This window comes from Zootoca vivipara, chromosome 13 (genome assembly GCF_963506605.1).
Source record: "Zootoca vivipara chromosome 13, rZooViv1.1, whole genome shotgun sequence".
Classification (NCBI taxonomy): Eukaryota; Metazoa; Chordata; class Lepidosauria; order Squamata; family Lacertidae; genus Zootoca; species Zootoca vivipara.
Genome location: NC_083288.1, coordinates 30,910,965 through 30,968,278, shown reverse-complemented (window position 1 = coordinate 30,968,278; position 57,314 = coordinate 30,910,965). Strand labels below are relative to the sequence as shown.

The window sequence follows — 57,314 nt, the reverse complement described above, 5'->3', positions numbered from 1 at the left end:
CATTTTTTTCAGTTCTTCATATATACTCAACCAATATGAGCTGATCTTACTACAGCTCCACCAGCAGTGGAAGAAGTCTCCCAACTTCTCCTTACATTTCCAGCATTTATCTTGATTGTTTCTGTAGATTTTTGCCAATTTAGCTGGTGTAAGGTGATATCTATAAACCATCTTCCATATATTTTCCCTTATTGTCATACATGCTGTAAAATTTATATCCTCGGTCCATAATTTCTCCCACTGCTTAACATAGATTACCCTCCCTATATCTTTAGCCCATTTTATCATTACATCTTTTACTATCTCATCTTTCATGTCCCATTCTAATAAAAATTTGTAAATTTTTGCCAATGGTTTTTCCTGGTTTTCCAATAATAATTCTTGTAATTTTGATCTTTTGTCCTCAAATCCAATTACTTTATGTCCTTTAAAAATCGATTGCAATTGAAGATAATGTAACCAACTTTGACAATGTTGTTCGATTTGGTTGTATGGTTTTAGCTCATATTGGTCATTTACTTTTCTAAGCAGTTCTTTATATGTCGGCCAATTACTCCCTTTGGGTTCCTTACTTGTTGCTGACATTTCTACAGGTGAGGCCCACCATGGAATTTTAGGCTCTAATAGACATCTAAATTCCTCCCATATATCTAGTAGGGTTTTTTTAAATACATGGTTTGTAAATGATGTGTATTCACCTCTTTTTTCTTTTAATAGGTGTGCATGCCAACCTCCAATGTTTTTAAAACCTTCCAATTTGAGTAGCTCCAAGTCATCCAACATGAACCATTCCCGCATCCAACACAGGCAAGATGCAGCATAATACAGTTTGAGATTCGGAACTCCTAATCCACCTCTTTCTCTTGCATCCGTTAATAACCTATATTGTACTCTTGCCTTCTTTCCTTGCCAAATAAAATTATTTAGATCTTTCTTCCAAGTGTCAAATGTTTCTTTTTTTTAATTTTATTGGCAGCATTTGAAACAAAAATATCAATTTCGGTAGAACCATCATTTTAATTGCGGCAATCCTGCCAGAAAATGTTAGATTCAATCCCTTCCAATTATCCATATCTTCTTTTATTTTCCTCCAAATTTTAGCATAGTTATTATCAAATAATTCCACTTTGTTGTTAGAAATGTTGATTCCCAAATATTTGATTTTCCTCACTATCTCCCACCCACTAATCATTTGTATTTCTTCTCCTTCTGCTTTTCTTATATTTTTAATCATCAATTTAGTTTTTTGATTATTAACTTTTAATCCAGCTACTTTCCCATAATCCAATAACTTTCTTTTCAATTTAGGTAGGGTCTCCACTGGGTCTTCCAACATTATTATCAGATCGTCAGCGAAGGCTCGTATTTTAAACTCACTTCTCCCGACCGATATACCCTTGAGGTCTTTGTCCGTTTGAATATCTTTTATTAAAAATTCTAGGGCCCATATAAATAGTAGCGGGGACAGTGGGCATCCTTGCCGCGTTCCTTTAGTTATTTCGAATTCATTTGTTATGTCCCCGTTAATAATCAACCTCGCCACTTGTTTGCTATATATGGCCTTTATTCCTTCCATAATTCTTCCTTTGATTCCTAATTTTTCCAACGCCCCCTTCATAAATTCCCATGCCAGATTATCAAATGCCTTTTCGGCGTCTAAAAATATAAAGGCAGCCTTCTTACTAGGATTCCATTCCACATATTCAAACATATCCAACAGAATCCTAATATTAGTTGACATCTTTCTTTGGGGTAGAAATCCTTGTTGTTCCTTCCCTATTACTCTGTTTAGAACACACTTAATCCTGTTGGCTAGAATTCCGGCAAAAACTTTATAATCAATATTTAACAATGAAATTGCAAAAGTCCCATTTCTGTGACACCTTTGGCACAACCCCTTAGTCCTCATTCTGTACTGAAACTAAGCTTCCGATGCTGCACTGACTGAATAGGTTTTCCCACTTGACCTTTGTTTCCATCTCCCCCCCCCTCTATTGCCTCCCTCACAGTAAACTGCGGGCCATAAGTAGGGGCGCAAGAGAAATTAAATTATGTTTGTGTTTAAAGGCAAATCTACCTAATTTAAACTTTCCAAAACTAATGAGAACTGAAACACAGGCAACCTTCAAAATGTGGACTTCTCCAAATGTTGCATTGTGCTTCCTGAGACATTGCGTACAAAAACGCATATACTGGGGTCAAGTGTGCATGAATTTGCATGTATTAGTGAAAACGTCATACCAAAATTGCATTCAGGTGTGCTTGTTAGAGGAAGTTCTTACTAAAATTGCAGATTAATTTTTCATGAGGAGCTTTTTTTTTTAAAAAAAAATGCAAACTTACCGGTATGTGGAAATGAATTTCAGACTGGAAAACTGAGGGAAAACCAAAATTGCCAGATTTGCCCAACCCTAACTGCAAGTGCTTTGGTGGCAGGGACCTGCTTTTTGTTTTGCTTTGTTACTCTAAACCTATATAAATAATAACAATAATAGAATTAATGCAAGGGACAGAGGTACCCAAAAGTCCTAGATTTCCTGGCCTCATTAACCAGCCACAGTTAGCAATCTCCACGTGCTGCCTTCATGGCTGGCAAAAGGGCAAAGAAAGTAACATACAGGGGTAATCCAGGAGACAGAGGCCTTGCCCCCGCCATGCTGGCTGCATACGGCAACCTCTGCCCCTTCTGGGCTATTGACCTCCAGGAATGCAGCTGGCAAGGCAAGGGTCACCCTACAGCAAGGGAGAACTCGCCAGGGGTCAAGGCAACAGAGGGTGGCCTCTTGGCCAGGCCTTGCCATTGCTAGTGGAGCAAACAATTCAAAGTACCACAGAGATCACTCAGTTTTTCACAAGAGATCCTCAAAGGTCTGTAAAATCACAAGTTCTGAAATTCAAAGGTTAAAAAAACTGCATCTGATACAATAAACTGATGGTCTGGGAATTATCTTCCGCTTCCTATTTTGCCTTAGGTTTACAAGTAAGAAACTCCACAGGCTAAAGGAGTTTCTAATTCTCACTAGTCAATCAATCAATCAGATTTTATTCGAGCGTCAGTCAGAAACAAACATTTATCCATACAAAAATTAAAACATCTAAACATCTAAAGGAACTTTAAACTTAAACCTACAATAAGAAGTAGGCTATACATTTAGACCCATGAATTCTCAGTTTGAGAAATCTGACATGTGAGTTGTTAAGATGAAGCTACTGTAATGGGTTTTCTGAGGTTCAAAACTTGGCCCGGCCAGGCCTCCTCAGAACACTAGAACTGCATTTCCATGTGTGGATTGCCCTTCAGTGAACATGAGACCCCAATTCTCTTGCATAAGGGACATTTTCCAGTGTGAGAATGGACAATCTGACAGCAGCTGCTAGGAGCTTTTCCGGAAGTGGCTAAATTGTATTGAAAGCAGTACAAAGGCTGTAGGGCACACAGAACTGTGTCCCCTCAGAAAACCTTACTGCCCACCCCCAGAATCTGGCAACAAACTAGCAGATCTCTGAGCATGGGTGTTATATACTGACCATGCTAACAATCATTCTGCACTAACTGCCATTTCCAGACCAAGTGCAAGGGAATCTCCACACATAGAGTACATTGTAGTAATCTAGTCTTGGATTCACCAATACCTGGACTACTGTGGCCAAGCTCTCCCAGCCCCATAGGCTGCCATCTTTTGTAGAGAGAGATCTGTGGGGGTGAGGGGCTGCTTTTGTGGCCTGTAAGTGTGGAGAAGGAGCCATCCTGCCTCATACCCTCCAACATTTCTCCAAAGAAAATAGGGACGTTCCATTCCATAATGATAATTTTACTGTTTATACCCCACACATCTGACTGGATTGCCCCAGCCACTCTGGGGAGCTTCCAACATATATAAAACATAATAAAACATTAAATGTTAAAAAAAACACCTTCCCTATACAGGATTGCCTTCAGGCAGCTCAGGGGTCATATAACTCCATACCCTCCAACATTTCTCAAATGAAAATAGGGAAATCCTAAGGAAATGTGGGACATTCTGGGATCAATTCAGAAACCGGGATGGCTTCTCTAAATCAGGGACATCCCTAGAAAATAGGGACACTTTGAGGGTCTGGTGCTCTCAGCCTTCCAAATCTGCCCTGCCTCTGGTCAGTTTGGCACAAGTTTGTTTTCCCCCCCTCTTCAGGAAAAAATCTCCTGTTTCGGCTTTGTGAGCACACTTATCGTGGTTGTTTTGTTAGCTTTTTGCCTCTTCCTTGTCCTTATTTGCTTGTCTTGTTGTTTTCCCTTCTCCTTTCCTTGAAATGATAAATGAACCAATCAATAAATACATAAATAATTCCTGGGTGCACACCCAAACAAAATGTGCACCTCCTCCTCCATCTGTCCAGGGCAGATAATGGGCCAGTTTCTCTGACACAGGAACTACTTACAGTGCCAGGATTTTTTTGCCAGGATTCAAGCTCAGCATTTTTTCCTTCATCCACCCCACAGAGCTTACATAATAAATATAAGCAAAAAAAAAAAAGACGGCTCCCTGCCCCAAGGAGCTTACTATCCAAATTTTGCTGATGGAGTCGTTTGGAATGTCACTCATGATGGGCAGAAGCATTCCAAGGCAGTTGGAATCAGTTGGAGTCAGTTCAGGAAGAGAAGTTAGTCAGAGCAGAGAGAGAAAAGGAGGAGGCAGATAATAGGGACTTTCCAGATTATTATTGTCTCGGAACTGACAGTTTTTATTGCCATGTTATGAGAAGCATTGGCCAATAAGATAAAATCCTTGCTCAATTGTCTTCAATAATTACAAGTCCTTTGACAACAACTCTCTCCTTCAGTGGCTGAAGCAGTATTTCTATCCAAACTCTATTGGCATGATGACAAAGGGAAGACAGAGGCAAGGGTAACAGGAAAGAAATAACTAAATTAAAGAATAAACAGAGAGATGTGAATGTTATCGGCTCAATCAGAAGTAAAGAGGTAAGAGTATAATTAATCCCACACATTTAAAAATTCAGCATCATGGCAGTGAAGAAAGACCCAATTTCAAGGGTTAACCTTCATCCAAATTCACTGCAAAAAAATAAACAAATCAAAAGAATCTGATTTTTAAAACCTCACCGTACAAATAGCAAGGGTTTCATTTTTTTATTTTCCCTCTTGACATGCAAATTCCACATTCAGAAATCTACATTCTGTTACTCATCTCTGGTCAATACAGATGGACTTTTAACCTTTCTGAGTGGGACTGATTTCAGAAGCAGATGGCAGTGCCATGGCCAGCAGTATATGACAAACCCGGTGACTCCCTCCTCTGCTAGAATAAGCCTTAATTTCTCTCCCTAAAACCATGGTGATACTTCTGGGATTCCTATATGCTTTGTAGCTCTTATCCTGACTAGCACCAACATAGCAACAACAGTCTTCACAGCTGTTGCCTGATAGGAGACCTGTGTAATGCAAAAGCTTGCTTACTTCCAGGGACACTAATAAAAGGAGCCACTTCAACATGTGTGGGAATCATCTGTGACAACCTCAGCAGGCAGTTGCAGGAGGCGGGCCTGAGTTGCTGGCCTCCTGTTAGATGGACAGTTCCTGAAGCTAATCTTGATGCCGCATTTGCCTGTCCAGTAGCCAATGAGAGGCGACTGAGAATTCCCCTTATTTATCCTGGTACACCCACAGCTGATGCAACCCTAGTGCAATGTGCCGTATCGCGGCTGCCTTTGCTGTGTGTGTTCTGCTCTCTGCAATGGTAAAATAGTTCTGAAATACCGCACCATTTAGTTCTTGCCAACATGTGGGCATTGTAGGCAGGCATAAACATTCAAGTCCAAAGACCGGCTTGTGGTGATCTCATTTTCAATTCGGGAGCAGAGGAGAGGGCTATTATTACCTGCTTAAAATCTTATTTAACCTCTTGAGTGCTAAATACTGTATAGAAAAGAGATGGGCCAGGGGTTTAATATCGACATTAGATGGTTAAAAAGAAATATATTCCAATGAGAGTTATACACCAGCTTTTTGAGAATCAATAAACAAATGTGCAAACTTTCATGTTACCCAGGACTCTTTGGGATGGATGTTTGAGGGTGCATCTTAAAATCTTGCACACTACTCTGTGGAGACTTTTTGGTTCTTTCCTTGTGAATCAGAGGGATGAGAGGGACTGACAGTTGTTGAGTTGGGAAAGACCCTCTTGGGCTACTGTTTTGTTTGCAGTGGAAGATGGCCGTGCTTAGCAACCTCCACTATTTTCAACTGTGTGTGCAAGTCACACTGCTCACACCAGCTAGTGTTGTCAGAGAAAGATGCCACATCTAAGACCCAATATTCAAATATTATCATTTGAAACAAGGAGCACACATTATGTTATTTGTGTGATTGTGATGGAAGCATGTGGCAGTCTACACCAGTGGGAAATAACTCACCCACCCACTTAGAGCAAATATTTGATCTAGATTGGATCCTTTTCATGTTTCATTATCCTATCACACAATGCTTTATGATCTCAGTCTCTTAGATCACACAATAGGAACATGAAGGACCTAACGCATAAAGTTGTTGGGAACAGGCAAAGATCAGAAATCGCTTGAAAACTGCATGCAGAAGTAGAAGCATCAATGACTTAGCAGCAGAGGGTCTTCACCATGACCCCTCCCTCCTCTCCCACCTTTTCTTCAATTCTTCTTGCTAGTAAAGAAATTTAAAAGAACCAGAAGAGAAAATTGATCTGGGCTGTAGGTCACCTTTCTGTTTTTTATTCCTCCGTGGAAAACACCTCGAGAGCTGTTGTGCATTAGCAAAAGTATGGGTGGGTACAGTATATGCCAAGTATGATTTACTTGCTCATGTCCTACCAGGCATGGCTCCAGCTAAACTGAGCCAGGGCACTCTGCACCTGTAATGCCATAACGTAATTCGAGTAGAGAAGGAATTAGCCAGCAAACCTCGTTTTCAAGGCTCAACCTCTGAACAGGTGTTCTTAGATCACAAGGCTGCCTTTGAGCATGTGCAGAGTACATGCATTTCGCTCAACTAACCGCAGCTCAGCTCTGCATTCCTCGGGAAGTACAGCGCCGAAACACCTCTGTTTTAAAGAATTAGCTACGCGCGTTTCCTAGCGTGGAGGAAAGAATAAGTTTTAGGGAAGGATAAACCGATTACAATCCCATTCCAAAAGGAGCATGCGCAATGGCAAGAGAAAGAGCCGGTGGATGGATACGCGACAAGCGGGCGCTGCGGCTGGAGCGATATATAGGGAGACTCCACCCCGCTATGACTCATTCCTTTCTCGACACAGAAACAACAGAGCATTCAGACGGAGAGCGGCGGCGCGTGGGCGAGACCGAGGACATGGCTTTCTAGAGCTGCGCGGATCTTGAAGCGAACAAGCGTGTATTGCACGCTGCAACGAAACAAGCATAATGGAGTAAGTACATCTTTTGGGGGCTTCCGCTGGCAGAGCCCATCTTTGGGGAAAGCGGGTCGGTCCCTCGCCCGGTTTAGGAAAAGCGGGTCGGGGATCGAGCTGCCTCTTGGTGCGGCCGGATCCCTTTCCTCCTTCCTGTATCTCTTTTTGCAATCCCGGGGGGCGTTGAGGATACAGACCGAAACGCAATGGGTGGGGGCGTGTTGCTAGACCTCGAGGTTTTCCTAACGCCCGCATAGTCCTCTGTATTGCTGTAGAACAGCACGCGCCCCCAACAGAAAAAAGGCATACAGAAATCTGCTCCCTCTATTCTCGGGGCTCGAGAGGGCTGTTCTTCTGGGCTCTCTAGGGAAGGGAGCAGCTGCGTCAAGCCAAACCTCGCCGGGAGAAGCAGGTGCGCGATGACATGTCCCCGCCCTCTTCCCCTCCCAGCGCATAAGGCAGATGGGGGGTGCGGGGAGCGCGACTTTTCTGTCCCTGCCCATGCTAAACATCCCGGGAGATTTTCCACTGTTCCAAGGACTTAGCGCTTCTATAGGGCTGGCCCAAGCTTCTTCTTTTTTTATGCTGTTTTGTGGCCAGGTTATTTTGGCACCTAAGGCAGAAAGTCCCACAAATGCCTGTTCTGTCCCTGGCAGTCAAAATACAGTGATAATCAATGGGATCTACCATATGCTGCCCTTTTATGACACCCGAAACCAGCTGTTGAATGGTCCAGAGCTTGTACTGTGGATGGATGCCACATGGTTGGAATCATGAAACACTTATCCCAAAGGCTATGCTGGCAGGAATTGTGCAACATATACTACACATCCTGTGTCCATCTGGATAATACTCTTGATGTGGGGGTAGGGGAGAGAGAAGCTAGGAAGGTTGTAGGACTGGAGGTGGGGAGTGGTCCAGGCCACAACTAACCGCTTAACAACATACGAAGGCCTGCTTTGCAAGTCCTGTTGTCTGCTCTGACATCACTTAAATCCTCTAGCAGGCCAAAAAAGTTAAAGTTCCAGTTTGAGATGGGTAAGCTAAGCCTGGCATGGAGTAGGAAGGGATCTGGCCTTTCCTTCGGTCCTCTACCAAAATGGTAAACTGTATGCATTTCTGACCTGTATTTTTCTCCTCCTCCTCCAGGTCCCATTTTGCCACCACCACTATCCCTGCCTGCAGGAGCCGAGCTACTCCTTGCGTGCTGCATCCCAATCCTGTGTCGACCCTGAATTACCACTGCTACGATGTCCCTGCTGGCGGCACTGACCCTGGACCTGGACCTGACCATGCTCCCAGCTAGCACCATGTCCTGCAGGCCGGAGCTGCTCAAGCACCGGCTGCCCCACGCCGGTCATTGCGAGCTGCTTGCCGGACCTGTGGATGAGGGCTTTGCCCTCAGCATGGAGCGCCCATTGCTGACAGGTGAGGTTGAGCAGGGGAGGAACCATAAGCTGGAGTCTGAGGGCTGTGGGGAATTGTTCCAGGTGCAGCAGGAAAGAACCTTTTCCCTGAAGGTCATTGAGAAACTAGCATAGGCATGCACTGTAGTTCTTCTAAGCATTGCTCACAAAACTGCTACAGCATTGGGAAACACCAAAGTATCTGCAAATCAGATATATTTGAGTGGGCAGAGCAATACCAACTGATGATCCTCTTTGCTGGAGGTGTCTGCCTGGCTGGTCTCTGCCATTAACACAGGAAGCTTCCTTATATTGGGCCCGATCATTGACTGTGTAGCTCAGGGTTGTCATCAGCTCTCCAGAGTTTTAGATAAGATTATCTCTCAGCCCTACCTGGAGATGCCTACAAATTGAAATTGGGACCTTGGGCTCTACCACTGAGCTATGGCTCCAGACCCATTTGTGAGGAGTACTACAATGGCCTTGCCCCAACAGCAGCCGTGTGGGAGCTACCACTGGGGCATTTCATGGAGGGGGTGAGTATAGGCCAGAGAAGCCTGCTTTCGTACGACAGCAACAGACCTGATCCAGGCCTCTTTGCTGCTCCAGCTTGTGAAAATGTATTCTTCCATACTCCCTTCCCATCTTAAGCAGGAGGACTGTGAAAGCAGTGGTGGCTTCATAACCTATTATTCCTCTTGAATACAGTGGTACCTCATGCTGCGAACGGGATCTGTTCTGGCGGCCCGTTCGCAACATGAAGTGCCGCATCTGCGTGACACAATTCTGCGCATGCGCAAAGCGCGATTTAGCACTTCTGTGATTGTGCGCAGGTCACAGATGTGCCGAACCCAGAAGTAACTCATTCCGGGACTTCCGGGTTCAGTGCGTCCATAACCTGAAAAAACGCAATATGAAGCAGACGTATCCTGAGGTACGACTGTATTATCCTCTTGATATCCCTTACACAGTATTCAATTACTTTTTTAAAAAGCCAAAGACTCACAATTACACTGGACAGCTTGAAAGCTAGAAAGTGAATAGCTGTTTTACAACCAATAAAAGGACTGGATAAGGCTTCAGTTAGTCTTTTGATTTCTTTTACACTTTCCCCCTACCCTTTCCCACGTGGCTTCTAATGTGCAGGAGCTCTTGGCTCCCAGTTTGTCCACTCTCATGTGTAGAAGTTGATGGGGTCTGCTTTCCAGTAGAGTCTTGTAGATTCATACTTGCCTGTCTGCTGCTGACTTTGTTCCTGCTTGTTTGTAGGCGATGGCTTCTCAGACTGGATGACGGAGCGCACAGACCTGGCCACGCTCCTGAGTGTGTCAGGGGAGCCCTCGCCACTCTCACTGCCCTCCCCTCCTGCTCCGGACCTGGAGGCCATGGCCTCACTGCTCAAGAAAGAGTTGGAGCAGATGGAGGATTATTTCTTGGAGGAGTCACTCTCACCAGACCAGGTAGCACCCAGCACCCCTCCCTCTGATGGGAACTTCCACTTCCCCTTTGGTGATGGTTTTCAACCCCTCGACCACCACCCTGCACCTGCTCCCCTGCAGACCTTGGATTCAAGCTGCTTAGAATTGCTGGAGATCTATGGCGGAGAAGTGCCTGCTGAGCTCCCCCTGCAGGGCAGTGATGCCCATGCCCCATTACAACGGTCATCTGCCCTAGCACCCAAGGGGGACCGGCGCCAAAAGAAGCGAGACCAGAACAAGACAGCAGCCTTGCGGTACCGTCAGCGCAAACGGGCTGAACATGAGGCACTGGGGGATGAGTGCCAGGCCCTGGAGGCACGCAATCGTGAGTTGCGTGAGAAAGCAGAATCCATTGAGAGAGAAATCCAGTATGTAAAAGACCTCCTCATTGAAGTCTACAAGGCACGAAGTCAGCGCCAGCACACCTCCCCCTAAAGGCAGGGGGCTGTGTATCAATTCTCTCTCTGCTTCCCCAAATAGCCTCAAGGAGAAACCATGGGGATACTGGAAGTAGACAAGAACAGATCAAGCATGTAGGAATGAAGTTTGGGAAGTGTTGGGAATTAGGAGCCTGCATGGCACTTCAGAGGTTAGGGCCACGTAGATGAACTATACAAGACAGATTCAGAGTTGTGGGGCTACTGAACTCTGCACAAATCGGGGGCGGGGGGGGGGGGAAGAGAATGGATTACATTTGGAGGAAATGAGGATTGCGGATGTGTAAAGGTCCAAGATGAGCTAGTTTTGGAAATAGTCTCAGGTTTTTTGGGGTAGGCTGTGACAGGGTAGTACCTCTTTTCCTCCTCCCCCATCCTTACTTGTCCCCCAAATCAGGAAACTGACAACAGTCTCAAGGCTGTGAGATGGCTTTTTCGTATGTACACTATATAGCACTTCTTTCTTGCACCTTTTCTCAACTATGCACCAATAAACACTTGTTTTGAACACCTGCCATGAGTCATGTGAGTGAAAGTCCAAGATAGCACAGCAAATGACAGTTACCAAAAAATACAAGGGTTTATTAACAGAGCATCATCAACTCAATATATGCCTGCATTTGGGCAAGCACAGGGAAAGCAGCAGGGCCTTATCAGAACATGCCTCATTGTACCACAGCTTCACAGAGTGGGTGGGGTGCATTCATTAGATAGTCTGAAGAGGGCACCAAGGTTCTACCCTGACTCCAAGAGGGGTTCAACAAAAATCCTTTCACAATCAGATGAATAGGATTAGTAGAAATCATCATCTCCTTTTTCCACTGATTGCTGATTCTGAATCTGCTGCTGCATCCGGTACAACTCAGCCACCTGCAGCCAGAGAAATATTACAGAAAGCTGTCCATTTTCCATTGCTACTCACCATAGTAACCCTGCACACTGCTACCTACTCCTTATCTACAGTTTCAGTGGGTGGAATCCAACATAGCACTATGGAGAACATTATCACCACAAGGATTTCTGTTTGCAAACAGAAATGGAACACTCACCCTAATTCAGTTCTAGGGGGTTCTCCTAATGCCCTGGAGCAGATTTGGGGAGGACATGGGACACATAGTGGGGAGGAAGTCCTATTGTGCAAGCAGAATTCCTTGTGCTGAAGGAATGTGTTCGAATACTGCCCAGTGTTCCTAAACCTATAGATCTCTGGAGGGAGCTGGTTCCTTAATATCCCAAACTGTATGAGGTCAATCTCTTGCATGTCACATATCTGTCAAGAAAACCTGAAGATGATCCCTTCTACCTCCTCACCCGCTTCTTAGCCGGTCTATAGAAATTAAATACTAGAGTAGTAAAAGGAAGAGATGGCTTTGTACAGTCTGCAAACAGACAATGACTATTAGGCCCATAGACTACAATCCCATACATATATACCCTCCCATTATTGTACCTGAGTACTGGTAGTGGCTTCCTCTGGTTTCTTATCATCTCGGATGCGTCGGAATCTGGGAAAGCGGAGGGAGATGCCCTTTTCTTCATCAACCTGCAGTGGAAGGACTTGCTGGTCAGAAGTTTAGGGTTGGATGTTTCAGTGCCTCATTTGTACGAGGCAGTTTCCCCCAAAATATCTTATCTGGAGCTCTAGCCAATTTCAGAACTTGGTGATTTGGATAGCAAGGTAAGAGAAACAGATAGGATATGCCCTTCTGCAATACAGTTTTTGCAATTCGATACTTATTTTAATTCTGAAGAGGCAAATTTTAGTGCCTAGATTACTTGCAGCACTACTTTTTCCTTGTCCAGCCATGGTCTCTTGGGAGCAATCCAGACACTAGCTTTCTGCATATGCAGGGCTCTTTCTATCTATGTCTGCATGCATATGTATACACTTCAGAAGAAAAAAACATCTGAGGAGGAACACACATGAAATATACCAATAATACAGAACTGAAAAATTTGCTCAGATCAGGGGTCAGCAATGTTTTTCAGCCATTGGCTGGTTCACCATCTTTCAGACCATGCGGTGGGCTGGACTATATTTGGGGGCGGAATGTACAAATTCCTATGCCTCACAAATAACCCATAAATGCATTTTAAATAAAAGCACACATTCTATTCATGTAAAAACACCAGGCAGGCCCCACAAATAACTGCAAAAAATTGTTCAACAGTAATTGTACGTTCTAAGCAGAAGAGCCCAGAGGAGTTTAACTATGATGGATGCCAGGACATTCACCAAACGTGTGCCAGAAATAAGAATTTATGTGTGACTTTGGCATTGATGCTTCTAGAAATGGTGCTGTAGGTCTTTCAAGGTTAGCACACTTAAATATGAAGTAATATTCCAAGAAATGTTACCTGTCTTTAAATTATTAAAGCCAAGTGATGGATTTCAGACAGATTAGTGTAATCCAGCTTCTCTACAAAACTTATTTTTTCTAAGCTGCACCCACAGAAGCACATTAGTTCATTTGATTATAAACACACATAGCAATTAACAGTAAATTCTGTACCATATGTATAGTATTTTTGTTGCTTCAAAATTCCATGAGGAATTCCTACTTAACACAATCTCTGAAAAAAGAGTATGTGGTCAAAATTAGTTAGCATTGATTGTGTTTGGACAATAAAGTTTTTCACTAGCACATTTTCAGCTTGGCACTATGCTTTACACCCAGTTGTCTCTTGATTCTCCAGTGACAAAACCTAAACACTGCCTTTATATAGCATGCTGAATTAATGTTCTCAGAGAACTTCACATTAAAAAGATTTTCTGAATAGTTACATCCTATTCATAACCCACTGTGTATCTAATCAGAATGATATAATGTGAACAAAAAATAGTTTGCTAACTCAAGGTATGTGTGTACAGTACTGCCCTTCATACAAATTTATTCCAGGGTAGGACAGTACACGAACAAAAAGCAGGTAAGTGAAGTACAGTGGTACCTCGGTTTAAGAACAGTCCGGTTTAAGAACGATTTGGTTTACAAACTCTCCAAAACCGGAAATTATGGCTTGGTTTGAGAACTTTACCTCGGTCTAAGAATAGAATCCGAACAATGGAAGAGCACGGTGGCGGGAGGCCTCATGAGGGAAAGTACGCCTTGTTTTAAGAATGGTTTTGGTTTAAGAATGGACTTCCAGAATGGATTAAGATAGTTTTGAGAGGTTTAGTGTAGAATTATCATACACACAATCTCTCACCAATGGCCCATAATTCACTCACCAAACCAGTTGCTGCTTTGTGGACTGGAGAAATGGATAAGTCAGCACACTTCACCTCCCAGACATGCTGAGCCTCTAGCCAGTGGTCAGGCTCAGCTGTTCCACCCCAGCGGTAGTAGGGTCGTGGCTGTGGAATCACATGGTCCTGCAATATAGAGACTGGGTTAAGTAGTATTTGTATGGACTAGTCCAGAGGAGTTCGCACAATTGTCAGTGTCACAACATGATACAATCTTCCTCTGGGCTCTACTACTACTAATACAACTACTAAATTTTATTTATATCTCACCCTCCTCGGCCAGAACTGGGCTCAGGGCGGCTAACATCAAAATATATAATATATTAAGACATAAAGTTCAGCAATCGACTGAAATACAGCTTAAAATCAGATTAAAAATCAAAATAAGATCAGATGGCTACCCGCAAATTATAACTGTAACTATAGGGGTTGGGAACCTTAAGTACTCACCAGGCTCAGCTATTTGTATGAGCCGGTGAGAAGAGTTAGGCCACTTATATGCAGGGTCTTGTAAAAGGAGAGGGGTCAGACTGAGCCCTGATCAAAGGCCTGGCAGAACAGCTCGGTCTTGCAGGCTCTGCGGAAAGATGTCAAGTCCCGTAGGGCCCTGGTCTCTTACAACAGAGTGTTCCACCAGACTGGGGGGTTGAGGCCAGTCTAACCTCCTTGAGGGCCCGGGACCTCCAAGATATTATTTTGTTTGCGGACCGTAAGGTCCTCTGCGGGGCATAGCTGAGGGTTGGGGGCCCAATAAGACTCTCTAGGCATAGGACCCAGAACACTGGCATTTCTCCCCTACAAATCAAGAAATAGTTGACTAGGGCAGAAGGCCAGATCCAAGGAGGATGGGCTCCCTTCTTTGCCACTCCTAATTCCACATACATAGAAATTCCTTGTAAAGGGATAAGATGGGTGGGGGGAGTGAGAATTTCTTCTGTACCCAAGCATGGAGGGACATACAAGAGGATAACTATGTAAGAGCAGAAAGAAGCTCCTACCTTGAGAGAGGTGTGGAATTCTTCTAGGTTGTCATCTGTGAATCCAGTGCCAATCTGAGAGCAGAGGTGAAACATGACTGTTAGGGAAGTGTTTCCCTGCAGAGCTGGCAAACCCATACGCTGGACATGATGTGGGAAGTGCAAGACCTACTCAGTTTACTTTTCAGACTGTACCTCCGTCTACCCTCCTGCCCTTTAACTTATAAAACTGCAACAAATAACATTACTTTTTTTTAGTATCAGGCCAGGTGCACTTGATGCTACAGGGCCCCACTAAGCCAAGTGTCCCTAACAGCCAGGTAACTCTGGAGATGCCTTACCTTGCAGATGCTCTGGAACTCCTCGCTATCCTCATCATAGCAGGCCAAGAGGAAACCACCATATATGCCTGCACGTTTGCCCTTGCCCAGATAGGCACCGATCACCACAAGGTCCAAGGTGTCGCCAACACCCTCCAGATAATCTTTCTTAAGCTGGTATGGAAAACAGTTACTAAGTGGAGCAATTTGTCTGTTCAGGCATATGGGCTGAAGTTGTATCTTAGGTCTGGGACTTTCAAATGATGCAAATTTTGATCCAGAATTTGGGGGATACAGTCATACCTCGGGTTAAGTACACTTCAGTTTGAGTACTTTCAGTTTAAGTACTCCGGGGACCCGGAAGTGTTTACTTCCGGGTTCCGCCGTGTGCACATGCAGAGAAGTGCTCTATTGGCGCTTTGCGCATGACTGCCACTCGGATTAAGTACTTTTTGGGGTGTGAATGGCACACCGGAACCAAATAAGTACTTAACCCGAGGTACCACTGTATAATGTTGCTTTTATGAATTTTTGCTTATAATATCATTGTCAGCATTCCATAAGGACATTTTATTCAAATGAAGAAACAAGGACGAAAATGAATAAGAGAAGAGCACAGCCAATTTGGGGAAGGAAGGGGGCAGGGTCTTCACTCCTGCCTCAGGTCAGTCAAATTAAAGCAGACTTATTTTGCCAGGTGGCACTACAAGCTGGACTGGGATTCTGTTCTCACCTTCAGCCAGTTGTGAGATCTTTTTGCAATTTCATATGTGGCATCCACTTCCAGGGTTTTCACCATTAGCCCTTCGCATGAGTCTGAGGGAGACAAACCATCCTTATTATCCCAACTTCTATGGCACATTTATTTATCCTGCTCCTTTTGTTAAGGAGCTTTAAGCTGTCCACATGGTTCCCCCTATTATCCTCGCAATACTATAAAATAGGTTAGGCTGAAAGAGGGACATGCTCCAGGTAACTCAGTGAGCTTCATGTTAAGCACAGAATTAAACCTGGGTCTCCTACCCATGAGTGCACACTGGCTCTCATTGTGGGGGCTCACAGGAGTCCAGGGCTTATGTGAAATAATACAGTGGCAAGGAGAACAGTGAGCCGCCATTATCCCCACAATACCTTTGACGGAGCGTTCCAGGAAGTCTGCTATCTCGTCAGTGTTACTAGTGTCCATGGAGGTTGCAAACAGGAACTGGCCTTCAACTTCATTGAAGGAATCATGAAGCAAAGCCCGGCGCTCAGATAGGGGTTTCCGGACTAGAGACTGGAAAGATGCACAATTACACGTTTTGAAAGGCAGATACAGAACAGGGAATCCAGTGGGGTGAGGAAGGTCTAAGCAGGGCATCAGGAAAACAAAAGACTGAAAGCACCAAAGATCCAGGTAATACTGGATACACTTACCTGTCCATTAAGGAAGAGCATGTCGAATGCATACACACAAACCTGCACTCGGATCTCTGTGGCCTCTACATCCTGCAGAATAATGGTGCAGTCAGAGAAAAGGGAAAGTACGGTACATATTTTCACAGGAAAATTTCTTTGTCCTTCCCCAATACAAACATAATCCACCTCATTATAACTGTGGTGTGCACCAAGCTAAAGACAAGAGCAAAACAGACATACCCCTGATTAATATTTTTGTAAAACAATCCAGCAGAGGCCACTTACCTTGCGCTTGCGGGTGGTGAGTACCTGGAATGGCTGGATCTGTTTGGAATTGGGATCCCAGGCCACAGCTTCCGCATCCAAGATGCATGATTGCACAGTGCTCTTTTTTACCTGAACAAAGCAGTGGATTTAGCTTAGCTTCCCCATTGAGACCCAGTAGCTATAGAGATGACCCTGTGTTAGCAAGCCTCCACCACATTCTGTTCCCTCCTAGTTATGCACTCCCTTCACCCCATACTTCTAAATGTTGCTGCACCTTGGGGATACGGCTGACAATGTCAGGGTACTTTGTTGTGTTGTTCTCTTGGTTCCGGCTATAGATGTGCACTTCTCCATTCTCCAGGATGTGTATCTGTGAGAAATGAAAGAGTTGAGCTTTAGCTACAACTTGAAAAGGGTTGGGATGGATTCCCCTTTTTGGCCTTACACCATGCATCCTTCCTCACCTGTGCTCGCTCCCCATCATATTTGTATTCACAGGTGAAAGCTGCCTCTTCAAATCGCTTTAATACTTCCCCAATTCCCTTTGTTGGGTGAGCCAGCATGGGCTTCAGTGGAATCCCTGTGGGGAAAGTACACAAGTTGAGATTTGCAACAACAGTCAAATCAGCAAGTATTTGGAAGGGAAAGTGAAAGAGATCCCTGTATGGAAAAGAACAGGATTCAGGAAACATATGATGGTGATGGATAAGAAAGAGGCAAGGGAAGCTCAACATTTACAGGGAACCAGGCAGAGGGTCTTCTTGGTGGTGGCACCTGCCCTGTGGAACGCCCTCCCATCAGATGTCAAGGAAATAAACAACTATGTGACTTTTAGAAGACATCTGAAGGCAGCCCTGTTTAGGAAAGATTTTAATGTTTGATGTTTTATTCTGTTTTTAATCTGTTGGGAGCCACCCAGAGTGGCTGGGGATACCCAGCCAGATGGGCGGGGTATGTATGTATGTATGTATGTATGTATGTATGTATGTATGTATGTATGTATGTATAAATAAATAAATAAATAAATAAATAATATATTCTTCCCAATTTAAGTATGGAATTTCCAATTTAAGAGATTCCAAAACATGAAGCCACGCATGGCAGAGTCACTTCTTACTATTGTTATAGACAACATCTGTGTTTTAATATAAACCCACTGCCAACAGGGCTAGAAACTGATTTATTTTGTTTCTGTAAATGAAAGCATTTTTTAAAAGAAATTTTTGTTTTGCACTGGATAATAGTTTTCAGAAGAAAACTCTAAGAAGGCAAAAAAAATTCTAGGAAGAATCAGCAAAAAAAGGTGGAGCTAGCCAGAACCCTGACCAGAGGCAGGACTAGAACTGAGAGGGACTTTCTCCCTTGTATTGCAGCTAATTTGAATGGCCCTGTATATTGGTGTGAGAGGGAGGACCAACCCATCTGAAGATTCCCTCTTCCTTATAGGAGAATAAATAATTCTGGAAAAGAGGTACACACTCTGCTGAAGGCACTACATTAAATTTCCTTCCACACACAATACAAATATTCTAGGTACCCGGTGTGATCTTGCAGTGATGAGGCAGACTCTCCACACCATGTTCCAGAAGGACAGGCACAATGGTATCATAATTTGGCAGCTCACTGAAAACAAAGTAAACCAGAATGACTTAAGATTCATTTCTGCGAAGGCCTTGGTTCCAAGCCAAGGTCTTGCAAAGTGTAGTACTGCTTGCAGCCCTAGGCTACTGATTCAGAAGCCAGCACTACTCATGCAGCACTCTCTATGGCTATGTATGTCCTCTCTGGCATATATTTGCTCTTGCAGAAAGTTCTATCGGGCTCCAGGTTGTAGGAAAGGAAGGCTAATGTGAGAAAAACCCACATTTTATTACTAATTTGATAATCAATTTGCACTCCAATCTGCTTACAATACAATAAGAGCAACCCTCTCCCCTCCCCTCCCCTGAACAAGGAGTACATTTAGGCATTGGGTGGGGTAGGCTGAGTTTACACATAAAGTACAAACTAGCAGATTAACAATGCCCATGATTACTATTTTACCACACATGGCTATTCTTATCATCCCAGAATTGATACACTTATTTATTTTAGTCTGGGAAATTTAATGTGTCTGGAAAGGCCCACATATACATGGCTGAGGGCAAAAGATATGATATTCCTTGAGGTCCCATTGCTCTCTGAAACTTTAGCTATTTCAGCCTCTGAAGACAGAGAACTGGGGACAGATGAAAAACAATTGGGTCTGAACATTAAGCAGAATGTTACTCACCAGAAGGCCTGTTTAACAATCAATGCTCTCTCGTCCAACCAGTTTTTGCGCACTTCTGCAGACTTGCCCTTTGAAGCATCCACAACTTCTGGGGGAAATTCTATAGAGGGAAGAAATATATCTATTCCCAGTGGCTCACATATAAACTCCTAAGGTCCCTGTAGCTGGGATGTGACAGAATCTGTTAAACTCAGCTTTCAATTTTAAGAAAACATCAAGTTTCTAACCCTTGAGCTTGTGAGATAACAAGGAAGTTTTGATACATAGATAGTATCTGGAAGCAGATCAGGAAACAAAGGGAAGCTGAGCGTGCTTAAATATATTGTAATGTTCTGTATCATTCATGGCTACCATAGCCCAACCTTTTGTCTTTCTCCTATTCCTTCTCCATGTCTCAAAGCTTCAAATTCTGCATTCTTACAAAATCTCATCTTTGGAAATATGACACATATTTGCATTTAATTCTGACTAGTTGCAAAATACACAATACTCTTGTCCTGTAGATGGTACCAGATTCCCTACATGCAACATCCAAATGCTTGACATTGGACACTAACTATTCCCAGCTGCAACACAACACAGCTCCAACCCCCACTGCTGCACTGTATCCTGAACTCACTTTGTCCTGGAGGAGTGAGTGATGCTGCCTGGGCCAGAGCAGACAGGACAGACTGTTCTGCTAACCCAATTCTCAGTTTTCCTTCTAGTGACCTGTGATACAAGAAAAAAAAATTGATTGTAACATTACAAGGCTGGAATGGATAACTCTAGGAGAACTATGTGTGTGAATGGGTCTGTGTTTGTTGGAGGCAGGGATATTAGGAGGGGGGACTGAGAAATAGGGTGGTGTGTGGCAACAATAAACCAATGGGTAAGATAGGAGTGGGAGAAATAACTTATAGTTTAGGGACCAGAATGTTACAGGGATGCAGTATGGAGGTGCTAAAGTGAGGATATGAGAGGAGGCACACTAGAGGAAGATATATCACACTCACCGAGCAACATAGCGAGCCTCTGAATAGCGACAAGCAACAAACAAAGTCTTGATAATGTCAATCTTCTTGTTCATTGACTGAAAGGGACACAAATGGGAGTGAATGTTGTGGTGCATCTGGAGGGAAGGGCAACCTGACACATGCTTTAGGAACTCTTTTTAGTGTTATATAATGAAATACAGTGGAATCCTCATTCCACTGCCATACATGAAGCATATATCTTGGTTGCTTCAGACATCATGTGAAGACATATATTTTTGCCCAGCTTTCACTGACCTGAAGGAATGGACCCTGTTGTTTCTGAATTCCTGTTTTTAACTGCTCCTCTTTTTTACTGTTTTACTGCTTTTGTTTTTATGCTATTTTTATATACTGCTTACTGATTTTAAAATATTAAGTAGCTTAGAAATGCTTGTAAATGAATGAATGAATGAATAAATAAATAAAGATAGCAAGCTCACAAAAATTGTGTTTAAGTTAATGCTTTTACAACTCCCCTCCCAGATATTAGCTTATAGCCATGTTCCTTTGGGGACTCTGCAGCCTATCCTTTGTATGATTTGTAATAAAAGAGCAGCCAAATCTAAAAGTACAGAGAAAAACCCTCTGCTTTAGAATCCTTGTACTATTTGAGAGCCCTCGTACCACACATGTATACTCCTTTAGCACAGCATTATCTGTGCTTTCTTGGAAAATATCACATCAGATATGTTGTACCCAGATTATTATATCTCTCCACTGTGTAAGACAAATTTGGTAGGTGGGAAGGATGGTCCACCTGTCAATCATCTGGTGCTATAACGTCAGCTGATCTTTTTTGCCTGCAGTTTGAAATCCAACTGTGCAGGCAAGTGCACTGGTTGCAAAGCTCCTTTCAAAGTGTTTCACTGGTGGTCAGGTCTTGCAAAGCCTATTGCACAAACCATTGCAAACCTACTTTGGCTAAGCCAGGTCTTTACATGCTCCACAGATGAATGTAGCTTGACAAAAAGGGGTTAGCAGGCCAAATTAGACCCATGTTCTGGAGGTTCTCAGTCTCTGCTTTAGGCTTAACCTGACCTCAACCTTGCCCCTTCCCCAGATAGCCCAATGCTATCCTCTTGACTCTTGTCCCTGACCATCTGTGCCCAATCATCCATTACTTACAGAGCTTCCTGTCATGCGCCCAATAGCCTGAAGTTTGCCAAAGACAGAAGCAGCACCAAGCTTGGGTGGGGCAAACATGGTACCCTGTGTACTGCGGCTACTCTCAGCAACCAAACCCAGGTCTCCCTTTTCTGCTGCTTCTGCCTTGATCTGGTCCAAATTACGACCTACAGAAGGAAGGAAGGACCACAATGATCATGAACACCATGGTCTAGCTCAATCACCAATTTCCTATGAATTCCTGACAGTCTCATTATTTAGATAAGAACAGAGGCAGCCATTATTACATTGGTGCTGAATGCCTGGAGATTAGCAGTAACTGTAACTGGGTAAACTCACCTGTGGCCTGAGCCAAAGCTTTCATGAGGATGGTTTTACCAATGCCCAACTCTAGGCCCTCATATGCTGGGCCTAACTGGTTGAGACAGAGGTAGACACAGGGCAGCAAGTCTTCTGGAGACAGAGCAATCACAGAGCGGAAAAGATTGCTCAGGGTCTCTATAATTTTCAACCTGGCAACATAAATCAGAAGTGTGTTAGAACAGCTTGCGGTCAGATAAAATGGTACCCCCATTCATTCCATGAATTCTAGAAAGTGACCTTACCGGGCAGATTCCTCCTCAATCTTCTCAAAGGTACGAGCCACTGCCAGGTATGGCACCCTGTCAGAAGAATGAGAACATGGCACTGGATCAGGCAACAGAGTCAGTTGCAGCTTTCTTGTACCTTTTACATTGCCTGGCAAGGGCTGTGATCACAGAATGTGAATATTAAAAAGTCTTAAGTCATACCAAAAGTTCACAGGTTATCCATGCTCTCTAGTTCTTGGATTATAAGGGGTGTATGAAGGTAGATTATGGAAACAAGGGTTGAGACTAACAGCCTTCTGTCACACAAAAAGGCCCCTACTCCAGCAGCACTTACCTCTGGCCAGGGCCCCAACAAGCATCGTTTATAGGATGATAGTTTCCCTTCATTGGGTTGTAATTTGTAGGCTCAAGTGTAAGAGATGGCTTGGCAGAACTATAAAAGTAGGAAATAGGCATACAGTTTGACTGTGACCGTCATGTATGTGTTCAGGCAACTTTGCAAAAAAGGCCACAAAGGTTTCAAACCAATAACATTTTTATCTTAAAATAAATTAGTTCACCTGCACATGCATAATCCACTGTTACTTTGTTTACAATAATTCTCCATCTGCTCACCTGGTGCTAATTTTTGGCTCAGCACAAGCAAGTGGTTATTTATAGATCTCTCCTAAAGACAGACTGATAGGATCCAAATTGGTTCAAAGTTGGTAATCTTTATTTAGACAAACTAGCACTGACAAGAGCTGAAACTTTCTAGCATTACTAAATAATTAGTTAGAAAAATATAAAATTAATACAGTCAAAACCATTTCAGACCCCACATGTGACTAGATACTTGAGGGTGTGGAATTCAATGGCACCTTGAGAAATATTACCGTAGTAACCCGAACTCTTCCCACAAAGCCAGCCTAGTTCAACACATATTATTTCCCCAGGCATCCTAACCCAGTCTGGGATTGGAGTTACTAGCTTTTTCTTATAATCAGTACTAAGCTAATCAAAGCTCTAGGGATAGCCTTCAGAAATGTGAAAAGGAACAGAGTAGACAACTAAGTTAAATTAGCAACTCAGCTAGTGAATGAAGGGACCTATAACAACAACCACCAGTGCTTTTTTCAGGGAGTACTCAAGGGTACACATTACCGACACCTCTCTTTTTTTGTTGTTAAAAAGTGACACTTACTGTAACAGCTTCATGGCGAGTACCAGTACCTATTTTTCTGGGGGGGGGGGGGAAGCACTGATCACAACCATCAATTCAACTGTCCCCTTGGACAAGCAGATTCTCAAAGTATGCCTTGTTTATGCAGGAGAGAAGATGGGTAAGAATGAAGGGTGATTGTGGTGGGATTCCTTACTTGGGAATGAGCAGAAACATAGACCAATTCCTCTATACAAACAGTGAAACAGAAAGTTCAAAGCTTGTCAAGGCACTGTATGCCAGCCCTAACTTCTTATTACCATCATTACAACACACGTAACATGTACAATTTGGGTCTCCCAGACAGTCCAAAACAGAAATATTTGAATTTATTGTCATCTATGGTGGGTTTTTTCTGTGGACAAAACACTTTACATTCTCTCTTACTGTGAGAGAAAACCTTTGGTTTTCCCTCCAGTCAACTTTCCCAAGTGAGCAAAAACTAGCTTGCTTCCATACAGAGTGGCTGGCAATTGTATGAACTCCTGCATGCTATTTTATAGAGTCCTAACCTGGTGGTAACACAAGAGAAATATAGTGCCTCAAATGGCACTGATCACTTGCCAGTCAGCTTTGCTATTAGATTCATGGCCATTAACTTCATTAAGGCTCTTTGGTGCAGGCATGTTTCCTCCTATCACCGGTGCTTCTTTTTTCTCTGTCTTCATAGAGGCTTTCCAAGGGGCTATAAGACAGAAATGAGACAAATGTGGCAGTTTCCCTCCGTAGGTAGAACAACTATTTTGGAGTACTGATGAATCTATGACAATTACCACAAACTTAGGAGGTACTGAGACCAAGTCTAAAACTTGGGAAGCATTCTGCAGTAGGCCAGACTCTTAGCCCCTTCTTGGGCTATCAACAGTGAGATTTTAGACCCCCGCCCATCTTCTCCCCCCCACCTCTTTCCCCCTTTTCTTCCTAATGTCTCAACAAATGAAACTGATTTGTAAAAGTGTTACATGGAAAAAAATAATGAGAGAGACATTGCACACTTATAGATACATTAAAACCAAGATGAAAGAGGAATACATGAAAAACATCCCACTCACTTCTAAAAGACCACAAATAGTTAAAAGTCAAAGACCTGGTTATAAAGGGAAGTTTTTACCTGGCACCTAAAGATATGTAATGATAGGGCCTGCTCAGCCTCACTGGATAGAGCATTCCACAAATGAGGAACCACTGCAAAAATGCCTGTTCTTGTGTTGCCAACCTCTAGACTTCTTGCAGAGGAGGCACATGAAGAAGGGCCTCAGATGAAGTGTGCAGGGTCTGGGTTGGTTCATATGGGGAGAGGCAGACCTTGAGGTATTGCAGTCCTGAGTAGTATTTTGAATTAGGCCCAGAAGCTAATAGCAGCTAGTGCAGTCAGACCAGGATTGGTGTTATATGCTCAAACCATCTTGCCCCAGCGAGCAACTGGCCACTGAATTCTGCACCAGCTGTAGCTTCCAAACAGTCTTGAGAGGGAGACCCACAAACCTCTTGGCATCTGTTATCTCCATGTTATGCGGTAGTGGTGTAGAAGGTATTCTTTCTTCCACAAATCAAAGCTCTTTGCCAATCCCTTTCAAATTTCCTTTCACAACCATTCTAATTGTTTTTTTATTTTTAAAAATCCTCTATTTTCAAGAATCCAAAACTCTCATCGTATAGTGGTTTCTAAATGGGGCCATGGATACATTCCTACACAACATTCTCAGAGGGAATCTAACAGAAGTACTATCATTTGAGCATGAATATTTGCATCTACTATATGCTCACCAAAAAAATTAGAGATGGGCTTGCTGGATGGCTTAAGGGGTGCTGGTGTTGTCTCTTCCTCTGCATCTCTCTCAACTTTTACCTGCACTTGTTCTGAATTATAATCTTTCACTTCTTCTGTCTTAATGGACCCCTCATCTGGCTCCCCTTTTGTGCCTACACAGGAAGGAGAAGACAAGGTCTAAAATAATTCAAAGAAGGTTCAGTCTGGATATCTGGATATCATCTTGTACCTTTCTTCAGCCTTGCAACCAGGCACCAGAAAGTACTCACCCTCTCCATCCACATCATCTCCTTTCCATCTTTTGGTACAAACGTCCAGCTGAATGCTATCATGGTTACTGACTTCTTCCTCTGCTTTACGTTTAGGGAGCTGCTTGCGGGCTGAAGGCAGAGATAAGTCTTGCTGATGGACAAATTGGCACTACAATTTTCTTAACAATTACGGTAAGATAATTTCTTGTTGGTACAAACAAAAGTAAGAGTTAGTTGTCACCTCACTAGCCCCTCAGCCAAACTGAGCTATGAAAGCTAGGAGCTAAATGTCACCTTAAACCTAGGTTATGGGTGCAACAACGGAATGTCACATTCACAGACATTAATGATGTTTAGGTCCTATGAGTTCTGTCTCTGCACTTGTCTAGCCATAATACCACACTGATGTGTTAGCCTGAGGGAATTTCCCCAAGAGGGTTAAGATGGTAGGCTGCTGAAAGGAAAGTGAAATATTTTAAGGGAAGCCTTAGAGAACACCATGTTGGAAGCCTTAGTTCCAGTTTTTCTTTGCCTACAGAAAAAGCCTTTGATAACATCTCTTGGCAATTTATGAAGAAGAATTTAGAAATGATGGGAGTTGGGGGATCTTTCTTGAAAGGAATAGAGGCAATATACTCTGAGCAGAAAGCTAAATTGATTATGAACAATATCCTGACAGAGTATTTTGATTTAACAAAAGGTACCAACCAGACAAGGTTGTCCACTTTCACCATTATTGTTCATTGTTGTACTGGAGGTGTTATTAAATAGACTAAGATAAATTTCAGCAATAAAAGGTATAAAAGTTGGTGCAAAAGAATTTAAATTAAAAGCCTTTGCAAATGATTTGGTTTTTAACCTTAGAAGAACCTCATGAAAGTGTTCCAGAAGCTTTGGGCAGCTGGCAGGATTTAAATTGAATAAAGCCAAAATGAAAACAGTGGTTAAAAACATGACAAAAGAGAAAATAGAAGAGTTACAGCAAAAATATGGAATCACGATGGTGAAGACTGCAAAATATTTGGGAATTTGGTTGATGTCAAAAAACATTAATTTGTTTAATGATAATTATCAGCCTGTGTGGAAAGAGATAAAGAAAGATTTGGAAATATGGAATAGATTAAAGTTGTCGTTTTATGGAAGAATTGCAGCAGTTAAAATGACTGTGTTACCTAAGTTGTTATTTTTATTCCAAATGATTCCCATAATCAAGGGGACAGGGCAATTCAAAGAATGGCAGAAAGTAGTATCAAGATTTATCTGGCAGTGGAAAAAACCAAGAATAAAGTTTAAACTACTGGTTGATAAGAAGGAAAGAGGTGGATTCTCCGTGCCAGATTTAAAATTATATTATGAGGCGTCCTGTCTTTGTTAGTTGAGGGAATGGATAACATTGGAAAACACAGATTTGCTAGATTTAGAAGGATACGACAACAGACTTGGATGGCATGCATACCTTTGGTATGACAAAGTGGAAGTGCACAGAGAATTTACAAATAATGTGATAAGAAGATCATTGTATGAGGTTTGGGAGAGGAATAAGAGTCTGTTGGAAAGGAAAACACCATGGTGGATATCTCACCTGTAGAGGTTTTGATGGTAAAAAAGTTGAATATGGAAGAGAAGTGGGCCACATATGAGATTTTAGTAAAAACTGACAGAGGATGGAAATTAAGACCATACAATGACATAGAAGATGTTGACAGGATGGCTGCAATACCACCAAGTGAATAATGTGTTGATGAGTGATAAGAAAATAGGTTTTGAAGATAAAAAAAAATCTAAATTCCAAATCAAATTGTTGGAAGGCAGAAGTAAAATGTTATCTAAAATGTATAATTTGTTATTAGAATGGTTTACAAAAGATGAATTGACGAAAGAATTAATGATAAAATGGGCAATGGATTTTGGGTATAATACTGAATATGACGCATGGTTGAAACTATGGAATGAAACTTTTAAATTTATAGCATGTGTCATCTTGAAAGAAAATGTAATGAAAATGATGTATAGATGGTACCTAACACCGGTGAAATTAGCTAAAATGTATAGGATGAGAAATGGATTATGTTGGAAATGTAAAGAGAAAGATGGAGAGTTTTTTCATATGTGGGGGACATGTGAAAAGGTAAAAGGGTTTTGGAAAATGATCTATAATGACTTGAAAAAGATGTTTAAATATACCTTTTCCAAAAAACCAGAAGTTTTTTTGATAGGTTTGATGCGAGAGGAAATAGCGAAAGTAGATCAGAAACTATTTATGTATGCAATGACTGCGATGGGGACTTTATTGGCCCAAAAGTAGAAGTTACAGGAGATACTGACGATTGAAGAGTGGCAAACGAAAATGATGGACTATGCTGACCTGGTAAAGATGACCTGTGGGATCCGAAACCAGGGCGAGGAGATAAAGTTCAAGAGAGATTGGAGTAAATTTATTGACTATATGAATAATAACTGTAGAAGTTTGCAGACACTTGCGGGACTGAAATAAATCCTACAACATATACTTGATTTATATAAAGGAACTGTGAGATGTAGATGGGAAAATAAAAATGAATGGCGGGAGGGAGGGGAGTCAGCAGCGCGAATTGTGGGTGAATATATATGAGAATGTATTTTGTTTGATTTGTTTAATTGGAAAATCAATAAAAAGTATTTTTTTTAAAAAAAAGAGAGAGGGAGACCCACAAACCTCCTGGCATCGTTATCTCCGTGTTATGCAGTACTAGTGTAGAAGATATTCTTTCTTCCGCAAATCAAAGCTCTTTGCCAATCCCTTTCAAATTTCCTTTCACAACCATTCTAATAGGGTTTTTTAAACAAAAAAAATCCTATATTTTCAAGAATCCAAAACTCTCATCATATAGTGGTTTCTAAATGCGGCCATGGTTACATTCCTACACAACATTCTCAGTGGAGATCTAATAGAAGTACTATCATTTGATCATGAATATTTGCATCTACTATATGCTCACCAAAAAAATTAGAGATGGGCTTGCTGGATGGCTTAGGGGGTGCTGGTGTTGTCTCTTCCTCTGCATCTCTCTCAACTTTTACCTGCACCTGTTCTGAATTATAATCTTTCACTTCTTCTGTCTTGATGGACCCCTCATCTGGCTCCCCTTTTGTGCCTACACAGGAAGGAGAAGACAAGGTCTAAAATAATTCAAAGAAGGTTCAGTCTGGATATCTGGATATCATCTTGTACCTTTCTTCAGCCTTGCAACCAGGCACCAGAAAGTACTCACCCTCTCCATCCACATCATCTCCTTTCCATCTTTTGGTACAAACGTCCAGCTGAATGCTATCATGGTTACTGACTTCTTCCTCTGCTTTACGTTTAGGGAGCTGCTTGCGGGCTGAAGGCAGAGATAAGTCTTGCTGATGGACAAATTGGCACTACAATTTTCTTAACAATTACGGTAAGATAATTTCTTGTTGGTACAAACAAAAGTAAGAGTTAGTTGTCACCTCACTAGCCCCTCAGCCAAACTGAGCTATGAAAGCTAGGAGCTAAATGTCACCTTAAACCTAGGTTATGGGCGCAACAACGGAATGTCACATTCACAGACATTAATGATGTTTAGGTCCTATGAGTTCTGTCTCTGCACTTGTCTAGCCATAATACCACACACTGATGTGTTAGCCTGAGGGAATTTCCCCAAGAGGGTTAAGATGGTAGGCTGCTGAAAGGAAAGTGAAATATTTTAAGGGAAGCCTTAGAGAACACCATGTTGGAAGCCTTAGTTCCAGTTTTTCTTTGCCTGCATTCAGTCTTTGAAAATTCTTTCCATTTTTATAGGATTGCTATGATTGAAAACTACTTCCCCAGGCTCTGGAATCTAATGAACCCCCTATGTGTATCTCAAACTGCAAGTTGTCCTTCTATTCAGAACCAAATTTCTCCAGTCACTCCAATAAAGAGGAAAGAGCCTGGTGACAAAGCTATTCTATTACTTTAAAGTGTGCAAGAAACTTTTCAACGGATTGTGATTTCAATCTGCTCTGCTGCATCAGAAAAAAACTATTTTATTCCAAGTCGTGGGTTCATCCATCTTTGCCCTATTAACTTTTCAAATGTGTAACACAGGGGAAATTAGGGAATTTAAATATGTGATGTGTATGTATATAATAGTCTTTCCAAGCAGCCAAAAGAACTAGAAGTGGTACTGATCAATAAGCTCATATTCTAAACAATGCAATCCCAGATATGCTTACTTAGAAGTAAACCTCTCTAACTTCAAAGAAACTTACTTTCTTGTGTGTTTAAAGAATAATTTCAAAACAAATGCCACTAAAGAAGTCTTATAGCAGAGAAGTGAAAGTTGTAAGGTAAGAGCCAGGCCAATATTCCACTATACTATCATGTACAGAAGAAGAAGAAAACCTCTATACTATCACGTACAGAAGAAGAAAAAACCTAACATTTTATGGATGCTCTTGATGACCAAAAGACTGGGTAAACTTACCTGTTCTGCGCCGGGGAATGTAGGTGGGTGAGGGTGAATTAGAGGTACCTGGGCTGGTGCTTTGTGAGGTGCTCTGCACAGGAATCTTTTGCTCAGGAACACAGTCAGAAACCTAAAAAGGCAGAACTGCAAAGTAAAAAGGTGTTGGCAGAAGAAATAACTCCAAATAAAGGTGTTGCATTCTTGGGGCTGGGCAGGACAAGAAAACTACTTGAGAATCAATTTAATGTTGAAATGAAAGAGGCACTACAAAGGATGTAGTTTTGAGGGTAAAAGGGGGATGTAGCAAGTATTTATACGTAGTGATGAACCAGGGCACCCTAAATACACTAAGTTGCTGAAAACTGAAATTACACCCAAAATACCAGGGCTGCAAGACCTGAACTACAGATTTCAGAAATGGATTGATTTCCACATGAATAGTTATTCAAAGATCAGGGCATGTCAGAATGGTGCCTACCTGCTTGTTATTATCTGCCTCTGTATCCTTTTGTTTTGGTTTCCCAGAATCTTCTTCACTTTTAAGGTCAGAGGTGGTTTTTGGGGTTGCAGTATTCACTGGGGAATTTGCATGGTGTGTTGTACCATTTACCGGTACCTGTGGTTCAGAATCTACAAGTTTCCTGAAAAGAGACAGATTGCTTAGCAACAAAACAACTGGACTACTTCTTCTTCTTCTTCTTCTTCTTCTTCTTCTTCTTCTTCTTCTTCTTCTTCTTCTTCTTCTTCTTCTTCTTCTTCTTCTTCTTCTTCTTCTTCTCTTTCCTCCGAAGACCCCAAGTTGGCAAACATAGTCTTCCTCAATCATTTTATACTCACAGCAACCCTATAAGGTAGGTTAGGCTTAGGCTGAGAGATAATTACTAGCCCAAGTTCATGAAGCGCCCTTTATGGCTGAATGTGCATCTGAAACTGGATCTCTACAGTCCTAATCCAAAACTCTAACCTCTATACCAGGCATCCCCAAACTTCAGCCCTCCAGATTTTTGGACTACAATTCCCATCATCCCTGACCACTGGTCCTGTTAGCTAGGGATCATGGGAGTTGTAGGCCAAAACATCTGGAGGGCCACAGTTTGGGGATGCCTGCTCTATACCATACAGGCTCTCCCATGAATGCACAAGCCCATCGTCCATCCCTAATGTGGACTCTTTGAGCTGGATTCATTCCAAAATCTATTCTAGTTTATGTGCCATCAGCAAATAGCAGGAGCAAATGTTCTAGTAGAGAGGTTTAGGTAGCAATTACACTTCAGGCACATTGTAAAGAGGTAAAAAGAATTGATGGTGTGGGAAGAATTTACTTCTACACCACCTGTTCCGTTACCCAGGCGAGAATTACAGCAAGATTCAGCAGATCCAGTTAGGGACTTGGCGTTTATTAGATACTATTACAAAAGGACCAACTTAATGCGGTTATTCTAGCCGAACCACCACTTAAGAAGGTCTGCCATGAGGAGAATTAAAACCAGGGTTTTATAGGAACAGCACACAAGGAGTCATAAAACATCTGTTCATGTTAAAAGTTACATTAAATCCTGACCCTAAAACACCTGTGAAGTCTCTCTCTCCATATTCTCCTGTTTTGTTTCCCGCTACTTGGACTACGCTTGTCTACTCAGAATTAAGCCCTATGGATGGGCAAGAGTTTATCGGACTGCAGCTTTCTCCTAACCGATTTTAACTGCTTTGGAATGCTCCTGTCCATCACATGATACAGTTCCTTACCAACATTCTAAGAGGGCCAACTCTTTTCAGTGTTGGAATGATAAATGCTCCCACTTTATAATAACATTTATAATAATATAACACAACCCATGACACAATTATAACCAAAATTAAAATAGCAAACCAATAAAAATAGATTTCTTATTTAAACAGATAATGAGAAAATACAGTGGCACCTTGGTTCTCAAACGCCTTGGTTCTTAAACGCTGAAAACCCGGTTGTTGGCTATTGTTTCCAGGGCACCTGCACCAATCAGAAGCTGCGCCTTAGTTTTCGAACATTTCGGAAGTCAAACGGACTTCTGGAATAGATTAAGTTTGGTGCTTTTGTTTTTGCTATTTATTTTGCATTTTTGTTTTTGAGGCTTTTTCAGTTCATTTGTTTTTTTGACTGTGTGGAACCCAGTTCAGCTACTGATGGATTGTGTGACTGCGGAAATGGATAAAAGCCCCCCATCCAAACAATGACTATCATCAGTGCAGGTAAGAATTTTTTTTAAAAATCATCTACAATACTGTCATATTTATCTTATAGTACAGTACATTGATTATTGCTTTCATTTTATGGATCAATGGTCTCGTTAGATAGTAAAATTCATGTTAAATTGCTGTTTTAGAGGTCATTTTTAAAAGTCTGGAATGGATTAATCCATTTTGCATTACTTTCTATGGGAAAGCACACCTTGGTTTTGGAACGGACTTCTGGAATGGATTAAGTTTGAGAACCAATGGTACCACTGCATTGTAAGAGTAAAACCAAAAGGCTCTTACTTAAAAGCACTGGTCTTCAGCAGTGTTTATTGTGCATGTGTGGAATCTGGTATTCTGTGAAAATTTTGCATCCTGAGAGTTTCAAACTGCATTAAAAAGGGGAGTAGTGTACAGTTTTGTCCATATACCAGTGCATGCCCCAATGTCACTTACCTTTTGGGGGCAGGCTCCTCTTCCAGGTTATTCTTCTCTGCTGCTTCTTTTCCAGTCTTTGTTTGTGCCAGGGGCTGGAAGAATGATCTGCCCAGATACAAATAATTATGGTTATGTCTGTTATCTTCCTCTACTCATGGTTGCAGAATTCACCCACTTCTTTCAACAACAGGACTGAGGTAATCAGTGCTTCTGGCCGTTCATAAAGCCAATAGCTCCCCCAATACCCAATAGAGCTACATATTATTACACGGGTATCTTAGGCAGAAATAGTACGCATGATGATACATGGCAAGTCAGTGATGGGGGAGTGGTTAGAGTGGCAGACTAGGAACTAGGAGGGCAGGGTTCAAATCCTCCCATGCAGTCATGAAGCTTGCTAAGTGACCTTGGGTCAACTAGTCTCTCTCAGCCTGACCTACTGCACAGGGTTGTTGTGAGGATAAAAATAGGGAGGAGAACCATGCACACAGTACTGGTGGGTTGGAACCCACTAGTGGGTTGTGGCTTGATCCAAGGTGGGTCGCTACAGGAAAACTACCGCCGTGCAAATGTATGGTAAAAGATTAAGAAATGGGTCCCCAAATGCACATCTGGGTTAAAAGGGGGTACTGGGTCTGAAAAGGCTGACAATACCTGCTCTAAAGAACGACCACACTGTTCAGCCCAGTGAAAAATATTTGACAAGCAAACATTTTTCCAAGTTGCCAATTTCTATGTTTGGACATTTGGGAAAAAGTTCTCCCCATTCCCACATTCCAAGGTGATGCTTACCTTATAGTGCTTTGCATTGTGCAGCTTTGGATAAGGGTAGTACTGAACCTGCTGTCAGAATAACAACTCGGCTGGCCACTTCCACAAGGCAAAGAGAGCACAAGTGGGGTTCATGGAACAGGTTGTTAGATCCTATCCTCTCATAGGCTGTAGCTGATAAAAATGAAAAGAGGAAGCAGATGAACAAACAAATCATGCATTAGTTCGAGCCTGAGCTACTTTCAGAAGTATGGCAAGACCTCATCTGGGTTGATTTTAAGGCTCAGACAAATAAAATATAAATTTTAATCCATCTCAAGATGCAGTACTTATTTTAAGTGTTGATATCCATTCCAAGTCATTGTGATATGACAATTAGAAATGAATATATATACTGTATATATATTAAAGGAATGACAGTGGGGGCATGCTGTGGAGTATACATGACACCTCAAAAATTCACACATACATACTTATGCTGTGGAGGAAACCCAAAAGCATAGTATGAATAGCTAGTCTCATGAGACACAGCTGTCTGGTTCACAAGACAGTCTCTCCACAGTTACAGCTCCAGTTCCCTCCTAGGATGCATCAAACTTTGTCAGCTGAGAGACAATGCTGTGAGCCTCCACAACCCTTTCGCTAAGTACAAAAAAGAGAGGATGGAGTTGGTGAGGGCACTTTAGGAAAAAGGAGAAAGAGCGCACTTCCTGTAGGGTCACTTGGCCTCAGTTGTCCTTGAGATTAAAATGAATTTGAATAGGAAATGGTGGTTTTTAAAAAATGCAGCTAACTTGTGCACCCTTCTGAACCTACACATAATCATACATGCATATGGTGAACAAATCAAGAATGACTGTTCATGATTTTATATCCCCGTCACTAACATGAATTAGAACTGTTTTACTCAACTGTGCATAAAACACCCCAACTACAATTGTGTGTGTGTGTGTAGTCCTCCTGTAAATCCCTTGTAGTACTATGTGCCACAGGACAGGACAGAAGGGGATGGCAGCTGCTGAAGATATTTGTGTGTGAAATTGATAAGGCTTTCTTTTTAAAAAAGAAATTATGTTGAACCGCTTGCTGTGGCACTACGTAGCCAAAAGCGTTTAACCTAAAAAAGGGAAAGATCTGAGAAGCAAAAGAGACAGTGGAGAAGCTACATTATCTGGTGCCACGTCTTTTTCAGGGTCCAGAGGAACATCCTTGTGCTTCAGCTGCATAGTGCTAGACCAGGGGTCAGCAAACTTTTTTAGCAGGGGGCCGGTCCACTGTTCCTCAGACCTTGTGGGGGGCCGGACTATATTTTGAAAAAAAATATGAACGAATTTCTATGCCCCACAAATAACCCAGAGGTGCATTTTAAATAAAATGACACATTCTACTCATGTAAAAACACCAGGCAGGCCCCACTAATAACCCAGAGATGCATTCTAAATAAAAGGACACATTCTACTCATATAAAAACATGCTGATTCCTGGACCATGTGCGGGCCGGATTTAGAAGGTGATTGGGCCCGGCCTTAGTTTGGTTATGATTAATCGACTTACAAAAAAACATGGTAGGCAAAACTCCTTGTAGCTGTTACATACTGTTGCCTGATAGAAAGCAGGGACAGGGCCCCTGTGCCTTTAAAAGTTGTGGAAAAGGAGACACTTCAGCAGGAGAGGCTTTTTTCCTCATCATTGGAAGACCAGCTGCATCTGGAAGACAAGTTTCCTCTTCTTCCTAACTTTTGAAAGCACAGCAACCTCAGCACCCAAACAGGCGTCCATGGTGACACTCAAATGCTCCACAGTTTTATCTACTTTCTCATGTTCTGCCACATTTTAAATGACAAAGAAACAGAATTCAGAATGTGGCAAGATTTGTTTCTCAGTGTCTTTCACCAGAAACAGGCTGCTTGGTCCTTCATTATATATACACAAACGTCGCCACACCTTCCGTTGAAGAAAGGCGGTGTGGGGGGGGGAGATAGAAAAACGCCGCCCTCATAACGGCGCATAAGACAAGTAACGAACGAATGAACCGTCTTTCGTTTTAAACCCCCCATCCACTGAGAGAAGCAGAGGAGGTGAAACCTACAGGCCGCCCCCCCCTCGGCAACCACGTCCAACGGAGGTGTGTGTGGGGTGGTGGTGGGAGCCAAAGAGAATAATACCCGAAGGCCTCTTGGGTCCCTTGGAAGAAGAGTAAGGGGGAAAAGGGGGCAGATCAGGGGGCGCCTCCTTGGAGAACAGGTGAGGCTGGGGTGGGGGAGGGGTCGCCACATTCCCGCCATTTCCCCCCCCCCTCGCGAAAGGAGGGGCGCTCTCCGCCTCGCGCTGCCCAGTGAATTCCCGCCAAACCTTTACCCCGCCCCTCCCCCCTCGTTGCGAAGGTTCCTTCAGCGGCCTGCACGCGACAATTACCTGCACGAGCCTCAGCAACGTCGATATTGCTGTCTCTCTCTCTGCCGCTTTGCAAACCTTTCTTTTTTTTTCGCGCGAAAATACAACACTCTGACAGGCGGAGCGACATCACATACTCAGCACGCTGGGAAATGTAGTTTTCTGGTAGTGGTGGGGAATCACTCTTCCCCCGTTTCCATCCTTCATTCCGTAGGCATGCTGGGAAATGAAGTCCGATCTGAGGCAGCCAAAGCGATTTGTACTACAGTACATAGCCGGGCTGCGGCATCCTAGGAAATGGATTTATTTATTATCGCATTCCACTTTTTGATGTCCGGCACTCCGAACCGCTTAGCGAAGTGCGTGCTGAGAAATGTAGTTCAGCCATGTGAGTTTGGGCAGGTGCTGCTGCTGTAGTGAAGGCACCATTAAATGATTTAATTCTAGTTTTCAGTACTCTTTTTATAGGATTGTGGCTGTTCCTCCTCTTATTGGAAGAAAACAGACACTACTCATTTGAAGGTGTGTTACAACATTCGGTATTAATGTAAAATAGTGGTATGTAACCACATCAACACTTTAGAACCAAACCAAATCCACTGTTTTCTGCTCAATCTTAAAACTGAGAAGGCTTAAGATCTTCAGATCCTGGAAGCCTTTATTCCCAGTGTATTTTTATTCAGATATTTTACCAACAATATGAAAACAGAAACACAGAATGGTTCAAAACTGTAGCCTAGCGCTAGCCACTAATGTGCAAGTACTCTTGCCTTGCGAAGTGCCATTTAACTTATATCAGCCCATCCTTACCTTTAGGGCCAGGGGGCATTTTTGAAAATCTAAAAAAAAAAACTGTTGTGGAAGCTACAAAATATCCATTCCACTGAAGAATAGTTGATGGTGCTTGGAACCTACAATTGGTGCAGAATGCAGCAGCAGGAATGTGGGAGCTCAGATATATTACACATGTTCTGTACTGGTTACACTGACTGCCTATTTGCTTCCATGGGCAATTCTATTTGCTGGCTTTGGCCTTTAAAGCACTAATGGTTTGCAACTACGTTATTGGAAGTATTGCTTGCTCCTGTTATGAGATTGCTTGAGCATTACATGTCTAGTTCCTGCTCTCCGGACTGCTGATGGTAGCTGTTAGATTGCCAGGTATCAGAAACAGGATCTTCTTAGTGTCTGTTGGTTTTGAAGACACTTGGGGAAAAAATTCAGTCCCTTGTGGGTCTGAAAATTTTTTAGTTGCTGTTGCCTAGAAGCAAATCAATGCTTAATTTCTAATTGTTATTTTTATTTTTAAAAACACTACATACATTTCCTTCTGAGGACACAACACCATGAAAGGCAAGATATAAATCTCTGAATGAATAAATAAATGAGTGAATTTATTAGATCAGATAGTCAGATAGCATGGTATACATCCATCCATTTAGATACATTGCTTATTCCTAGGGCTCTGTGCATTTGGCTACTAGGAGAAATAATACGAGACATAAAATCCAGGTTCAGTGGACATATTTGAGGCGGGGGAATTAAGAAGCCTAGGGGAGAGCTGAGCAGGACTGCTGTTTCAGTGACTTCCACCGCTCTCTGCCTCCTCTTATAACTAACAAAACTAGAATATGCTTAACACCCTATCCTAGGCCGAGCTAGGCACACCTGTAGTCTACTGATTTCAGTAGATAGGTTCACGTAACTCTGCACCGGATTGTGTTGCAAATTGCATAAAGTAATGTATACAGAATTTAGCTTTCCTCACACAAAAAAATTGAGCTACTGTACCTTGGTGCACAATTTTTACATTTTTTTAAAGGCAGTGTGTACACAGATCTGTTCACTGAAAATGGTCAGAACTTGGCTTTTTTTTAGCTGTGCTTTGACTTGCATAATGAACTAGCATCCTGGGAACACTAGGAAGCTGCCTTCTACTGAATAAGATGATCGGTCCATTAGTTTTGGTCCTAGAATGTGGCAGTGTTCATGTGATACCCACCAAACCTTGGGCATATGGCTGGGTACTGGACTTCTGTCCAGCAACAGCTGGTCAGTAGTCTGTCTAGCACCCCAGGCTGGATTACTTTCACCCAAATTCACCCAAAGAGTGAATGTGCCAGAGTGGCAATTACTGAACTGGTCACCAGGACTGTGTTCTGCCACTTTAATGGACCGGCACTTGGGTAACATAGCTAGCATTCCTCCTGGCTGGTGCAGTCTTGATGCCTATCTGGTGAGGTGGGAAGCAGACAGGGGTCAAAGAGAGGCTCTCCAACCCAAAGGCGTGCGGCAAAGATGTGCCGGCAGGGCAGCTGGTGAGCCATGTAGATGGAACAGCTGCAAGTGGCCAGGTCCTGGCTCACCAGGAAAGAGCAGGTGCTTCCCTCCAAGAGGTAGCCCTCAGGCGTGTCCTTGAGTTCATAGTGCGCGTGGGGCACCAGGTCCAGTTCCTCGGCCACCAGATCAGCGCTGTCGGGCAGGCAGGCGGTGTGGTACAGCTCAGCCACAGGTGCTACGTTGAACGCCGAGGTCTCCACATGCAGGGCTTGGAGATCTAGCAGGCCCTGAACGCAGGTGGCCAACACCATAGGAGGGGTGAGTGCTGTCAGCAGCTTACGGCGGTGACTGCTAAGGTGGTCGAGGAAGGAGCATTCCCGGTTCTTCTCAAAGGCCCAGCACTCTACCCACATGCCTTTGTGAGGGTGCCAGTGCTCCAGGAAGTACTGCAAAAAGGAGAGCGGGGCGACATCTTCCAGGTCGCTCAGGTACTGGCTGTAGACCCGTGGCGAGTCAGCATTTGCCAGGTTGAGCAACAGGTTGCGGATCCAGTCCTCCTTTGGCACAGCCAGCTCGCAAGCTCTGCGGTAGAGAGCCTCCAAAACCTGCAGGCGGCAGATCTGCACCCGGGCACATGGCAGGACCTCCTCCACAGCGTCCAGCCCTGTCACCCCAGCCCCTACTGTGACCACCTTCACCCTCAACTTGATGTCCGGGGCACTCTGCACCAGCGAAGCCACAATGAATATAAGGAGGTCGGGCAGCCCCTGGCGTGCCAGGCAGTAGGCCACCTCACGCCCGCGCCCATTGGCATCTTGGCAAAGCACGGTGTAGAGCTCAAAGTCCGCATCAAGGCAGGCAGCGCGCTCCAGGAAGAGGCGAGCTGGGAAATGTTGCACAAGCTTGCGCATGCGCGATGTGGCCAGGAAGATGCTGTTGAGGACAGCCACATCCTCCTGGAATACAAGTTTGACTTTGGCCCCTGGATCTGCCTTGAAGAGAGCATCCAGAACAGCTAGGAGGTCGCACATGCCCTTGTCTTTGGCTTTGCTGTAATCCTCCAGGTTCCAGATAAGGTCAGGTGCCAGAAAGCGCTTGGAGATGCTGTTGGTGATGCGGATGGGCAGCCCTAGGCTGGCCCTCAGCTGGTGCCGCTTGAAGTGATGGGCAAACTCCAGCTCCGACAGGCGGTGGTTGTGCTCCAGGTTGGCCTCAATCACCACCAAGCGGTCCTTCTTGGGGCCCAGGCGCAGAGTGATGGAGGCTGGGCAGTCGATCTTCTCACTGCTGCAAAGGAGGAGATGGTGGGGGGAAAGGGTGTTTGTTTAGTAAGAAGCGATAGCACTATTGACACTAGACTCCAATGGATGCTGGTAGGAACTGCTGTCACTGCCAATCCTTCCCTGTCTGGGGGTCCCTGTCCCCCCATGGAGGAAATATTTCACATGGAGTGGGGGGAAATAAAAATATCTCAAGTATATTGTGGATTTTTCAAAAAAAAAATCTCCCATGGCTTTATTTTATTTTTAAATTGAATGCATTGTAGTTTAGCCACCCAGAGTGGCTGCGGCAACCCAGTCAGATGGGCGGGGTATAAATATTATTACGACTATGACTATTATTAGCAGTGCTTATGTCAAAAAAGGCAAAGAGGGCCAACCAATTCTGTAGGTTTTATTCAGAAGAGCATGCCTTAATTCTACACTATACACTTGGGATTTTTAATTCTGGAGTAATTACAGCACAAGGAATATCTTGTTAGGTGAGGTCCTATGAAGAAATCCTAGGGTTTTGCTTTCTATAGAGCAGGAATAAGTAACCTGCGCCCCACCAGAGGTTGCTGGACTACAGCTCCCATCATCCTTGCCCACTGGCCATGCTGACTTGGGCTGGTGGAATCCAAAACATCTGGAGGCTAAGCTATAGTGTCTCTTTGACGGTCTCAATGATATTGGGGAATCGGAGAGAATTTTAGCTTGTAAACGTCTTGGAGCATGGGCCTGGTCCCTTGTGGCCTGTGCAGTAGCATACAGACAGATGGCATTAAATAATCCAACACACGATGGACTTACAGGCGGTTGCGTTGCACCGTGCTCTGCCCCACATAGGTCCCACTGTGCTTGCAGATGAGACGCACAAAACGGAAGCGGAGTGTCTCGGCGAGGCTGGGTTGATAGTGCAGCGGGTTCTGGCGCAGTGAGATCAGTGGCTTCAGGCTGGCAATGATGAAGAGCACTTTGTACTTTTCGCACCAGTCGTCGAAGAACGTGCTGAACTGGTGCCAGGTGTGAAACTCCCGGCCCAGGCCGAGGTCCCCCATGGCATCTGTGAGCAGAGGAGCACAGTCATTCAAATCATAAGAGAAAGCAGAAGGAGGAGGCAGTGAGATTGGAGGTTTCAGTGATGGAATTTGTAGCCAGCAATCCCCCCCCAAAAAAAACTTCATGTCTCTTGAGACACCTTCTGCGATCTAACCTTTCCTACAAGATGCATATCTCCATATTAAAATGCATGCTTTTGTATTTAGTTTTACCGTAGACACATTATGTAAAACACTATTTAGATTCCACAAATCTTGTTAAGTAGTTGAAGTTGCAATCCTATGCACACTTCTCTGGGAGTAAGTCATATAAGGAACTGGACTGCAAATTTGGTACACAATTAAGGAAGCTAGTACAGTACCTGCTAAAGCGAATATGCTTAAAGTCTTTTTTTACAGAGATCCAGTATCCACTGGCAATCATGCCATGAAGACTTGTTGCCACTCTTTGGAAAAAAAGTAACCTGAAGAAAAATATATATGAAGATTTATAAAAGTACCAAATATGGGAATATTTTGAACTACTAGTAATTACCATGCCCATAGGAGGTATGGTGGTTGGTGCCTCTGAATTAAGACTGTAAGTAGCAAGAGATGTGATGCAGTTTTGGGGGTGCCCACTGCAAAGCTGAGGCGGGGAGGGGGATGTACTGCAGTTGTCAGATCTAAGTTGTGAGAGTGTCATGTACTACAAGAAGTATGGCATGTCTGCGTACGTGTGCAAGAATGGAAAAGTTAATGGCACCTGTCTCTTGGGCTCACCCAAATGGACTGCAGTTAGTAGGAAACTGAAAACAGTTATTCCTGGGCTGGCACATATAAAGCATGGTGATGGTTTGCACAAATCTGAACACACCCATTAATACATGCACACTCACTGACACTTATTCATGCATGCAGACACAACAAAAACATGCATCATATGCTGCAAGAGACATAAACGTGTGCATTTAATCCATACCGCAGTAAATGCAAAAATATATATGCCTGGATGATGAGGAAGGGGAACATATGCTGCAATGAAAGTGCACGTATTTATGCATGCATTTTATAAGCTCGGCCAATTCGGAGCTGTGCGCTCTGGGGCCCCGACTCCCACCCTTCCAGCTTCAGAGAGCGCCCCCATCTATCTGGGAGTCCCAATCCCGTGTTTCTCTCGCACCCCCTCCGCCCGGCAAAGGACCCCGGATCGGACCCATACCTGGCCGGCTGTCCCCTTATCCCCTCCAGCCACCTTGGATCTCTGCCTGTCCGGGATGCGGCCAGCGAGCCAGGCCCGCTCCCAGCGAAACAAACCCGGGCGCTCCGTCTCCCGCTTGCTGATTCCGGCTGGGCGACGGAGGCGAGCCGCGAGCTCCGCCTGCTGGAGCTTCCAGCAATGCAGCCTGCTCGGTGGACGGCAGCACTGCGCTGCCGAGAAAGAGCAAAGTTTAGGTGGCTGGCGGAGCAGAAGGGAAAGGATCACGAGGAGGGCTGACGAGGGAGGACGGCGCGCGAAGACGAAGGTGCCTCTGAGCATGTGCAGAGTGCATTCCCGTATTTTACCGGGCCAATACCAAGTCGCGCACCCGAGATTGGGAGCCGAACTTGGCTTCGAGTTGGGAAGACGCAGTAGCTTGGCAATCCCGGCGCGCCAGGTGAGGACCGGGGGAGCCAGGTTCGAACCCCGACTTAAGCGACGGGGGTTCACGTTAGGCTAGTGACTTTCTCACTCAGCCCTACAGACCTCAGATTAAGAGGGAAACTGCTGCGCCCCCCTGCGCTTCTCGAAGGAAGAACAGGGCAAACATGTCACGAATTAGTAACGCATGCACACACACCGCTTCTTGCCGGAGGAGGTTACGTCGTTAAATGACATATTTTTGAAGGGAGGCTGGCTGATGTTCCCTTACTTTGCGCGTGCTCATGAGGCCTTCTTTATTATGATGGGGCCAAACAAGTTTTGTAGCTGTAGTCCTTTCTCTACAAACAAACTAGGGGAAAAGCTGCACTTGTTGAACTTCCGCCTGAGGGTGGGTCTGCTGTTAAAAGCACAGGAGAAAAGACGGGATGGGCGTGTTATTGTGTGGCCCGACTTTAATGAGGGCGGTCCTCTTGTTTGAAAGGCTCTCTTGCCCTTGCCTAGTTTAAAAAATTGCTCATCAGCACAGGGACAGCCGACTGAGCGGGTACTCAAGCCCCTCCCTTGAGATAAATCTCATTTCTATTATAGAAACCATTTCTAAATGTACAGTACACCAGTATAAATGAGTATATTCAAATCTGTTTCCTTCCTTTTTGAATCGTTACGTGGCCATCTAGTGCATTTAGGAAGTGCCTTCACTTTGCTCCGGCTGCAGAAGCGCTGTCGTCTTGACACGTTGCCGCACGGCACCTCGGACCCCACGGCACCCAATACAGGTGCCGGGGCCGCGGACGCATCTGACGAGCCAGGGAGAAGAGTCCGGACTGCAGCTGAAATGAATGGAGCTGGCGCTGCCGGTAGGAAAAACAGCGCGCTAGAGCCCGCGAAAAGGATGAGCCTCGCCTCCCTCCCACCCCAGCGGATTGACAAGCGTCTCGGCCACTCGCAAGCGCGCATTTGGGAGGAAGATGCGCAACTTTGCGCTAGCCGGGGCGCAGCCCACCTTGGCTTCATTACTACGCGAGAAGTTCTCGAAGGTGGGCGCGTGGAGCGATTCCTGAATGGGCTGCTGGGGCTCAATCCGCGCAAGGTTGGGTGCCTGGGCAGACAGACAAAGTGCCCCCTTTTGTGCCGGAGAAAAGAGAGCTGTGGTTGATGGAGGGAAATGTATGATTTGTGCAGGGGGTTATATGGGTGTGTGAAGGAGATGCTGAGTGTACTGGTGAAACTTGGAAAATTAGAATATCGTTGAAAAGTGCATTTATTTCAGTAACACAACTTAAAAGGTGAAACCAATATATGAGATAGATGCATGACATGCAAAGCAAGATATGTCAAGCCTTTATTTGTTGTAATTATAATTAGTTGTCGTTAGGTGGGTCAATTATAAATGGAATGTAATTAATTAAATGTAATAGTGATGTTTATTTTTGTATTATTGTAACTATTTGTTTTATTACTGTGGAATTTCCAAAAGAAAGCATTTGTAACAATTAAAAGAGAAATTAAAAATAATAAGTTGCATTACTGAAATAAATGCACTTTTCGATGATATTCTAATTTTCCAAGTTTCACTTGTATGTATGTGGGCAGGACCACAGCCATCAAATGTGCAGAGTCCTTTGAGAAAGGCGTTTGTTATTTGTTTAAAAAAATCCCTTCTATAACACTGACAGGAGACTTTAAAATAAAACAGAGCATTATTAAGGAGGAAGATTTGGTAATTATCTCAATATTTCTATTCTTAAAACACTTTGGCAGCTGGGCCCCGTACAGTGAAATTCTATATGCATGTAAACTTATACTGAAGTCCCTGCCCAGTAAGTTGAGCAGAGCATTTTTCTAGGTACGTTACCAGTAAGTGTATACAGAATTGGGAGTCTGTCTTCTGCTTTGTGAGCTCTTTTTACAACAACAATTATATAACACAGTTTCTATTCATTGTCCATGGGTTATAAACTAAGAGGTAACAACTGAAGGATGGTTGTAGCCATGTTAAGCAGGATATGTAGAATTAAACATTATTATTACAACATTAAACTTTTTTAATGTGCAAACTACACAAAAATAAAGCTTTAATAAAAATTTTTATGAAAACAATTCCTTTCTTTCTCTTTTTTTAAAAAAATCCTAAAATTTACATATGCAGCTATAACCATTGCAGGTTTCCAAACATGCAATTTTGGTGTATCAACAGTGTTACAGGGGTTAAAACTGGTAGTGTTAGAAAGGCTTGAAATACTGAAACGTATTTTGACAGGCTTGTACAAATAAACGGAGGCAGAGTTCCAAAAGCTACGTTAGCCATACACAGTAGGATTTTACCCCCCCCCCCTTTTGAATACCAGACCTCCCATTTCTTATCACAAACTACTTCTGAAATGCTTTAGTGGTATGGAAAGCTGTTATTTGAGGGGGAAGACACGAGTCCAAGGTTCCCCTTCGGCATGTGAAACTATGTAGACTCTTTTAATTCTTAAAAGTAAAAAAAGAAGTAGTAAAAGTAAATTAATTGGGCAGGGAGAGAACTAGTGGAAGAGGGAGATCTCCTGCCACAAACAGTAAACAGAGAACTTTGAATGGACAACAAATATTCTTTATGAATTGCTCCACTTCTAAATTGGGAGGCTTTGAAAAAATAAACACAAAGAAAAGTTGAAAGTCAGTAGAACAGATCTCCTCCACGTTGCAATAGTGAGTATGTTTTGTTAAAGACCACCATGAAGGAGGAAGTGGTTTGAAGGCCTTTGAGGTGACACATTACCAGGAGTCTGCTCCAAACTAACAGAATGTTATGTCATTAGCCAAAATATGATTGGATGGCATTCACCCCCATGGGTTTTCAGGTCATCCAATACAGATTCTTTGAGCTTGCATTCCTATTTATGATAATAAGTTTTGAGGGTGAAGCTTATCTTTTCACTGCTCAGATTTCAACATTCAAACAGCTACTCTGTCAGCTGAAAAGCATGTATGGATGATATGCCGTTCAATCACATTGCATTTGTGTGTAGTTTTTACTAGTTCCGCATGTAGGTCCCGTGCAACTGACACAACAGGGATCCTTGTCCATCTTTGCTCTCATTCACAACGGCATTAGGAGGAGCAAATATTTCCCACTGTACAGTAAATGCAGGTTGGGGCTTCTTTGCCTTCTTCCACCCCGCTCCCCTCCATAAACTGACAAACATCCAAAGGAAAACAAACATACAACCCATCTGAGCTGCGGAAGGCATTCTTTGCTTCGATTATGTTAAAGGTAACCACCTCGTCACCAGAAGGCAGTTCCTGCTTCTAAAGAGTTCCAGGACAAAAATAATAATAATAATAAAAGATCCCCTAGGTTTAGAGTATTTCCTAAAAATAAAAAACAAATTCTCTACATTCAAGTCAGCTACAATTCCCGCCTTTGCCTTCAAGTCAGCTGAAGGGCTCCTCTCTCTCCTGCATGCTCTGCTCTGCACTGAACTGCAGCCCAAAGCTTTCCGCACATTCGCAACACCCAGCCTTCCTGTCGTGGCCCCCCTGGCCCGAATTCCACTTTGCATTCTTCCCGCAAAGCGAACAGCGGCTCGCTTCTTCCCGCAGGTGGGTTCTCATGTGGTTCACCAGGTTGAACTTGTGCAGGAACCTTTTCCCGCATTCGGTGCACTGGTGGGGCTTGACCCCAGTGTGGACCCTCCGGTGCCTGGTGAGGGTGGATTTGCGAGAGAAGTTCTTCCCGCATTCGGGGCACGGGAAAAGCGTGTCTTGCTTATTCGCAGGCTGCTGGCCGTCGGCGTTCTGGCAGGCAAACTGGGCTGGCTGCAAGGTGGGGAGCATCCGGCTTCTTTGCTTCTTTATACTTTCCTGTATTAGAAAACCCCCCTCGTTTTTGGTCTGGATCTCTTCACCTGCTGGATCGAAAGAAAAATCCCTATTTTATGCAAGCTGCCAGACTAGTAGGAACACTTGATAATCTCGCTGCTGGAAAGAAGGTGGTGTGTGTGAGAGAGAGGTGCCAAAAGCTGAAGGGTTGCTGCTGGAAGGCATGCAATCTGATCCACAACCTGTTGTTTCCCCTCCCTTCCTAAATATGTGGGGACTAGTTAAGATTCTACATTGGCAAGGGAGGCAGAAGTTTATTTAGGGTGGTCTACATGGTTCTCTATCCTTTATAACCTCTCAATTAAGCATTTTAATTGTGCTCCATTTTTTTTTAAATAAAAGAAATACTTATTACAGATTTGTTTGCTTTATCCTGAATTTAAATCTTGGTGGTGGTTTGCTCCTGTTATGGAGCAGCTATATAAATGCAGCAAGTGAAACAAATAATTCTGTAAGGTAGATCAGACTGAGAGCTGGCGGCTGCACAGTGACACAATGAGCTTCACGGCCGAGTGGGGATTTGAATCCTAGTTCAATACTACAATCATTACTGAACACTGGCTGTCAACTCTGCACATGCCCTGGAGCTGTCACCTCCAGTTAGTTACTTACTTACATAATTTATAACCTGGACTTCAACGTACTGTAAATTAATGCATCCAGGGTGGTTAACAAAGTAGCAAGGAAAGTATACTTAAAATAATAAATCATACAACAAACAATTCAAATAGACAAGAACCATCCAAAATTGTTCCGTGTTAAACATGCCAAGATTAGTAGCTCTTAACAGTCTGGGAAAACAGAAATGTTTCTGCCTGGTTTCTAAATTATAGTACCAAGGGGGCTGTCTATGGAGAACATTCCAAGGCTAGGAGCCACCACTGAAAAGGCTCTCTCTCTGGTTGCCACCCTCTGTACTTCGGATGATGGGGGAATCCTGATAAACGCCTTATATGATGATCTCAGTGGACAGGCAGACTGATGCAGGAAGTAGGTAATGTAAAAGTATTTCAATCTTTAACCGTGTAGGCGTCAAAGGCTAGGACCAACAGTCTGAATTGCACAAAGCGTAGAGAGAAACACTTAAGATAATGCTAACACAATGAATGGTACTGGGTTGGATCCAGGCTTGGACTGCAATCTTATATCCACGTCAATTGGGAGTAAGCCTCATTGAACTTAATGGGACTTACTTCTGAGTAGATGCGCATAGTTTTGCCCTACAAGCTAATTGCACTCTGTTCCCACAGAAATCAAGTGGACCTAAGTCTAACTGACTAACTTTTCACTTGGGTTTTAATGGGAACTGGGTGAAACTAAGTTAGTCTGGATGCAACCCATTACAGTGGTACCTTGGTTCTCAAACTTAATCTGTTCTGGAAGTCCGTTCCAAAACCAAAGCGTTCCAAAACGAAGGTGCGCTTTCCCATAGAAAGTAACACAAAATGGATTAATCCGTTCCAGATTTTTAAAAACAACCTCTAAAACAGCAAAATTTTACTATTTAATGAGACTATTGATCCATAAAATGAAAGCAATAAACCATGTACTGCAGTCACACAATCAATAGCTGAACTGGGTTCCACACAGTCACAAAAACAAAACAAAAAAGCTGCAAAAACAGAAATGCATAATCAATAGCAAAAACAGGCAGACCTCAGCGTAGCACTCAAAAGGGAAGTGTGGCACTCAAATGGGAAGCGTAACACTCAGAATGGAGCATGTTCGGCTTCCGAAAAAACTGCAAACCAGAACACTTACTTGCGGGTTTGCCGTGTTTGGGTTCCAAGTTGTTTGAGAACCAAGGTACCACTGTACAAATATGAGTCTTAGCACTGAAAACAGGGCCTAGCCTCATTACCTCTCTCAAATGTGTTCCACAAAAATATGAATGCACAACAGAGCCTATTTTTCTCTGATCCAAGGTACTGCACAACACACTGGCTGCCTTGTGTTAATAATCCCAGAGCTGAGAACCCAGAGAGGAAGGGAGGAAATATTCCCGGGGGGGGGGGGGGGAGAGAGAGAGAGAGACAGTGAAAAACAGTATAGGAGAGCAACCCGTTAATACTCTCACCTGTACTAGAATGCTATTGCAAAATCCTTACCCAATGAAGTGGCATTTTCGTTCATCTCCTCCTTGGCATCTCTGCAAAGCGTCGTCTGCCTGGTGTCCAAGGGCACTTGCTCAGTTTCTGGGAAGCTCACAGCCTCCTCGAGTACAAAAGGCCCCAGCACCTGAAACAGCAGCAAGGACCCCATTCAAGCCAGAGAGGGGTATGTTCATAAGATTGTAGAATTGGACATGTCAGTTCAAAAAAAGATAAAGGCTACAGGTTCAATAAAAAAGATAAAGGCTACAGGTTCAGTCCCTGGTGCCATCACTTTAAAAGCAGCACAGATTGGAAGACACGCAAGGAAGAGAGAGAGAGAGAGAGAGAGAGAGAGAGAGAGAGAGAGAGAGAGAGAGAGAGAGAGAGAGAGAGAAGAAGAGAAAGAAAGAAAGAAAGAAAGAAAGAAAGAAAGAAAGAAAGAAAGAAAGAAAGTGCATGTGTACTAGGTGGGCAGACCTGATTCAGGGCTCATTCAAATGTGCACAATGAAGGGGGAGGCTTGAATTAACAGTGCAGGAGTTAAGGCATGGCTCCTGTTGCTTTCTCACATGCATTGCTGTCTCATCGTGAACAACAGAGAAACAAGTTACAGGTAGATGTTGGTCTGAGTCTAAACAAAATAAAAAAATTCCTTCAGTAGCACCTTAAAGACCAACTAAGTTTTTATTTTGGTATGAGCTTTCATGTGTGTCAGGGGTTTTAGAGTAGTCGCAAGAACCCCTGACAGTGTGCATGCACACTTCATCAGATGTGTGCATGCACACGAAAGCTCATACCAAAATAAAAACTTAGTTGGTCTTTAAGGTGCTACTGAAGGAATTTTTTAAACAGAGAAACGAATCAGTTTAGCAAAGGACTTCACATTTAACAAAATTAAGTTTCTACGTTGATGTTAGCCATTTTGTTTGTAAGCCACTTTTAACCGCAGCGTACAGAAAAGTTAAAATGAAACAAACCTCCCCCACATATCCTTCCTGTGAATATAGCTTCCAAATGGGACATGATTTCCACATCAATCACAAAAATCTCTCTGTATGTGCAACTTGTAGTGGTATAGTCCCTCTGTCTGTGAGGACTGCACCACCTCAGTTACGTACATTCTGTTATCTTGGTGTGTATTCTGGGACTGCGAACATTCAGTACATACCAAGTGAAAAATTTAGAATCATGAATCAGCTTATAGTGTTTTTGGGTTTTTTTTTAAACTATGCGTAAGCCTTACGAGATTTGTCCAATATTGGATGAAATATTACAAGCTCAAAAGAAAAGGCAGAGCCTTCAGAGCATAGCACACCAGCAACCACATAGCAACCACTGGGTCTTTGAACATACTTTTAGGGTTTTATATGCATTCTTGTGCACAAATGGCAAAAAAAGCTTTTTAATAAATATATGTAATTGACATTCCCCAGGGTTCTGAGCAAGCATTTCGATCTTGCGGTAGACCGCAGCAACATGATCACAACCCTGCAGCTTCCTAAAACTTCCAGTTACTACTACAAAAAGTTCTCACCTGCTGATCCCACCTCTCGCCTTCCTGCTGCTTCAGCAGGAAATGCTCTGCCAGGGTCACGGCCTGAACGCAGGTCTTGGGGCGATATTCCTGAACCCAGTCCTGCATTTCCTCTGGCAGGATGGTGAGGAACTGCTCCAGGACCAACAACTCCACAATCTGCTCCTTGGTGCGGCTTTCTGGCTCCAGCCAGCGATGGCAGAGCCCCCGCAGGCGGGCGCAGACCTCGCGAGGGCCCTCGGCCTCCTGGTAGCGGAAGTGCCTGAAGTTCTGGCGCTGCCTCTCCAGACTGACGGCATCCTCTCGCAAGATGGCGGCCTTCACTTTCCCATAATCCCCGCTCTCTCTGGGATCCAAGTTATTGTAGGCCTGGAGCGCGGCTCCGTTGAGGGCGGGCATGAGCCGCATCACCCACTGTTCCTTCGGCCACTTGCAGGCCTCAGCCACGTCCTCAAAGGTAGCCAGGTAGGTCTCAACGTCTTCAGTCAATGTGAGTTCTGGCACTTGTAGGTTCCTCCACGCCGGCGACTGAACTGGCGTGAGATCTGGAGTTGGCAACTCCTGTTGCCCCTGAATCTCCCACCGCTGGGGTGTTTCCAGCCGTTCGCTCCTGGTCTGCTGAGGTGTTACCAGCCTTAGGCCGCCTCCAGCTGTCCCAACCTGCACAATACGGTAGGTTTTTACTGAACCCTCTGATATCCCCAGTGCGTCAGAACCCATTGGGTCTGGCTCCTTCTCCATTTTCACCGGCGGCTGCACTCTTTGCTCCAGTGGTGCCGGACACTGGAGATACTGGGCTACCATATTCCGCTTGGCTGCCATTTTCCTCCTCATTTTTGAATCAGTTTCTGAGTTTATGTGACCTTTCACTAGGGTTCCCAACACCCAATTTGCCACCTGGAGAGCCTATCAGCTGCGGAAAACTCCTTAGGCTGTCTTGATGCCAACCTGGAGGGGTGATAATCACACAAAAAAAAGGTAAGAATTAGAACCCTTTAAATTGTAATTTCAGCATCGTTCTCAATCCATGGGTCAGCAAGGGCTCTAAAAACCTACCAGTTTGCTAGTCTCGTGAAAGAGATTTCTTATGCTTGAAATATCATATTAGCTAGAATGAAGGCACAGAAAGTTCAGGCAAAACAAACAAGCAAATTCTGTCTTCTGAAAAGGGTGTGTAACCGGGGCATTTGAAAATAAGCAACACGTTTCTTGCAAGCCTCTTAGAGGTTTTACCACAGTCAAGCAGTATACGTTTTGTAAAGTAAACAAGCACATCTTTTGGCTCCTTCTGCATCAGGTAGCTGGCTTGGTTACATTTAAAAACTGTCTTCAGAGGCAGCCCTACATATAACACATTGCAGTAACCTATCCTAGAGGTTACCAGAGCGTAGACAACATTGGTTAGGCTACCCTTGTCCAGATGGGGGTGCAGCTGGGCCACCAGCTGATGCTGATGGAAGGCACATTGTGCCACCGAGGCCATCTGAACCTCAAGCAACAGCAAGGGATCCAGAAGTACCCCCAGGCTGCGTACCCGCTCCTTCATGGGGAGCATAACCCCGTCAAGAGAAGGCAAACCTATTACTTTTTTCACACCGGAGAAATATGGAAAAACGTAGTGCGATTCTGAGCCAGATCTTGGGGCTGCTAACTTTCCCCCTGCCTACATACATTTGTTAACCTCAGTACCTGCAAATCTATTAACTGATACACTTATTAGATCAACTATATATATATACATATATATATACACACAGTATATTTATGGCAACCCTACTACGCCCTGTTCAAAAACCACTGCAATCAAATCAAACAAGAGAAGCAAAGCAGGATGAAGTCAGGAAAGGACAGAAAAATGAAACACAGGGTGTTTGTTGAAGGGGGAGTGGGTATATCTTACTAGTTTGATTTCTCACGTGCAATGGTGCTTCTTGCCAACCAAGAAGTCCAGCAGCATCAGCTTGCACACTTCCAAGTCCACCCAAGGGTTCTCCACAGCTGTCTCAGATGGTCAATGCCTTACCCCCACTTCTTGCCTTTGCAATTCCCATTGCTTTCTGGAATGGATGGCATCACTCCTCTTCGCCCTCCCCCTCCCCACCCACCCTGAGCATGCTCAGATCAAATGGGCTGTGCAATTGACTAGGCCTCATTGCACCCATGTGGTCACAGACCACTTTGTATTTCCCACAAACAGTAGAGCACTATTAAGAATGCATGCAATTGGCCGAGCATCGCAGACAAAAGCCCAGCCCAGGAGAGAGCATTGGCTTCACAAAAGAAGGCCATCAACTTAGCTGGACTGCCGGGCTCCTTTCTTTTCCAGGATTCTGCCCCCACCCATGCACAATAATCACCTTCACAAATACATGCGCATTATTATCTGCCCACAGTGCTTAGTTTCTATGGCCACATGCATACCAGGAGTTTATACTTTTTAAAAAAGTTGTTTAAGCCTCTAGGCAGGCCTAAAGTTTCTCTTTTTTAAGCCATCTATGTGCAGGGATTAGCACATTCTTAAGAACATTATCTCTTAACTACAGCAAAAGATAAATTATGGGCCTTTTAACAACCACATTAGAAAGCACTTTCCTGCTATTGGGAGACTCTTTGAGATAGTAAAAGCTTTACCAGTTGACTTCTGTTGGTCATGCAGCTGTGAAATACCTGAAACATTCACTTTTTAAAAGAGGGAGTATTGTTACCACATACACAACATCACATCCCTTCTACTTCACATTAATTAAACCAGAGTATTAATCCAGTTAGAACTGGATATGGAATAACTGATTGGTTCAATATCGGGAAAGGAGTACGACAAGGCTGTATATTGTTTCCCTGCTTAGTTAACTTATATGCAGAATTCATCATGAGAAAGGCTGGACTGGATGAATCCCAAGCTGGAATTAAGATTGCCGGAAGAAATATCAACAACCTCAGATATGCTGATGACACAACCTTGATGGCAGAAAGTGAGGAAGAATTAAAGAACCTTTTAATGAGGGTGAAAGAGGAGAGCGCAAAATATGGTCTGAACTTTAACATCAAAAAAATTAAGATCATGGCCACTGGTCCCATCACCTCCTGGCAAATAAAAGGGGAAGAAATTGAGGCAGTGAGAGATTTTACTTTCTTGGGTTCCATGATCACTGCAGATAGTGACAGCAGTCACGAAATTAAAATACACCTGCTTCTTGGGAGAAAAGCAATAACAAACCTAGACAGCATCTTAAAAAGCAGAGACATCACCTTGCCGACAAAGGTCCGTATAGTTAAAGCTATGGTTTTCCCAGTAGTGATGTATGGAAGTGAAAGCTGGACCATAAAGAAGGCTGATCGCCGAGGAATTGATGCTTTTGAATTATGGTGCTGGAGGAGACTCTTGGGAGTCCCATGGACTGCAAGAAGATCAAACCTATCCATCCTGAAGGAAATCAGCCCTGAGTGCTGACTGGAAGGGCAGATCCTGAAGCTGAGGCTCCAATACTTTGGCTACCTCATGAGAAGAGAAGACTCCCTGGAAAACACCCTGATGCTGGGAAAGATGGAGGCACTAGGAGAAGGGGACGACAGAGGACAAGATGGTTGGACAGTGTTCTCAAAGCTACGAACATGAGTCTGACCAAACTGCAGGAGGCAGTGGAAGACAGGAGTGCCTGACATGCTCTGGTCCATGGGGTCACGAAGAGTCAGACACGACTGAATGACTAAACAACATTAATACCACACCCTCTGTTTTCACATGTTTAACACGGATTTTTAAAAACCAAAAACCTTGGTGAGGGTGAGGGAAATGGCATCCTTTAACCACCCATATTAGGATTTATAGGGAAGAGCTGCTCAAGAGGAGCATAAGAAAGCTGAAATTCTAAATATATGTGGGAAGGAGGGGGTCACCACATGCAGCAGAATGAGGTGGGAATGTTCTGGGTCACTAGAAAGGGCAGTATCATTTCTGATTGTGGGTATAGGCAACATTTGCACCTCGGATAAGAAGAAATTTAAAAGTTAAAACAAAAAACCCACAGACACCCGGGATGTTGACGCAGTAGGAAATGGTCTGAGGTTGACTCCTTAAATTGCTACTTTTTTTGTTTTACCCGCAGGAAGCTTAGCAATGGGGAAAGCCAACAAAAATGCCCGCACCTTTGGTCTGAAGTGGTGTAACCCACTCCCCACCATCTCCAGATTCTACCACCATCTCATTCTGCCACTTGAGGAGACCCAGGCCCTAGTGACAGCCTAATTGAGTCCAGCAAAACACCTGAGAAATTGCACACTGGATTGGCTTGTGAGAACTCCTCAGTGATGCATGCTGCATAAATTAAAGTGCTGGAGCTTCCAAGAAACTTTCCCCTCTACTCCTTGAAATCAGCTGTGACTTTTTTTCCTGGGCTCCAGTGCTCTTAACAACTACATGACAGGAAGCAATTGAACAGGTGCAGCAATTCAGAGCCAGGAAAAGAGGTTGATAGAGAAAAGTTTATTCTGCCAAGTTTCTGCCCCTTATGCAGCTGTTGAAAGACAAAGAATGCCTGCCAGATGGTGGGTGCCCTAATGCTCAGGAAAAGGCACTTTGCACATGCACCCTCTATAAATTTTATCAATAATAATAAGTACTAAATTACCTCAGCATAGCGTAAGTATGATTTCCAGGTTCCAAAATTAAAGCCTGGTTTAAGCTCTGAATGTGACTATGATTGGTGGGTTAATCAGATGCATCGAGAGGGAGGCTTTATTTACAACTAATAATGGGTAACATTTTAAACTTTCTGATGGTAAGAGCTGTTCAGCTGTGGAACAGACTCCCTTTGAAGGTGGTGGACTCCTGTTTTGGAGGTTTAGAAGCAGAGGTTAGATCCTTTAGTTGCGATTCCTGCATTGCAGGGGGTTGGACTAGATGACCCTCAGGATCCCTTCCAACTCTACAACTCTACATTTCTATGACTGTTTGAAATATAGCATGGTTTAGCTTCTTATAAGACATTGAGCCATTAGTCAGCATCTCTATTCCCTCTGGAAAACAGGAACAATATTTGAGTTACATTACATTATGGCTGAGTTTTAATTGACTGTTTGATTTGCATATGAATAAAACAGTAGTTTTGGAGGGGGAAAGTATTCTTCCTTTGTTTGTATGCGACATTTTAGAAGAGGGATTAACTTCTTACCCCTATTTGTCAGGGATGCCTTTGCAGCTGATTAAGTTGCAGTTAGTTAATCAATTACAGGTTGCAGCTTTAGCTGATATCACAAAAAAAACCATGAAGCTCTAAAACACTTTGCATGCAGTTTATAACAAGGCAGGGTGCAAAATCTCCAATCCCCTTTCTCCCTACCTCATTTCCTTACATTTACCCCCCACAGTAAACAGCATGACTCGCTTTACAATGCCCAGTCCAGATTTCAAAACAGAAGATACAGTAAATGATTGCCATGCTGTGAATCAATCAATAATTTTCTCCACTTTAGGGGAGCTCTGCACAAGTATTAATTGTAGGAAAGGAAATTTTGGCAGGTGCAATTCTTCCAACCCCTTCAGAACTATTGCACTAGAACACCCTGTCCCTGCAGAAATTTCCAGTCCAAAGCTCACAAGCAATCCTATGCACGTTGACTCAGCAGGAAGCCCCACAGTGTTCAATGGACCTTACTCCCTAGTAAGAATGTTTAGGATTGCAGCCCCAGTTTGTCAAAACTCTAGATAAACGCTAAAGCAAAGAAAAAGTGCACAGTGTTCACTCTACATAACAAATAGATGTAGCTACCTAGTCTTCACACCTTATTAAGGCTATAGCCAAAAATTTCTGCCTGGGAGCAAGTGTCAATGAACCTGAATCTGATTTACTTCCGAGCAAGCGGGCGCAAGATTAGGCTGCACAGACCTAGACGACCGGTTTAGTGGGGCTTGTTCCCCAAGAATCGTGCATAGGATTGCGGGCATATTTATTTAATGACTTGACTGAAGCCGCTTTTTTTGCCAGCGTTACTGGTGAGCGCCCTTAACTCCTCCCATTGCTCCCGCAGGGTCATTAAACAGGCTATTAAGAAGCATTTCTAAACCTTCCTTTGACAGCCGAAATAAATTAACGTTCCTTCCCGCAAGATCTCATTCTAACCAGATTTTAAGTGGTCTGGACTAGACTCTCTCTGTCTCCCCACCCCGCTATCCTATCTAGTCAAAGAGAAGCAAGGGGACACTTTTTTTTAAAACGACAGGTAGTAACGCAGGTAAATAAGGGACAGGTGGTTTCCGCCTTCCCCCCCCCCTCGCTCCCCGGAGAAGTCATTTCTCCATCCAGCAAGTTTCCAGGTTATGCAGAACTCTTCGCCCGGCAGCTGATGCGCTGCTCATTTCTACGGTCTACGACTGCACAAAGCAAACGGGGGCAGAGGAGCAGGTGCAACCAGGTACCCAGAACATTGCAGCAGCTCAGGACGAGGCAACTATACCTTTGGTGAGCCCTGGCTGAAATTAAGTTCTGCCCGGCAGCATGCACTAAACACAAATCACGGCAGGGTGGCTAAAGGGTGCAACGCTCATCTGTGTCTAGTGGTTCTGAAAATGCAACTTTCGCCAGGGCGGCGGCTGTTGCTGCTGCTGCTGCTGCGGGCTATTCTGCTTGAGCTTCTGCCGGCGGTTAATTTCCAAATAATAAAAAAAAGAGGTACCGGGGCTCAGAGCTGCCCGGAAGCCACATCCCTCTGACCTGGGAAGTCCTTCCCCCTGGTGATCCCAGATGTGTGGGAAATTGGCCGTGGTTATGCAGTGGCGTTGGCAAAGCACGTTGTCTGTGTTCAGAGGCACTTTCCTCTCGATTGCCCTTTCATTTGTTCCCGCTGATGAGCTTCCCGGCGTTGGAAAAAAAGGCGCTCGGCGCTCAGATCCGTTTCAAACGAAGCCTTAAATTTTTGCTAAGTAAGACGAGAAAGGGTTAACGGGCGGAGCTCTCTGGGTCCTAGAGCCGCCTCGGTTGTTTTGGAAGTACTGTAGGGGCTTCCTTTTCCCGCTGCACAGCTGGGGAATGCAATAATTTTTCAGGGTGAGTTGGGGTGGCTGTAACGGGGACAAAATCGGTGTATGTGTTGATGGATAAAGAAAGCCAAACAGAACAGATACCGGTAAGCTACCGCTGGGTTTTTGTTTTTGTTTTTTACCAGTATGGAACAAACTGCGCTCCGATTTTGCGCATATCGACTTGGAAGTTCCTCTAAGCTCCTTAGCTCCCAATAAATGTGAATAGGATCGTGAATAGGATCGCAGCCTCAAAGCGATTTCTCAAAAAAATTAATAATAATAATAATAATAATAATAATAATAATAATAATATACACCCTCCTTGTTTGGGCTTGTTTTGTAAGTTTGCTGCCTAGCAAGTGAATGTCATACTTCCGTGCACCAATAGTTTTATACAGTGCAAGTCGAGTTCAGAAAGTCTGCAAATTTTACCGTTTGGGAGCTAACTTTTAAGTGGAATTGTTTTTCCACACGCCTTTTTTTAAGGAGCAGCGTCCGGTAGAATTGCCCACTTTTCAAGTGGACTCTATGCAGCTCTGCCTTTCATAGCGACTTCCTGTGCAGGCATTAGAAATACTGTAGATAAAGTTTCATCTCCTTGATGTGTTTTGGGGGCGGGCAGGCCGGGATCACCTGTTGGATTGTAAAGGCCACAAAAACTGCCAAGACCCATTACAGTAGTTTGTTTGCTGGTGCCAGGACTCTGGTCTGACTAGGGAACCTGGAAGTCTTAGAATATGTAATGATCAGAACTGTGGTTGTTCAGTGGGTGAAAGAAAGGTCCTCTTTGCATGTTCAAAGATAAAACATTTGGGGACAAATTGGGAGGCTGACCCACTTGTTTGCTCTTCCACTAGCATAATGTGCTGCTGTCGCCTGCCACCCCAGTTTTGTGCAGTGAATTGCAAGCAGAGACTCTGTAAAAGTAATAATAACAATACATTCTACCCCATTTCCCAAGTAGTTCAGGGCATCATCAACATTAGTTTCATTTAACACTTCCTTTTTGCAATGAACATCATTTGCCATTTACCTGGCTTTAATTGTCCATTCACCCAGCTTGGAGAGATCTGTGTTTGGAGCTTTTCACGTTTGCCTTGTATTTTCACCACCTTAAATAACTTGGCATTGTTAGCAAACCTGATGACCTCACT

General features: G+C 43.7%; 4 protein-coding genes across 11 annotated transcripts; 1 reads left to right on the top strand and 3 right to left on the bottom strand.

Moving 5' to 3' along the window:
- The first annotated feature begins 7,257 nt into the window (after window positions 1-7,257).
- ATF5 (activating transcription factor 5) lies at window positions 7,258-11,231 on the top strand. The gene is made up of 3 exons (XM_035136045.2): window positions 7,258-7,415; window positions 8,547-8,825; window positions 10,073-11,231. The coding sequence occupies exons 2-3, from the start codon at window positions 8,648-8,650 to the stop codon at window positions 10,714-10,716; spliced, it is 822 nt and encodes a 273-aa protein (XP_034991936.1). The 5' UTR covers window positions 7,258-7,415; window positions 8,547-8,647; the 3' UTR covers window positions 10,717-11,231.
- Window positions 11,232-11,279: 48 nt separating this feature from the next.
- LIG1 (DNA ligase 1) lies at window positions 11,280-35,607 on the bottom strand. 4 transcript variants are annotated; one of them, XM_035135984.2, is made up of 30 exons: window positions 35,446-35,607; window positions 34,585-34,766; window positions 33,052-33,204; window positions 32,278-32,364; window positions 30,086-30,248; window positions 29,626-29,737; window positions 28,405-28,515; window positions 28,132-28,287; window positions 25,172-25,282; window positions 24,899-25,054; window positions 23,696-23,816; window positions 22,265-22,363; window positions 21,946-22,002; window positions 21,680-21,852; window positions 21,341-21,507; window positions 20,195-20,271; window positions 19,819-19,910; window positions 19,200-19,299; window positions 18,465-18,550; window positions 17,392-17,507; window positions 17,202-17,297; window positions 16,946-17,056; window positions 16,679-16,750; window positions 16,394-16,538; window positions 15,996-16,078; window positions 15,284-15,436; window positions 14,964-15,017; window positions 13,948-14,091; window positions 12,169-12,261; window positions 11,280-11,588 (listed from the first exon to the last, which is right to left on the bottom strand). In XM_035135984.2, the coding sequence occupies exons 3-30, from the start codon at window positions 33,066-33,068 to the stop codon at window positions 11,511-11,513; spliced, it is 3,030 nt and encodes a 1,009-aa protein (XP_034991875.1). In that variant the 5' UTR covers window positions 33,069-33,204; window positions 34,585-34,766; window positions 35,446-35,607; the 3' UTR covers window positions 11,280-11,510. The 4 variants fall into 4 exon arrangements, with proteins under 4 accessions (XP_034991875.1, XP_060137526.1, XP_034991874.1 ...); XM_060281543.1 differs by having other exon boundaries at window positions 34,585-34,762; XM_035135983.2 differs by lacking the exon at window positions 34,585-34,766.
- A 1,192-nt stretch (window positions 35,608-36,799) lies between these two features.
- ZSWIM9 (zinc finger SWIM-type containing 9) lies at window positions 36,800-41,434 on the bottom strand. Of its 3 annotated transcripts, XM_035136001.2 has the most exons (4): window positions 41,226-41,434; window positions 40,387-40,488; window positions 39,777-40,029; window positions 36,800-38,991 (listed from the first exon to the last, which is right to left on the bottom strand). In XM_035136001.2, exons 3-4 carry the CDS (start codon window positions 40,022-40,024, stop codon window positions 37,620-37,622), a joined length of 1,620 nt encoding a protein of 539 aa, XP_034991892.2. In that variant the 5' UTR covers window positions 40,025-40,029; window positions 40,387-40,488; window positions 41,226-41,434; the 3' UTR covers window positions 36,800-37,619. The 3 variants fall into 3 exon arrangements, with proteins under 3 accessions (XP_034991892.2, XP_034991894.2, XP_034991893.2); XM_035136003.2 differs by lacking the exon at window positions 40,387-40,488; XM_035136002.2 differs by lacking the exon at window positions 41,226-41,434 and having other exon boundaries at window positions 40,387-41,192.
- Window positions 41,435-43,252: 1,818 nt separating this feature from the next.
- LOC118095079 (zinc finger and SCAN domain-containing protein 16-like) lies at window positions 43,253-56,129 on the bottom strand. 3 transcript variants are annotated; one of them, XM_035136013.2, is made up of 4 exons: window positions 55,853-56,129; window positions 49,143-50,090; window positions 47,624-47,753; window positions 43,253-45,544 (listed from the first exon to the last, which is right to left on the bottom strand). In XM_035136013.2, the coding sequence occupies exons 2-4, from the start codon at window positions 49,974-49,976 to the stop codon at window positions 45,069-45,071; spliced, it is 1,440 nt and encodes a 479-aa protein (XP_034991904.1). In that variant the 5' UTR covers window positions 49,977-50,090; window positions 55,853-56,129; the 3' UTR covers window positions 43,253-45,068. The 3 variants fall into 3 exon arrangements, with proteins under 3 accessions (XP_034991904.1, XP_034991905.1, XP_034991903.1); XM_035136014.2 differs by lacking the exon at window positions 55,853-56,129 and adding an exon at window positions 55,596-55,803 and having other exon boundaries at window positions 43,253-45,541; XM_035136012.2 differs by lacking the exon at window positions 55,853-56,129 and adding an exon at window positions 55,596-55,802.
- Between the last annotated feature and the right edge of the window lie 1,185 nt (window positions 56,130-57,314).

What these genes read in the sequence shown, in the direction of transcription:
- LIG1 (XM_035135984.2), bottom strand. An exon ending in TCACCACCCGCAAGCGCAAG is followed by an intron (nt 16,751 to 16,945) that starts GTAAGTGGCCTC and finishes ATTATTCTGCAG; the next exon opens with GATGTAGAGGCCACAGAGAT. An exon ending in AGTTCCAGAGCATCTGCAAG is followed by an intron (nt 15,018 to 15,283) that starts GTAAGGCATCTC and finishes CTCTGCTCTCAG; the next exon opens with ATTGGCACTGGATTCACAGA.
- LOC118095079 (XM_035136013.2), bottom strand. Translation starts at nt 49,976, where the DNA reads ATGAGGAGGAAAATGGCAGCCAAGCGGAATATGGTAGCCCAGTATCTC. An exon ending in GCGAGAGGTGGGATCAGCAG is followed by an intron (nt 47,754 to 49,142) that starts GTGAGAACTTTT and finishes CTGCTGTTTCAG; the next exon opens with GTGCTGGGGCCTTTTGTACT. An exon ending in CGAAAATGCCACTTCATTGG is followed by an intron (nt 45,545 to 47,623) that starts GTAAGGATTTTG and finishes CTTTCGATCCAG; the next exon opens with CAGGTGAAGAGATCCAGACC.
- ZSWIM9 (XM_035136001.2), bottom strand. Translation starts at nt 40,024, where the DNA reads ATGGGGGACCTCGGCCTGGGCCGGGAGTTTCACACCTGGCACCAGTTC. An exon ending in ACGGTGCAACGCAACCGCCT is followed by an intron (nt 38,992 to 39,776) that starts GTAAGTCCATCG and finishes CCTCCTTTGCAG; the next exon opens with CAGTGAGAAGATCGACTGCC.
- ATF5 (XM_035136045.2), top strand. Translation starts at nt 8,648, where the DNA reads ATGTCCCTGCTGGCGGCACTGACCCTGGACCTGGACCTGACCATGCTC. An exon ending in GGAGCGCCCATTGCTGACAG is followed by an intron (nt 8,826 to 10,072) that starts GTGAGGTTGAGC and finishes GCTTGTTTGTAG; the next exon opens with GCGATGGCTTCTCAGACTGG.